General features: G+C 39.4%; 1 long non-coding RNA gene across 1 annotated transcript; it reads left to right on the plus strand.

The window, feature by feature from the left end:
- Positions 1 to 13,837: 13,837 nt before the first annotated feature.
- On the plus strand, positions 13,838 to 48,019 carry LOC106149173. The gene is made up of 2 exons (XR_001235164.1): positions 13,838 to 13,971; positions 47,806 to 48,019. It is a non-coding gene; the product is annotated as an uncharacterized LOC106149173 (long non-coding RNA).
- Positions 48,020 to 58,439: the final 10,420 nt, after the last annotated feature.

A 58,439-nucleotide genomic window follows, 5' to 3' on the forward strand; every position in this document is an offset into this window, starting at 1 on the left:
AAGAAAGAAAGAAAGAAAGAAAGAAAGAAAGAAAGAAAGAAAGAAAGAAAGAAAGAAAGAAAAGGAAAATAAAGCAGAGAAGCTGCTCCACATCCTACTTGTTTTTTTTTTTTTTTTTGGTTTTTTTCCGGTACCGGGAACCAAACTCACGACCTTGCGCTTGCCAGGCAGGCGCTTTTGCCGCTGAGCTAAACCCCCAGCCCCCACATCCTACTTGTGATTTAGGGAAATCACCTCTCAGGGAACCCCTGAACCAAAGTTGAAAAACTGCAACAAAATTGAAAAATAAATATGGTGATATGCCATAGTTAAGCAAAAGAAGATAACTGAGACTAGATCAGTTCCCATAGAGCAGAGCAGGAATCTGAATATTCTCACACGCTCCTAGAGGTAGAAGCAGAGGAATGAGAGATGAGGACTAGAATGCTACCACAGATCACTGTGAGAGGGAAATTTGACCCTGTGCCAGAGGCTTCAGGGTAAACAAAGTAGGACCAGGATAGGGCAGAGGAGGCAGCTGACACCAACAGGATCTGCAACTCAAGAAGCACCAGGGTAAGGGAGCATAACAGAATGAGGGCATCAGCAACTTCTGTCTAGAAGACGCCCAATGGACAGGCAGGCTATCTTCTCAAAGACCAAAAGAAAAAGAAAAAAAAAAAAAAACCCGTACCATTATCAACAAGAACACATCATCCCTTTCTTCACCACACAAAAAGGAAGACAAGCTTTCATCTGTACCCAGGTGCCATCTTGTGGAAGACTCCGTCTTGTACAAAACACCATTATGTGAATAGCCGAGGTGAGAAATATTACCAAGAAAGAAATACTACCAAAATTAAAATTTTGAGGGATTTTTTTTCAAAAGATACTGAACTTTAAAAGAGTCTCTTCCAGCAGAGAATAAAATACCTTCTGTGAACTAATTTAGGGTTTTATTTTTCAGTGGGAGTAGAGTTTTCAGGGTAAGATGACAATAGCTTCTTTCCCACATCTAAATGTGGTATGCAAATATGTGACCTCAACTTAAACAAGGTAATTCTGTTTCATTTGTTTTATATAAATCTAGTTTATTTAAGCTAAAATTTCATCCTCGTAAAAGCAATAGCAGAAAATAAAACTGGAGCAAAGAGCCTAGAAACAGTGTCCTGGTCGTTTCACCTGGTGGTGGAGGAATGAAGTGATGAGTAATGAGGATTACGGATTTTTCAAATTTTCCCTTCATCCATACTGTGAAACTCACTTGTGTCTCTGTTCTTTTGATAAAAATGAATTCAGTCCCTTCTAAGGAGGATACACATAAAGACAGAATGTTAATAATCACAATCTCTACTATGACATTTTACTTCTGCCGGACATTGAATATTTACTTGGACATTTGATGCGCTGATTAGATTTGAAGAAAGATACCATGAAAATTGCACAGTGTATTTGGCTGATTGAACTCAAGTGGGGAAATGAGATCTCCTAGGAATACCAATCGGGCTAGCAAGGGCTGGGAATGGTTGTGATTCATAATAGCCTTTAGTGGATGGGTGGCAGTGGCTGGCTGTCTCCTGTGGTGGATGTACTGGAAATAGAGAATGAGCTCACTTTCGGGGAGACGTTTGCTCTCAGTTCCCGGTGAACTGGAAGACTGCCCACTGTTTGTCCTCTATATTCAACTCCAGAAAGACATTTGAAGAACATCCAGTGCAAAATTCTCATTTTATAGATGAAATCAGTGCCCAGGGTGACAGTATAATTTGCCAAAGGTCATGCAACTTCTACCAGAGACTAGAATTAGTTTCAGGTGTCACCAACCAGTTTTGGGTTTTTTCCCCCTTTACCGCAGACGGTCCTGGATGAAGGGACCAGACTGTACTATCCACGAGAAAAAGAAAAAGATTACTGGCTCAGGGGAAAAAAAATTCTAGAGGAAATTTCAGGTATGGAACAACTCAAACGCTTTATCCGCGTGGGCAGGAAGACATTTTTGCCATCACTAAATTCCAGTGTTTTGCTATTTGGCTGTTATTTGGTTTTTTTTTTTTTTTTTTTTTTTTTGGTTTTTCTCCAGTACCGGGAACCAAACTCACGACCTTGCGCTTGCCAGGCAGGCGCTTTTGCCGCTGAGCTAAATCCCCAGCCCCACTATTTGGCTTTTATATGATGCCGAAGATGGTTACCAGCATCTCCAGGCTTAGGTGCCACAGCTTAGACAATCCAGGGGAAAGAGAGACTCTATCCTGCTATTTCTGGAAAAAATAATGACTCTGCTCTGTTCTCACATTTACACCAAACCTATCTCTGGAGAGTAGGGTCAGTCCCACCCTGACTGAAGTGGGTGAACAGAAGAAAGTACGGTTTCTCCAAAGAAAACCAAGATGATGTTATATCAAGAGGAGAGAAAAGAGACTATTTTTATGACTGTGGCTTTCAGATATTTCCGCTAGACCGCTACACCTGTGTCACCAGGCCCACACCCTGTATCCGTCTCATTTGAAAGAGATGTTGATTTATTTCCTTTTATAACAGGGTAGCAATTGGCCTTCTTTGTAGAGAGAATAGATACTTTCAGCAATGTTCATTGTCTACAGTAACACCAGGAAGGATCCTGGCAGTCAACAGAGGGCTCACTTAAATTCAGACAATTCAAGGAGAGTGATAGATACTTACTAGGGCATGGGCACTGTACAAGGAAGCCATAGGGATGGTGCAGGAACTAGGGATAGTAACAGTTAGGTATCCAGACACCCAAGGCACGAAAGGGGAAAGAGGTAGGAGTGGTTGACAAAGCTGGAGGCACAGAAAGCTGTCTACAGAGGGCTGCTGGGCTGGAGCTCTAATCACAGCTAACCTGAGACCACATATTAAAATGAGAGCTGAAAAAAGAAATACATACCCCAACTTCCCTTATCTCTCTCCTGCTAGTTCTCTGTAGGAATCCCTTACTGGTTGAACCACCAGGAAGCCAGAGGCTAGAAATCATAGGGTCAGCTTTCAAGAGCACAAAGCTTCCCAGCAAAGATCAAGAGTGAGATTGGAGGAACAAAGAAGCATGAAGTTTCTCAGTTGTATATTGTCTATTCATGGGCCCGGGGTGTCTGTGAGCCTCTGAACATATAGTCTCATCTAAATTCTTACACTGTGACATTGACTGCTAAACACTTATACTAAAAATAGCTCAGGTAAACATGACAATACCTGGGATTGGGAACATTCTCAAATATAGCATCAGTGGAGTGATCCTTTGGGCTTCTTAATTTGGAGCCAGGAGACCTCTTCGGGCTGTTGCTATTTTGTTGACAAGCTCTGTGATCTTGAGCAAATAGAATAACTTCTCAGAGACTGTTTCCTCATCTTGAACATCAGGACAATAATATTTCTTCTGTCCATCTAATTGTAATTCAGTGCAAATGAAATGCTGAATATGAAAGTGTTTGAGAGTGATAAACTACTAATTTTCTATTAAACATTTCAACCTTACTGTGTGAGCATAAGAAATATAGTAATATGGTTTTTATGGGTGTGATTTGTTTGCAGTTCTTATGTTAGGAAAAGTCCTAAAAACCACTTAACCCATTCTACGCATGGCAGAATTTTCCACCATATGAAAGCTGATGTGAATTCATGACAAATTAGCCTTCAGCTTATTCCAGGCTAGCATTAAAGATATTATTTACTATGATTCTGCTTATTGCTAAAAAAATTTAATCAAGTTTTTTGCTTGACAAGTGAGTCACTGTGCTCATTATCTGTTTATGTCTAGGCAAAAGCACAAAACATCCTGAGTGTCCCAGTGAGTTATGAAAGTCCTCTAAAAGCAGTGCATTAGCCATGGATCTTCCTGCTATCTCTCTCCTGCAGTTTGCTGAGAATGTTTTTCATAATAGAATGGGCTTATCACAATTTATTTCTGACTTGCTGGCTCCTAGGATGAGTGCCTAGAGTTCTAAATGCCAGATTGGAAGCTATAATTTAATAAGAAGTACACTGGAGAAAATAGCCATACCCACTTCCTCCCCTCCTACTTCCCTCTGGTTCCCTGACCTTCAGCTCTCCCTGAGTATTCTGATTCCTAGGGCGCCTTTAATCAGATCTGTCCCTTCCAGGTTTTTAGAAATTCATCAGTGATACCTGCCATGCCTGTATTGATAGTATCTCAGTTACTTTGCTCGTTGCTAAGACAAAACACCTGGCACCTAAAGTCAAAGGAGGAAAGGTTTATTTAGCTCGTGGTTTGCAGAGGTTTCAGTTTATACTTGGCTGGCTCCAAGGCAGGGTGGCCCCCCCAGAGGGGCATCACAGAAGAGAAACAGTTCATGGCAGGCAATAGGTAGCAAAGTATTAAAGCAGGAAGTAATAGCAGTGGTCCTCTTTCAGTCCCTTATATTCCATCCAGGCTACCCACCCTTAGAGAGGGTAGCTTTCATAGCTAGGGTAGGGCACCCTTAATCCCAGCATCACAAAGCCGAGACCCAGCCACCTCTGGAAAGCCCCACCTATGACTGCATAAGGCTTTGGGGGACATCTAGATACAAGCCATAACAAATAGTTTAGATCAGTTGTGGTGAACCAGTGGCATGCATGCTGCAGTGGGCACACAGAGCCCTCTCTGTTGGCACGCAAGCCAAGTCACCCCAGCCTCATCCCAGCAATTGAGCATTCAGGCTTAATAGTAGTGATGGCACTTTGTGATAAATAAGTGGGGTTTGGGTTGTAGTTTGGGCACTCAGTCTCTAAAAGTTTCACCATCACCGATATAAATTGTGCCAGGAGCAACAAGTCTGATATTTTAGTTAAATTCCCCTACAATTCTAAGAAGCAGATACTTTCTCCACTGTACCTGAAGATAATGTAAGTTAGAGATTAAATGCAGAATAATGATTTGAACCCAAATGTTTGGGTCAAAAGCCTATGGCCTTAAGCACCATGCCATGTTGTTCTATCAGACTGTTCTTTCTTAAAGTGCAGTGTGGCTGATCACAGCTGAAGAATGCATCTTAACTATGTTGCGCTGTAATTTCAGGAGTCTCTAGCATGAGCATGCTACTGCAAATAGATTGCACCTTCCTGGGGGAGGGGATATCAGTATTCTGTGGGGACTCCACTTTTATAGTTCACCAGGACAGCAGCCTTTTTTGTCTGCTGTTCTGTATCAGTCACTAGGAAGCCTAAATTGTAATCTTTATGTGATATCAGATGCAAGACCTTCAGTGAGATGAATGATAAAAAGTAGGCGTGTTCAGCTTTGTGATCCACTATTGTGATACCAAAATAACACAGCATTTTAAAAACACTAAAATGCAGAAGGAGGATAATAAATGGTTATGAGTCTATGTTTAGAATTTAACCTATTTTTTTCTAAACTGCTGGCTGTTATGGTTTGGGAATGAACTGTTCTCCAGGAGACATGTGATTGAGGCTTGGTCCCCAATGAATGGTACCGAGGTCATGGAACTTTTAAGAAGTGGAGCCTCACAGAAGGCAGCTGGGCCATGGTGCTCAACCCTCCACCCTCCTGCTGTGTTGTGGGAGTGGCTCCATCTCACAGGAGTGGATTAGTTCCACTGAAAGTGGGTTGTTGTAAAATTAATGCACCTGGCTTTTCCCTGTTAGTTTGTTTCTTTGCTCACACACATGGTCCTTCTGCACAAGCCTGGCTCCCCTCCGCCTCCTCCCAGCCAAGTTATACCACAGCCAAGGGGCCTTTACCAGAATACTAGCACCAGGCTCTTTGGGCCCTCCAGCCATGAGAATCATGAGGCAAAGAAACGCCTTTTCCTTCAAAGTTTCCCAGACTTCTTTTGTTGCAGTAACATAAAACAGACTAAGACACTGACTGAAAAAGATGAGGCCCAATGGTTTAAATCATCCTAGGTAAAGTCCCTGGTCAACTTCATGTTATTCATATACCATTTCATTTTACTTTAGTACATTGGAGAAATATGGGGGTACATTCATCTCTTAGGATGGCATTATGAAAGATGGTAAGCAATTTAACAAAAAAGAAAAGCATGTAATTCTTTCGTTAACTGTTTTACAAATTTTGGTCAAGTGCTTAATCTTTACTAGATGCTTGAACTACTTGGATGTTGACAGTCTGACAAAGTATCCAAAGTTAAACAATTAAATATAGGGAGTGCTATGGTATTAGTTTAAAACTTTAGATAGGGATGAATGCAAGCTCAAAATCAGAAGACTGAGCAGAATTTTCTGAGACAGCTGAGAGCCAAAGGGCTGAATATGCAGTAATCAAGTGGAGGAGGGTGTTTGAGGTCGAAAGTCAGAATGTACGGTGCTCCATTTTATGGAAATGAAAGTAGTATAATGTTATTGGAGCCGGTTGTGAGGAAGGAAGTAGCAAAAGATAAAGGCTGAAAAAAAAAAAACAGAAGTGAAATTTTAAAGAGTTTTTTTTAGCTAAGACTAATAATTTGAATTTTTCTATTATGGTCAATAAGTAGCCTTGAAAAATCTTTAAGCAATGAATGATATAACCAGACTGTACCTTACAAAGATTGCTCTTGTCTTAGTGTCCAGATGGAGGGAGGCAAGTTTAAAAGCAGAGTTATCTGATGTTGGTAAAGGAAAGGTATGGAAGGGCTGGAGATATAGCTCAGAGGCACAAGCACCTGCCTGGCAAGCACAAGGTCCTGAGTTTGATTCCGGTACCAAAAAAAAAAAGGAAAGGTATGGAAACAACCATACAAGATTTTTGCAGGCCTGGATTATACAGGTGGCATCTGGAAAGGTACAAATGGACTGATGCAAAAAGTATTTGGAAGTACCAGTGGGTAATTCAGCTGGATGGCATACATTTTTGAGACAGCCTCTCACTATGGAGTTGAGGTTGGCCTTGAGCTCAATATGTAGTCCAGGCTGGCCTCAAATCATGATGATCCTCCTGCCTCAGAATCTCAACCACTGGGTTTAGAAGGAATGCACCACCACACCTGGCCATATATTTTAAAGGTGCAGGAAGGAAGAGCGATTATCTAGAAATAGTATCTGGTGAACCATCTGTCTTCATGTGTGCATGCTGCGGGGAAAGTGCTTCCCACAGAAGATGACCAATTTTCACCTAAGATGCAATCAGAGAAAGTGTGTGTCATGACAGTGGATTCACTAAAGGGTACCATAATGCCGGGAGGTAGGCGATTGTCCTAACCTGAATCAGGTCATGCAATCCCAGGAAGGAGAGGGGAATTAGGGAAAGGAAGAAGATGAAGCTGCATTATAGAGCTCACTGTTGCAGAGTGTGGGTGATTGCTCAACCCCATTGACAGTTGGCTATCTTCTAAGACATTGTATAATCTCACCACAGAACAAATAAAAGGAGGAATTTAACCACTGGCTATAATCTCCCATTGGTCAAAGGTTTATCTCACAGGGCATGAACATCCCTGTTCTTCCACAGCGCACATACCAGCTTGCAATAAGGATCTCATAGAGATATCATCAGGGTGGCTCTAGGGCAGGAGAGAAGTTGCAATGCTATCAGGTTGCATCTGCAGGCAAGTGCTCAAAACATATCCCAAGAACAAGTCCTCCCAATAGTAGCTTGCATGAAATAGGTGAGACAAAGAATGTAAAGTATGATATAAAAGATGGCTAATACACTCCATCCCTTTTACAGTTCAACTTCATTTTGCCCTGTCATTATGTCTAGTTCCCCAAGAAGGGAAGAACTAGTCCAGTCTGTCACAAGACTCCCTTCCAGGCAGTGGTCAGCCATCATCTGCACGAGGATGAGTAAAACAAACTTTGATTGATGTGGTTCTACCTGGATCTGAAATCGTAACTAATAATCATTTAACCTCCAAGTGCTTCCAACAGTCTATATTTCCCTCACCACCGATAAGCACACTAGCTATATGGGTTCATGTCCTGATGGGGTGACAAAGATCTTCACTTTAGGGGCCTGGGCCCTTACTTTATTTGCCTTTATTGGGTCAGAGTTATTGCTGTGCAGCGGTACCTCGGTTCATGAATGCTTCTCTTTGCAAACAATTTGGTTCACAAACAGAAGCATTTGGCAAAATTTTGTTTTTGTTTGCAAATTCTGCATCAGGTTATCAATATAACCACAGCCATCTTTCCTGCGTGAACATGAACACGGCCAATTTTTCCAGAATCATGGAAGGAATTAAGCTTATGAACTGAAGTACCACTATATATATATATATATATATATATATATATATATATATAATTACTGGGCAGAGAAAATAAAATATATAACATAAAATATTATAACATATAGAGTATAACATTATGTATTTTGAAACCCTTGGTTTCCACACACTCTTCTTCATCTTCTTCATATCCTTATTAGATACAGCAATCCTATTTGTTCAGTGGATATTACTCTTAAAAATAGAGTATCTTATCTTCCCTTCTACCTATAGTCATAAGCTTTGTGTTCAGTGGATCCCTACATTTCTTCTGATAGAATCATTCTCAATCCACTGTAACTATCAGGACTTCTAATCCTACAGAGGCTAAGATTGCAGAATAGGAAACATAAGTTATGTAAATACTTGGCTCCCGGTCCTGTGTAATTGAGCTACTGGGAATACAGCACCATATATTTTTCATCATCTTAATACACATGTGTGCATGCACAAACACAATACACATATACCCATACCATATCCTAGTATGGATAAGATTGCATTCCATCCTGTTCAGTGTCATCCCTCAGCTAATCTCTTAAATGAAACCTTAACAGGATTTCTCCCACTGCTGCTTCTGAGTGATAGGTGATAGGGTACAAGGAACAATTAGAGGATCCAATGTGCATGCACCCATTACTTTTCGTTACTATAAAATGTATCCCCTAGTGTGATGTATGAGACACCATGTCAACAAGTCAAGCATTCTGTAAGCTTTTGGATGGTAGGCCAGGAGAGGTATTGCAGATAAGGATACAAATACATTTTCAGATTAAGGATCAATTCCTGTAAGGGGAAATTTCTGTACCCCACAATCCCAGGGTAGAAGATGCCCAGTTGTAACCAACCTATCCCAAGAGACTAATCTCTTCTTTGTCTGCTGCTAGTAGGTTAGGCCTTCAGAAGCAGAACTGGAAGGAAGAGGGAGGGAAGGGAAGGAAAGGAGATAAAAACATTAAGACGCATTAAGTACATGTACCAACTCCCCACAAGGAATGTAATCATTATGTAGTTCAAACACATGCAAATAAAAATAAAAACTAAAAAAAAAATGAAACAAAGAAAGAAAGAACAACATTAGCTGATTCAAAGGGAGCCCGTCTAAGCCTCTATCCTTGTCAAATGATTACTTTGTGTTTGGGCTCATTGTCCAGTAGAGAGGCTATGGACGAGAGAGGTTGGCTAACATACATGCACAGACCCTTCAGTAGTGTGTGTCATACCTACATATTTGGCCCAGAATCTGTAGTTTGACTATCCCCGATCTACAAGAGTGCATTCTTCAAATTAGGAGATGCATATAAAGTGCCAGAAATTGTGTTAACCTGTTCCATTAAAGGTACTTCATTTTGCAACAATAATGGGAGTTATAACCCAATTAAATTTATGATAGCACACTACCATTTGCCATGATCTCTCCCTCCCTCTCTCTCTCTCTCTCCCTCCCTCTCTTCCAGGGATGCAGATTGCTCCTCTCTTACTGTACAGATAATAGTATGCATGTAGGACTGTGTGTATGTGTGTGTAACTGCAGAGGTTTCACGTGGTGCTTCCTACCATAATGACCTTTACTTTGGGACACAATGTGAAGGTTCATGCAGATGTTCAAGATAAAGTATACTTGGTGACTAGGGAAATAACCAAGATAAACAGGTCTAAAATTTCATTAATCACCTAGCACACATGCATCACTACTCTAAACTAAATTCTATGATGATGTTTTGAATCTGCTAGTATCAGAAAGATCAGATTCCAGATTTAACAATGCTCAAAACAGTATGTATTTTCTTTCCCTCAGTATACAATGCTTTACCAAATCTCCACAGATCCCTATAAGAAAGGATTGGGTGACTATTGGGTGCATGTCTATGTATTTACACGGGAACTGTTTTCAAGGGAACTCAGCCTCTCTTCAATATATGATTTCTAGGTCTTAACATGAACCCTGAAACTGGAAGAGGAACCACAAATTTCCACTGTGGTAACTGATGTCACACTTCTGCTCAGTGGTTCTTAATATTTAGAAATACAATAAAACAAGTCAGCAATACTACCCAGCAGTCTAGCTGTCTCATGTCTAAGGACACCATGGTCCATTAGCCAAAACCAAAGATCCCTGTTAAGACATTTTGATTGACTATCTGACCTTGTCTCACCATTATTGATGTTATGTCTACTATGTCTGTGATAGTTGGATATTCTGCTCTGCTATTCTGAAATCCTGTCATGCCCAAGGATAATGTAGAGTCAGTTTTATGGCAGTATCTCTAATCATCAGTTCTTTTTTTACAAAGACAATATTCATCAAACTTTTAAATAATTGTCAATACCTTGATTGGGTTTCTTATTGTCTTGTTGAGGGAGTGTCTTCTGCCTCCCCTCAGTGAACATCACCAGGTAATGATAAGTTTTTAGGTCTTACCTTATAAATTAAATCCAACAGCTCCATCTCCAGGAGCCTTCTGATCCTTTTTCAATGCTATATCTGGAACCTTACCACCTCGTTTACTAACAGTCATCTTCCTGTACAAGATTGAAGGACTCATCCCAACAGATTTTCAGGAAAATTTTGAAATGTTTCCCATTGTTGAAACCCATAATTTAGGTGCTTAGTAGTTAAGAATGAATTCCTTCTTATCAATCCATGCTCTCTACCCAGTATTATATCTACCTTCTCCATCCTGGGCCAATACTCTTTAGATCTCTTTCCCCAGGTCGTGCAAATTCTTTGGGGTATAGGCTATTCCTCTTGGAACTTTCAGGAGATTGCTCCAGGACATTGTATTTCCCTGACCAGATTGTGCTGAGACCTAACTCTGAAAAATGAGGAGTGAATCAGCTGTGTCATACAGCAAAGCAGCGACCTTGAGCAATGTCCTTTCATTGTCTCTAGAAAACGAAGGCTGCTTCCCTTTAACACTGGAGGGGTTTGCTTCAGCCATCCTGGAGAGTTCACAAGTGTCAGGATCATCCACCCAAATATCCCTAGCAAAGCCATTCAATCCCACATGTTTTCACATCAGGCCATAGCATGACTGATGAAATCTGCTTAAATTGTGTATTTAAGATCCTGGATCTAATTTCAGTGCAGTCTTGCAAGAACTGAGTCTCCTTCAAAGTTACCATAGAACACTCTGTCTTTTTAAGGGTATTTTTACTTAGCTTTTGGCTGCTATGAGCTTCAGTTTCTTGTGCCAAGTCTTTCAATGCACTTAAGAGAGTTATCCTAGTCAAAATTTCTTATAATTATCATTGGCCTCTTAACACTGAAGAACAACATATTATAGTACTATATCTTCTGCCTGCATCTCACCCAATTAACCTGGGGTTAATGGTTTCATAATTCTATTGTGTGACCATTAATCATGGTATATCACCTTGAAAGGATTAACAAATGCCTAGCAGACCAGTGGCACACAGTTCTGGGTATATCTGTGCACAACTGACTTGTGGGCCAGAAAACTGAGAGAAGATGTTTCCTGGGTGTGAGCCCATTAGGCTACAGGCTTATAGCTTATACCAAATAAAAGGGAAAATAAGAAAGTGTCCTTGTTTTAGAAGAGCTTCAGTCTTCACCATTGCCTTTGCATATTGGTCTCCACTTTCTTAAATTTTCTAGTTCAGACCACACCAATGATTCTACAGGCCTTTGACCTTGGGCTGGTGCTACAAGCATCCCTTGGTCTGTGGCTTCCATCTTCTCAGGCCGAGCAGCTCCTGGATCATCTGACTCTCTAGCACACAGACACTCACTGTGGGTTCTTCCACCTCTGATCCTACAGAGAGCCACTATAGACTCTCCCACCTCTCATCTCATAAACCAAATAAATCCTCTTTATATATATGTTTCTCCTCTAGAGAACCTCAAGTAATACATAGCATTACTGCAGGCCACAGATTATCACTTCACTTAGCATAAGTAATGGAGTATTTCATTATTGGCATTCGATCACTAAGTCATCTAAATTGAAAATCTCATCCAGATAGTTTGATTTATAGGGCCAATGCTGATTCCAATTGTTTTACACTGGGCTTCCTCAAAAAGTATATTTTAGGGCAAGAGACTTGGGTATAATTCCAGAGATCAGGAGTGAAGGACGGAAGAAAGAAGAGACATAAGGAAAGCTAATGAGGATTTGTGAGCAAGCATATTGCCACTAGGGGTGGGGAGATAACTGACAGCTCATTGTCCAAGAAACCGTAAAAAACTACATCTTAGCACTATCTACTGGTAGAGAAAGAGAAAGGGGAATACTTTGCCTGTTATTTAATCTCCCATCTCCCATTGGTCAAAGGTTCACCTTGGGGATGGATGTTTACTCCCTTGTGCCTCCAGGATCTGCCTCCTGTGTGCTTAGCAGAGGTCCTCAGCAGGATCTATAGGGAAGCCCAAGTCAAGAGATGAAAGGCATGTGGCCCAGGTGTGAGATAAAGACTCTTCAAGTTAGGCTGCATGAAATCTATGCAAATTTCATCGCATAGGTATAAAACAAGATAGAGTTAGCAGATCTAAAATTATGTATGACAGCTTCATCAACGGAGGGAAAGCACAGAGAGGTATAGGGTGGGAATGCAGGAGAAGTCGCATGACTGTGTGTCAGTGGAACACTTAGGCCTTCAGAATAAATTGGCCTCTGTGTGTATTTTGTGTGGCAGGCCCAACTGCCTGAAAAATTTTACATTTGGATACCTTTACGCCACTTTTCAGTCTCTATCAATGCCCACCATGCTACACCCTGCATACTCCCTGCACTCTCCTCCCCGCCTGACTTCTAAAGTTATTTGGGTTTAAAACCCCTGAGTACTGAGGTTACATCCTGGTGAGAAGACATGGTGGATTTAGCAGCTGCAAGTTTTCCAGCTGAATTATTCCCAGAAGCCAGTGGATGGGAATGATTCATGTCTCCTGGAAAAAGTAACAAAGGCCGGACCCCTGAGTTCTTATGAGATTCCCAGCACAGGTGAGCCAAAAAGCAATAAGATTAGTTGATTCCCAGAACACTGGGCACATACTGGAAAGAGGAACAGCTACTTTTAAAGAAAATATTTAACAATTTAGGGATTTGGAAAAGGTAGTAGAGTATATTTAAGCAAACTTTCTAGTAAAGAGATTTCTTCCTTGTTCTGATTAAATACAGTAATTCTGTATCTGGCTCTCTTTCCTACCATTTTTCTTGTTCAGTAATGGCCTTCAACTCAGTATCACTTTACCTCTGTTCTAAAAGCAAGATGAGCAGCAGTTGCTGTATCACCAAAGCAGAGCTCGAGGTCTATTGTTTGTGCCTATTGATAATAACTCCATTCTGTTAAGTGAGCTGTCTGGATTTGTAAGGGATATTGGATTTCTTAAGCTCATTCCAAGTTGGATGGTAGATATTACAGACATCAGGAAGTTTATGTGAAGTATCATAAGCATATTTGAGGCTCGCTCTGTAGAGACACTTTATTGAGCTCTGTTGATGCAAAGAAAGTTAAAATACAAGATGCTGCCTTTCAGGACCTGGAAATCTAGAAGGAAAATGTATGATGTCATATGAGGTCAAGACAGAGTGTGGTGTAGGCTCCAAGGAGAGAGAAGGGGCATCTGTTGTGGGTCTTTGAAGGATAACTTACTCGTGAGGCTGAAGTGGAGAGATAGGATAGCAGTTCAGAGCAAAGAGTGAATGACAAGACACGGAACAGCTTGCCCTCTTATCTAACAGGGCTGCCTTGATCCCTGTAGTTCCTGATCACCACCTCCCGTAGGGTGCTCCTGCAGCCACCTTCATCGCTAACCACAGCCAGACTCTGCCTCCTCAAACCTCAGAGACAGGTGAGTTGTAATTGCTGCACATATGGGAGCTGAGTACGCATCCCTGACTGTAAATTTCTCAGTGTGACATCATGCTAATGATGGCATCAAGAAAACACCTAAATGTTCTAGATTTACTTTCCCATCCTCACAAGCCTGGAGTTCTGTGGACAACTATAAGAAGAAATTATTTTCACACTTTTCTGAGCATCTGGAAGGAAAGCTGTATCTGAAGAGCTGTGTATGACCAGATGAATAGCTAAGTAGGCACTGTGGGTGATCAGGCTTATTAATTACTGGTGGAGTATTTAAGTATTTTCTGCTTCTGATGGTTTGTTTATTGTGTTCTAAATAATGACACTATTCTCTGATGTGCACAACTGAATTGCCTGGGTGCTTGGGAAGTGGATGCATGGACTCGGTCATTTGAAGCAGAATCTCTACCTGTAAAGCTCAGACATTGGTATTTGATTGTAATATGATTGTAATATGCAGCCAGGTTTTTTAACTACCAACTTTCTAGACCACCAGAAAAAAAAAAGTGTAGGGGAATCTACATTCAGTGACCATGAACAGCTATTGTCATCTTTCTTAATATAATCTATATATTATAGATTCAACATTATATACACATAAATATATCTTCAAAAACAATATGGGAACATGTAACTGGAATTTTCTTAGAGGAACATTCTGTTAATTTGGTAGAAATACTTGGATAAGCTGCTTGGGGTAAGAGGTGAGTTCTTCTGAGTACACACTCAATAAACAAAGTAGTTCTCCAAGTCACATCTATATGACAAGGAGAGGAGATAGATGGCCTTGGAGTGAGTGGATAAGAAAATGCAAAATGAATAAATAAACAAAAGCATAGAAAAATGAAACAGGAAAAACAACCTGCTGTAGGCCTCAAGATCTCCCAGTGCCTGAACTCCTAGTACTTGCTGCCAGGATTTCTTATTGGTACAGAGTATGAGTAGAAAGTGTCTGTCTGAGTGATCTGGGAAGTTATGGAGGCAGAAGAGGGAAGGTCAGGAATGACTCTGCGGAGGTCTGGGTCTCATCCACACTAGCCACAGCTAGTGTGCACAGACAGTAGGCATTCAAGAACTGGGAAAAGATGAAAGATATTGTTGCCTTGTGATAGAAGAGAATTTCCTGATGTTGAAGAGTCACACTGGGGAGGGGCTTACAAGGGAAACCACACATGTGAGGCTCCAGTTCGGTACAGTCTCCAAAAACACCAGCCCAAGTGTTAAGTCCCTGAAGAGTAATTATAAATGAGAACTCTCAAAGAACATTCTGAGAACCTTGAATTCTAAGGAAGTTAAATGAAATAAATTAAGAAGGGTCTCATGATCGAAAAAATGTGAGAAACAGACTAAATGAAAGGATTCCAAAGCACTTAATATGCTAATGTGCTTCGTAACTCAGGACTTTGCACTTGCCAAGCAGGCCCTTGTGCCACTGAGCTAAATCCCCAGTCCTGTAACATTTCAGAAGATGATATATAGACTTCACCTCCCTCTGCCTGTCCTCATTCAGTTTCTCAAAGAACCTTGAGAGTCACTTTGGGAAAAAATCCTGCAGGTCCATGTGGTAATAATTGTTGATACATAGGATTTTGAAAATAAGAAAGGCCCATCAACTGAGGAATGGATAAAGATGTGGTTTTTTAATACAAGGGAGTACTACTGTGCCATAAAGAAGGATAAACTTGAGACATTTCTAGGTAAATGGATGCAACTTCAGACCATACACTTAGGTGAAATAAATAAGACTCGCATGTGTAGACATCTCATTGTCTCCCTGGTGTGAGAAACTTGAAGAGTAAATAAGGACCAAAATGTACAATAGAGGGGCTGGAGATTTAGCTCAGTGGCACAGCGCCTGCCTGGCAAGCGCAACATCATGAGTTCGATTCCTGGTACAGGAAAAAAAAAAAAATGTACAATAGATACTGTGAAATGGGAAGACGTTGTTCAAAAGGAAAGAGGAGTTAGAGTGGGGGAAAGGGAAAAAGAAGGAAGAAAAAAGGAAAATAAACCAATTAAAATAAAGGATAAAATGGGAACAAAGCTTTGTAAATAGGGAAGAGAAGAAGGGTTGAAAGGAGGAAGGCGATTGGGGAAAAAAGAACCAAAATGTATCATGTACACATGCAAATCCCCTGTGATGAATATGATCATTATGTAGATCTAAAATGTGCCAGTCACTCAATTTTAAAAAAGGAAAGAAATGACCAAGAGACACAAACATGTAAGACATGCTGATAACTTCTAAATTTTCCTATTTCTTAAATAAAAGGCAAAGTGCATTATTTTCCCTCTTAACACTCTGTCATATAAAAACAAGCATTTTTAGTTTCTTTTTTTAAATTAATGTATGTTTGCAATACATAATCATTGCATTCACCTTGGGAAACTGGTACATATGCGTATCATATCTTAAAGCTGTTGCCTGTGCCAGAGGCATTGTGCAGTCTATGGGTGTTTATTCCCAAATCATGTTAACGTGGTGTAATGACACAGCAGGGTTTATTTCACTCCTTGGAACTAGAATTCTCAGTTGAGAGTTGGAATAATCTATGTGAGGATGATAGGAAGCGGAATAGTTCGGGATTCATCCTGCTGAATTTCTCCCATGGTACGTTGATGCGATGACTCTATGAGCTGAATGCAAACTGAGAAACAGCTGGTATCTCACGGTGGGAGATTAGAAACACAGTGTGTGCCACTGGGTCAAGGTGCCTGTTCTTAAATAGAAGTCTGGGTTACAGTTACTTATGAAGAGGAGACAGGAGACCTGATTCTCGTCCCAGAATACTACAATCTTGATATGTGACCTTGGCCACATTCTCAGTTGTCTTGCCTATCAAATGAGGATAAGAAGGTCTTCAAAGTCCCCTCTAGACTGAATGTATGTCTGGATAACAGCACAATCTTAAGCATAGACTATTTCAAATGCAACAGAAAAAAGCTTCGAAAGCACAACATATGCACGTACGGAAACGTCATAGCCAAACTCATTAATCTGTACAATTGTATATACGTACAGTCCGTGGGGGTAAAGGTGGAGGTAGTGCAAGACTTCCTTCAGGAACACTTTGCTGCCCTGTACTTTCTGATGCACCAGTCACTCCTGTGGGACTCCCTTGCTCCACTGGGCCACGCAAAACCCCAGGGTCGCAGTTTGCTGAAAGAAATGGTGAAGCCCTGAGTCTCTGTCTCAGAAACTGCTGAGCTCTAATCCCTGGGTGAATGCCATGATGCCTGTGCATTCAGCCATGGGGCCCAGGCTGTGGTCGTCTGGACCGTCTCAATCCTCCCTAGCATCCCCGTTCCCTGACTTGAACTTTGACCATCTTCTGTCCCTTTGCCCTTTGCTTCTTCCTCTTGTCCCACTAACCATCACACAGGGTAGCAAATGCTTTTGTGGAACTTGTGAAGAAATCTTTACAAATGTAACTTTTCCACAATGCCCTAAAATGGTCAGCGCAATGGTCGGTGTGTCTTTTCTTAGAAACAGCAAGCTAACGCTATGGTTGGATTCTTGGATTCTCATATGCTGTGATATGTTGATTATCAATAATGTGCCCAATTTTGCCTCCCGAATAAAATTTCTGATGTCTGAATTGGATGACTGATACATCCAGAATGTATACAATTTGAACAAAGTTCTCCCATTAATTAGTGTGTGTTGGCTGTTATTTGTTACTTTTGGCCAAGTATTACAAGAAAGAAATGAACTCAGGCAAGGATTGGCTAAATTACTAGCTGAAGTGAAACCACAATAACAAATTTCAGGTCTCTGGGGGTTGGAAAAACTGATGAATTTCTTTTCTTAAAGTTTATTTTAAAAATAAAAGAAGGAGAACATATTAACAAACAGACATCCATTTACAAAATAGCATAAGAACAATGCAAGCAGTACTGAATTACAGACGAAGTGGTAGGAAATTAACAATGGTTGTTGTATTACCTATTGATTTCTATACCTTGAGTCTTAAAAGATTTTTAGGTCAAAAAGGAGATCCAGCCCAGTGACAGAGGTAATAGCAAAGGTGTTACCTTGCAGCCTAAGCTTTTTTTTCAGAATTAATTGAAGATTCTGGGACAGTAAGATACATGAGCTCATGAAAGAAGGCAAACTTACAGCTCAAGTATTAAAAGATGAGATTATAGGTCAACTGAAGATCAGTGGAACAGATTAGAAGATGCAGAAATAACTCCAGACATATTCAGCCACCTTATCTTTGACAAAGGTGCCAAACACATTCACTGGGAAAAAGTTAACCTCTTTAGTAAATGGTGCTGGAAAAACTGGCTCTGCACATGCCAAAGATTAAAATTGGACCCATATCTTTCACCATGCACTGAGCTAAATTAAAAATAGATCAAAGATTTAAATATTAAAACAGAAACATTAAATCTGCTGGATGATGGAATAGTAAAATTCTGGAAGACACTGGAGTCAGCAAAGACTTTATGAATAAAACCCCGATTTCATGGGAACGATCACGAAGAATCAACGACAGAGATCTCATCTTATTAATAAGCTTTTGCACTGCAAGAGAAACCACTGAGTGAAGAGAAAATCCACCATGTGGAAAAAGATGTTTTCCAGCTGTTCCTCAGAGAAAGGATTACTATCCAGAACATATGAAGAACTCCAGAAAGTACAATAGATATTGTAAAATGGGAAGGAACTTCAAAAGTAAAGAGAAACTGGGTAGAAGGAATGGAGAAAAGAAGTAAGGGGAAAGAAGAAAAAAATATATATATATAGTTAAGATAATTGCTCAGGAAAACAAATAGAGACATGCAAGATTGATCAAATAATTAATCATTAACTGTTCCTTTCAATAAAGCGACATGTCAGTAGCACAATTATGTTAGCTATCCTGTATATAGATATATACATAGTTTTCCACTTCTTTCTTTTCTCTTTTCTCTCATCCCAGTTGCTCTTTACTTTTGAGCATTTTCCTTTCATTTCACAATGTCTACCATACCTCTTAATTTTTATTCACTCTTTCAGATTCTTACACTAGTGAGACAATACATTGCTTACACATGTAGGTCTGATTTATTTCACTTATGAGTATGGTCTCTAGTTGTGACCATTTACTTATAAAAGCCTTGGGTTTATCTTTCCTTATAGCTGAATAATATTCCAATATATAATATGTAATACAACAACCATTGTTAATTCCCTGTCACTTTGTCTGTAATTCAGTATTGCTTGTACTGCTCTTGTGCTACTTTGTAAATGGATGTCTGTTAATATGCTTTTGTTCTTTTACTTTTAAAGTTAAAACAGAAAGATACTACTTATTTCTCCTAGTTCATTGAAAAGGAAGGTATGTGCTAACATTGTTTTGAACAATTAAATCTGGATATCTTGTATTCTAAGTAACTAATTTAAAGATAGCAATATGCAATGTATTGACCATTGGTACCCTCCTATTACCTTGTTTTGAAATTTTGGGTGTTTTTTCCTCCTTAAAATAAAAAAAAAAAATTGTAGGTTGAAAAGGAGACCCAGCCAAGAGACCAAGAAAACACTAAGGCCTTGCCAGGCCCCCCTAGACTGTTTTGACTTCAGTGAGGATTCCATGACGATTAGGTAGGTGAGTGATGAAGAAAGACATATCCTACAGAAGGTCTAGAAAACATTTTGGATTTATTTACCAGCACGTAGACCAACTAGAGACAAGTAGGTCAGAAGCCTATTAAATTTTTGAGAAAATTGAAATGCCCAAGAAACTGCAAGCTTGAATCTATAAAATTACCCTTGTGCAATAGCAGACAGTGGGCTTTGAACGGTATCAACTCCTAATAGCATCTCCCGCAATATTCAGTTCATACAGGACCTAGGAGGGGAATAAATAAGGATATTCTCCAGCAGGGCATAGCCGGGGGTCATAGATTAATATAGACAAGAATGTTCTTTGCAGCGGACAGAGCCAGTGTCTATCAAGATTTTTTTCCTAAGGCTTACAGCTCTTTACAATACTCCCCAGGAGGATACCCTCATTGCTGTGAACCAGTCACACAACTAGATTTCTCAGCCTCCCCTACAGGCATGTGGTTAAGCTTCCTTCAGTGGAAGATGATTGTGGTGATGCATGAGTTCTGCACTTGGCCCATGAAGCCTCTTACGCTTGCCTCCATATGTTCTTTCTTCCCTCTGGCTGACTTCAGTGGTAAAGCACTGGATGACCTCCAGACACCACAAGCTGAGGGTGGTGCCAGAACCAACCTCTCCAGGGTCCTTAAATGACTGTGAAGGTGAGCAGAGCTGCCATCAGTCCAAATCCTATTATAATTAACGCTTGATATTTTAACCTACAGAAATTAGGATTTTATTTTCACTGCAGCCTAGCACACTCTAATATACCATGTTAAAAATCAGCCTTTTATATTTTTGCAAAATATATCAACAGTTTCAAGAACGGCTGCAGTTGATATATTAAATTCCAGACCTTTACACTGTCCCTCACTATCGTGTATGTTGTCTATATTAATTACATGGTCCCCTCTTATGACTACCTTGAATAAACGCAATCGTAACATCTTTTTATCTCTTTCTCCTTTTTTCTCTCCTTTCTTCTCTCCTTTGTTCACTCTCCTGACAAAACTCCTGCTCTTGTTGCATCCAACTCTACTTATTCTATACTCACAAGCTTCCAGTGAGAGGTTTCACTTTGAATTCATGACTGTCGTAAAACAGATCCGTACTACTGCCCCAGCAATCTCACTAACGTTTCCACGGTTCACTCATTCATCTAGTCTCTTGCAGAGCTATTTCATCCTTTCTCTTCTCTCCACTAATCTCCAGTTCCTCCACGTCCTCCTCACACTCAGCTGGTGGGTTTGGATTCCACTTCAGTAAGAAAATAGAAACAGTCAGGGATGAATTTCCATTAGCTCCTACCGCCCTCTCTACTCCCTACCTGCATCTGTTCCCATAGAATTTGTTTTCCCTCCTAGTGAATCGTCTGCATTCCCTTCTAAAGCCAAAACCCCCATATGTGCACTGAGCACTATTTCCTCTCATCTATTTCTTCTAGTCTACGGATCTTACGCCAACAAGGCCCTCTCCTCTCTTTCCCGCATTATCAAAATTGCTCTCCACTCTGGATCTTTCCCAGCAGCACCCAGAACATGCTGAAATGGATCCCATCTTTGCAAAAATGAAGCAATGAAAAGCTTGACTCCACATTATCCTTCAACCACCGTCTCCTAACTTTCCTAGCTCTATTCCTGAAAATAACTACTTGGCGTCACTAACTGCCTTTCTCTAATCTCATTCTTCTTTGAGCGCACTCTGGCTTTTGGACTCATCAGTTCACTGAGACAGTCATGTCAGATGATCCAGGATCTTCAAGCTACTAAGTGCAGTGGTCAATTATTAATCTTCATCTGACCCAATCTGTCAGTAGCATTTGCCCTTTTTTTTTTTTTTTTTTTCCTGAGACAGGGTCTTGCTATGCAGTTCAGGCTGGCCTTGAGTTCACTTTGCAGCCCAGGCTGGTCTTGAACTCGCAATGATCCTCCTGCCTCAGCCTCCAGAGTGCTGGGATCACAGGCATGTACCACAACACCCAGCTTGTCAGTAGCACTTGAAACAGTATATCACTCACTTATTACAGAAACACGTTTTCTCTTGGCATCTTTCTTGACTCTTTGCCTTTTTTATTTGTCATTCCTCTTCATCTCTAAAATGCTCTTTAAAATATTAGCGTTAGTCCTTTCTGTTGATTCTTTCCTACCTGGGCTCATTCTCAAAAACATTTTGTCAAATTTCAGAGCTTTAATGCAATATTTATAGAGATGGAATCAAAATTTCTATTTCTAAACAATCCATCTCCGTTTAACTCCAGTCTTGCCTCTAAAAGTGAGTTTTTGACACCTCTACTTAGACGTCTAGTTGTTATTTCAAAATTAGTATGCCTCACAATCAATCTCAGAATTCTCCTTACCCTCAAGCCTGCTCAATAAAAGTGACTCCATTCTTCAGGTCTTGAAACCAAACTCTTCAGCTGTCCATCGTCTTCAACTGTCCTCTAACGCTCCCTTAGCAGTGCATCAGTATTTCCTCTTTGTCTTCACCTCCAAAATCTGACCAGGTCTCACCATCCCCATCCATGACCACCTGCCCTTACCTTGCTTACTGTGGCCGAGGCTGCTCCTTCCCTCCCAACTCCTTATCTTATCCTTTTACAGTAGAACTTTTATCTGGATACCTGGTTCCAGAATGTACACTACACCTCCCAGCACTTTTTGCCGTTTGGAGTAGCCAGTGCTCTGTAAGCAGAAACGTCCAGGAAACTTCTGGAACTCTTCCTTAAAAGATAGCTCTTCTCCTTTTTCCTGCTTTTTGGCACGGAGGTGGCTCCTTAGGCAGCGGGGATGCACCCTCAGGGTAACTCTATGTGCCTGAACCTATGATCCGGGTGAGTCCTGAGAACAGTGAGTTGGGCCAGGCACTGTCTTGCAAGCACATTCCTGCTGCAGGGCTGTGTGCTTGTTGCCCTTTCCTAAAAGTTTCTTGTCTGTGTCATCCTGTGACTCCCTCACTTTCCTCCAGACAGTACCCAAATGTCACCTTACCAAGCAGGCCTTTTCTGACCAATCTACCATTACCATTACTACCAGCACATGTCCTGTAAAAAACGGGGACACTCCATCACTGCACTGATGATACCGGGCCCAGAGCCTCACAAGGCACTGTTAGAACTGAGCCAGCATAAGCACCAAGGTGGGGCTCAGGAGAACTTTAGTTGTTTTTCCCATAAAAGTTCCACCAGATCTCTGTCCCTCTTCCTTGCTGTAGATGATGAATATTGTGTTTGTTTAATGTGAATTGCTATGCAAATTTTGCTTCAAACACCACCACTCCCCATCCTACCCTCCCCAGCACTCTTCTCCGCTGCCAGCTGGATGGTCCTCTTTCTAAACAAAAAGTATAAAGCTGCCACCAGCTGTGAATTGGATGGCATAAGCCACAGTCATCCTCCACCCCAACCCAACTACCTGTTGTCAAATACCCCCTTGCTTTATAAATTCAGATTATTTGGCTCTAGAAGGTATATGACTAGTAAACAATGACAGGGTATCTTAGTCATCCCAAATAGTAAGAGATTCCCAAAGGAATAACTTTTCAGTGCTCTCTCCCAAGCATCAAGAGAGTCCATCCGCATAGTAACTTTCAGTACTTACTGGGTTTTTTAAAAAATTACTGTTTTTTGAGACAGGGTCTCACTATGTAGTGCAGGTTGGTCTTGAACTCACGGAGATCCTCCTGCCTCAGCCTTCTGAGTGCTGGGATTACAGAAATGCACCAACAAACCAGGCTAATACTTACTGTTTTAAGGCTGAACTCCATCCACCAGATTATTTTACAAACCCATATGGCTCATTCCTAGAAAGTGGTTTGATTTGATTTAGAATCCATGTCTGTTTTCTTTTAAAATGTCAACACAGTCCAACAAGCTTTGAAGATACGCCAACATAATCACAAACAGACTAATATCTCCTAGGAAAGGACCAAGGCTTGTGCCAAGAAACTACTATTTTAAATAACTAAAAGATGAATTTCACTATTTATGTAGAAATGATACATTAAGAAGTTACTAAAGACATAAATTTGAACAATTGTCAGTTTATGTAAGCTTCAAATACCTCTAAGTGAATAGCTCACAAGAGGTTTATGCAGAGCTCGGTAATGACATACTACCTATTCATGTCGAGTTTGTATTAAAGAAAAGTGCTGGTGTTTTCCGTTAACCTTACCTAGTCTTTATGAATGCTTTCAAAATCAAAGGCTTGGAGAAAATGGCAAGAAAATCTTCTCTGCCTAGAGCTCACAGACTTTTCAATGTAGCAGTTTGCCCAAGATTAAGAATTACTATGAAGTAATTTGATTCATTAATTTTTTCACTCAGCAAAATCATGCAAAAAACATTTCTTTAACAATGCCAGTCATTTTCTAGACCTTAAATTCACAGCAGTAAGGGGACAGTAAATCAAAAATGTTTAGTAGGTACAGACTGCAAAGAAAAGTGCTAGCAATGTGTGTAGGGGTGGAGTTTTACTCACTAGCATCCAGAGTTGAAGGAGATGAATGGATTGCTGATTTAACATGATAGGCTGCAGGATCTCTGAGCAGGGAAATCATTACTCCATACATAGCTATGAAGTGGAGTGTTGCAGGGAGACGTACATATTTTAGCTCCATGTCCTATGAGCAGTTGCTTTGTGATGTGATGGTTGTAGATCATTTTCAAAAGGAAACTCTGGGAAACTTGTTTTGACCTCAAGGACTACAGATCTCTGTTTTGACTTCTTTATCACACACCAAGACTCTTCTTTACCTCCTCTAAAATACCAGGCTTGAGGAAAAGTGAGAAAGGTCCCCAGTTTGATGGTCTACATTATGTAAAGCAAACTGAACCACTGTGTGAAGCAAAGGCTATTTTGTTATGTGATAAACCTGCATGTGAAAATGTTTTTTATATGCTCTTTGTTTTTCTTGGGTTCCCTTGGAGGGGAAATAAGCATTGTCTAGAATCCCCTTTTATTTTGTCTAGTGAATTTGTCTGTCTAGTCATTTACGGTAGTTTCTAATTGCCTCATAAAACCAAGCTAGCACTTCCTGTTTCCATCACTATGCTGCATGTGCAGAATGTCACTAGGCCTCCTGTCTTGACAGTTCCAGAGAGAAGGTGTGTTACTTGTAGACCTTGTTTACCATGAGCAGAAACAAACATACAGACCTAAGGGCTGAACCTAACCTCTTCATGAAGATGATGAAAAACAACTTCACCTTCAGCTTTGTCAGGAGGCTCTAACAAGATCTTTCCAGACCCCAGCACCCCTCTCCAGTGTCAAAGGGCATGGTTACCAACCCCCAAGTCAACTCAGGCAGTTTCAGAGGCTATGAGAAGAAAGAGGGATGCCCTGGTTCATGCCAAGCCAATCTCACAGGCAAGACTAGATCACAAAATCAGCAAAGTTGCTCAGGGCTGCTGTCATTGTCCTGGGCACTTTTGCCTTTGGGGCCCTCCTCTTTCATAAATGACATTAAATTTTCTTTTATTGCTGTGTTGATCTAAAGACAAAAATAACCTTAACCTCACTTTGTTGTTCTTATTTTAAAAGACACAAAAATTAAAGTCTTTTTGTGGGCCTTAGATACGGCACCTCCTGTGCCTAACAGAGAAGTAGGTCTTAAAGTTGGTGACTTAGCACCCTAGGCCCTCTATGAGACACTGTTCTTAATACAGATGACTCATGAGTCTAATTCCTTCCTGCTCCCATGGCCTGATCTGACTGCTGACCTGGTCAAAACATCCTGGCCAGCAACAGACTTAGGACGGATGTGATAAGCCAATGGACTTTCCATCTCTACTTCCTCATCACCCACTCCAGGCTGGCTCCCGCTGCCACTTCCCCACTAAATCTGCCCCTAAAAGGCCACTGTGGAGGGTCGGTCCATGAGCTGTAGACCTCTCTGTCTCACATGACACCATTCTGCACTGCACGACTGTTTAGGAAGGGCTCACAATGTTTCAGACTGTGTGCCAGGTTTGGGAGGCATAATTATCAAGTAAGCAGACAAGACTCCAATCCTCAGAGCTTTCCATCTAGTAGGGGATGCAGATAAACTGTAGCCAATAAAATACACTTAGGGATACTTTAGGAGCATAAGGGTTCCTTACTTGAACTTGAGAAGTCAAAATGTACTTTTTGAAGTATATACGATCTGAAAGGTGAGTGAAAGTTATCCCAGAACAAGGAGGGAAGATGTTCCAGAAGGAGGTGATCAGGCTGCGACGGCACAGCCTTCATGAATGGGATTCACACAATGGTAATTCCAGCACTCTGGGAGGCTGAGGCAGAAGGATGAGAGTGTGAGAGAGAAAGAGAGCAGAAGCCAGAGAGAACCCCTTCAATCCTTCTGCCATGCAAGGTCTCAGCATCTATGAAATAGAAAGCGAGCCTTCATGAAATCCAAATGTGCTGATGCATTGATCTTGGGCTTCGCTTCCAAAACTGTGAGCAATAAATTTTGGATGTCTATAAATTACCCAGTCTGTGCTATTTTGTTATAGAGGCCCCAACAAACGAAGTAGTGGGCAGAGATTTGAAGCTGGTTTCTGCTGACTCCACAGCCTGGCTCTCTCTGCTCTGTCCTGCTGTTCTTTGAGACTCACCTCTGTCCTGACCTCCCTTGCAAAGGCTTCCCCACTGCCAAATGCAGATTGAGAGAGCCTCTAATGCCCTGGGCAGGTAGCTCTGTGTTAGCCGTTACTACAATTTATTGTCTTTTTCAACTAGGTATGTGTTCGTCCTCCTTGGGCATGACATGTTTGAGCTCTTTATATATCTTTGTATTCCCAAATACATTTTAATGAAGATTAAATAAACATGCAGAGATTCTTTAGTGCAGTATATGCTACATAGAAAGTGTTGTTTTTGGTACTATTTTGGTGCTGAGTATTTGGCCCATAGAAACTACTTAACAAATTTTGGATGGATGGATGGATGGATGGATGGAGGGATGGATGGATGAATGGATGGATGGATGGATGAATGGATGGATGGACGGATGGATGGATGGACACCAAGGAAATAATAAATGATGACAAATAATATTGTTTGCCTCTTCCAACCATGTTGGCCTTTTAAAATGAGAAATCTATCCTTCATTGAAAAAGCTAAAATTACAGTGGCAGATCGTTAGGCTCTTAGGCCAGGCATATATATTTGATGGTCTTCCCTGAATCACGTCAATCACACACCATCATAGCTGCCTAAACCCAAGGCTTCTCTGCTTCCATCCCTACATTAATTTTTGAATTGTGCAGTTCTGAGAGACACCAACTCCCAAGGGTACTTTGAAACACAGCCTGAGATGGTCAGTCACAGAACAACCCACATCCACAGGGTCGTGACTTCACCAGCATTAATTATACCTTCTGCAGCCGACCTCAGCCTCACCCAGAGAGCCTATTCTGCATGCTTTTCCACTTATGATTAAAAGCCTTGCACACATACTAAGAGGAAGAAATAGTGTGACAACCCCCATCCAGAGCACCCACCTTCCACATGATCTGCATTTTGCCATTCTTGATGTCACAACATTCTTTATTCTGCCTTGCTGGACTATTGCTGTCCTGGAATTTGCTCAGTCCCTGTCCTCTATTCTGGGAACTTTGTCTCCTGAGTCAGGAAACCCCACAACTCCATGTCTGCACAACTTGTCCCACCTCGCTCGACTCTCTTCTCAGTACACGAAATGACCCCACGCCAACTGTGGCTCCTTTGCCCAAATCATACTTTCTGGTCTATTCAGTAAAATGGCATATTTGGACCAGATGGTCGGTTTCAGCAACAAAATTTTAGGATGGCTTCTGGGGTTTGCATTTTTTGGCTTTGGGTTCAAGAAGACTGCTAGCTGTAAGAATTATTTCAACGGATTGCTGGGCGTCAGGACTTTTCTTTTACAGTTCATGCTCTTCCTCTGGGCTCCTTATTCTGGGAGCCTCTGCCAACAGCACCAAGCAGCCGGCCTCTTGTGCCTGTCCCTTCTGTACTATTGAGCACCGTCATTTGCATAGTACCTCTTCCCTCCAGAGGAACCTGCCCAATCGCTTGCTAATATTCCCGTGACTGCTTAAGTCTTGTGAAGCCAAATTCTCCGGAGTCTGACAATAAGTAATAAAGGTGGTGTGATTGAGTCTCTAACTTGGATCAAAATGGGATGGGCTTGATTAGCAGAATGTCCTCACATCAGACCAAGGAGCCTACTTTACAGAGAAGGGGGTAAAGCAGCGAGCGCTGGAACTGAACTCCACTGGTCCTATCTACCACAGCACTCAGAGCAATGGGAAAGCTTTCTGAATGCACACTGGAAGCTCCCATTCGGAGGCGACACCCTGAGAGGATGTGTGCTACTCTCTAGGACGCAGGATGTGACCGTTTTATTTCACAGCACTGCATCCCCAGTAGTTAGAATGCACAGATCTGTGCGCTAAAGGAGAGGAGGAGTGACCTTGTTCCCCACAAGCTGATACTGCGACATCTAGTGGCTGATACAGTAGCATCCAAGGACCTCCTGGGAGACTTGTGCTAAGCTTCACTTGCCCAGTCATTGTCTTGTCATTCCTCTCGCTGGAGAGACCTAAACCTAGATGTGGAGGTCATTCCACTAGTCACTTCATGGATTTATTGAAAAATAAATAAATAAATAAGAGAATGTCCCAAGAGCCGTACCTGGCATGTACGGTTTACAGTAAGCATCCAGTGAGTGTCAGTTATTGTCTTCTCTTCCTCCTTCCCTCACCTCTCTTCCCCTTCCTCCCCCTCCTTCTTCCCCTCCTTCTTCTCCTTCCCTTTACTGTCTTATTCTTTCTCTTATCCTTCCCTCCTTCTCTGACACTTCTCCCTCCTCCCTCTTCCCTCCTCCTCCTCCTCCTCCTCCTCCCACTTTCAAGAAGAACTGAGACTGGGGTTGTTCAAAGTCCTAAGAGAGGCGATATTAACATATTGGGCTTATTTCTTCTGCCATTACATTCTAAGAAGTAAATTATTAATGATATTAATATCTTTCATTTACTGTCTACTCTGCAACTGGGTGCTGTGGTAATTGTTTCATATACAGTATTGTAGTGGAATGCTGTCCCAGTGACCTTACCAGTTTTCAATAATTAGAAGCATAATTATAATCCTAATAACAGAAAACATGTATTGAGGTTTTACATTATAAACTGCAGGAGACTTCTTAGGTCTTTGTGTGTGTGTGCAGTAACAAAGTATTTTTCCATTTTTCAGTTAAGGAAATCAGCTCAGAGATGGAGAATAAGTTGCCTTTGGTCACCCATCCTGGAGAAGGGGTCACAACCTCGAGCTGGCTGACTCCAGAGACCTGGTCTTCCCACTAGAGCAGTCAGCCCATCATTACTCGTATTTCTCTAGGTAGGAACGTGTATCTGTGTGATTTAAACTTTTCAGTACAATGAAATATTTTCCTTCACAGGAGCTGAAAAGGAGACTATCACTGAGACCAAAAAAGCAAATTTCACATGAAATCTAATCCTGCAACAGCAATTTTAAGGAACAAGAAGATAGGAGTCATGATCCAAAATACTAAGAATAAAGCATAGGATTCTGTTTATGTCAAAACATTTCCCTGTGATTTAAACAGATGCAGGGATTTAGTTTCAACCACGGTGGTTACAGAAAAGAGACTCTTTGCTATGTGATGGAATGGTTGCAGAAATCTGGTATTCTGTACACATTAGCCAGTTTATGCTTAATTAGTGTCTAAGACACACAAATGAGTGTCTATTTAACACATTTTATTGTATTCTATTCTTTAAAGAGTTCAACTTAATTATTTATGCTCATGCAAGATAATTCTCGGAAATTCGAATTTGACTTTTCAAAACAATCCACCAGAGTGTTCCAAGTTAACATAATACATTATAACAAAATTATCTTAGAGTATATAAAAATAGGAAAATAGAGTCATTTGTCCAGCTGTCCAGGCTGTAGGTAGTTGAATTTGACAGATTCTACCTTCTGTAATATCATTTCCACAATAACTAATATGTTTTAAGAGTCTGTTTGCTAGGAACTAAGCCAAAAGCTTTATACTATTTCATGTAATTCAAGTAACAACCCTCATTTCTGCAGGAGGGGAACTATGGTTGAGAGAGGTTAAAATCTTGCACAATGTCACTGAACTAGTATGAGAAGAATCAACACAAAAAATGCAATCGATTAATGTCATAGCTTCAAAGTCATTGATCATCACTGAGTTCTGAACATCAAGATTAAAGGCTTTTCTGTAAATGACACCTTATTAAACTTCCCTGAGAATCAGCTACCCGAGGGAGTCCACTTTGGGTCACTGTGACTGACCTCTGTGTCAGACTGTTAAAGCCATCACAAGCGTTCCAAAAGCAGGCTCAGGAAGGCATCCTTTCACAGAAAGAGTCAGGACTTACGCTCCCAGGATGAAGTTACAAATGCCCTGCCCCACCCAGGGAGCCTGAGCCAATCTGGTGATCAAAGGTGACTCTAAGTGGGAAGAACTAAGAAATGGTCTCTATTAACTATCCTCACAGGCTTAGTCCATCTGAGACATACAGATACTAATGGCTGTTTCCAGGTCAGTTGATGAACACCTGAAAAGCAGAAGCATAATTATGGAACAGACGAATAATAATTCATAATACAGAAGAATTAATTCATAAAATACCCTCTGCCCACTCAGATCTTAAGACAACTGCATTACATGCTTGTTATTTTCTTTTTTACTTTAAAGAGGAAAAAAAATAGCAAAATGACAACCATGAAGACAAAAAAAATACAAAAACAATAAAAATGATACAGGATTCCAAAGCAAGATGATAGGAATTAACCATGGTTGTTACATTACACATTGTTATCTTCAAGGAAGTTGCTCAGATTACCAGATGTAAGCACGCAAGATTGACCAAACCATTAAAGACAATAACAAGTAATAAAAAAGAGTAGAAATGAAACAGAGCTCCATTAAACAAAATGGTAGGAATGCAGCAATGGTTGTTATATTGCATGTTGTTGTCTTTAAATTAGTTGTTCCAATTACCAGATATAAGCATGCAAAACCAGTCAAGAGAAAAAAAATTTAAGCATGAACTGTTCTTTTCAATAAATCAATAGACATCAGCAATACGCTCATCCCAGCTATGCTTGTTATTTTTCCTTTCCTGGGCCTGTCTCCCATTTATAGTGACCGCAGGAGTAGTTCTGGATCCTTCCACTAGGGGGCGTCTGCTTATGTTTTGGGGGGGTTGAGGGGTTGTTGTTTTGTTGGAGTCGTCAGGCAAATGAATAACTATCTCCCAAAGTGTACCAGCCCCATGGCAGTCACTTACTGCAGAGAGCAAATCCTATTTTAAAAACCCATTAAATGCAGAGGTGGTCATTTACTTGCTAAACAACAACAACAAAAGCTCTCTCAATAGCTGTGTGGCTTTGGGGGAGGTTTATTCTCCACAAGGCAACAGCTTGCCACCCACAGCAAGTGCGAGGTTGGAGCAGTCTGCCCATTTGGAAAGCAAACTTCTCTGCCTCTTAAAATTCTGTTAAACGTGACACACAGTCACTGATGATTCCAAGCCCGACTACTGCCTTGTGGGAACAGACCCATGGCAAAGTTCTCCGTCCCTAATAACCACCAGAATATCCCCAAGGGTTATCAAGCTTGTCTCCCACTCACTAACAAGAGGGACTAACAACTGCTATTAACTATTCAGGTTACTCGTTATAGTTAACCCTACAAAGCAGCAAATGACTCCTAATATCAAATGTCTTCTGCTTCATGCAGGCCAGATCCAGCGCTGACACCCTAAATTATTCATTACTCAAGCACGACAGAGATCCCTTCTTGGTTGCTCTCAGGTAGAGGTGAGATAGCCCCTGTCCTAGGCTCCCTAGTGGTCGAGGGTTTTGCATAAATGGATTTCTGGGTTTTTTTCCTAACAACAACCCAGAACTGAACCACTGCATAGCCATGTGGAAAGCACGATGGTCCTGTAGTCAAACAGATGTGGTTCAGGGGATCATGAGGGCCACTTTCTTTCTCTAAGACCAGTAGGTTTATGTCACACTGTCCTACCACAATCTATATTTATACTCCTCATGTTCAAAAGATTGTTAGGTTCCTAGTGATCTGTCTTTGGCTATTAGGGAATGTTAATAAAGATCTTGCACCATAATTCCAATTGTAGGCATCAAAAGACTTCAGTGAAACCTCTAATACCTAAGAGGATGATTGTGGAAATCCAGGGAGTGGCTGCACCACCATCAACAACTTTTCTTTTTAAAATTTTGACTAATAGCTAGCTCATTCATAGATTTGCCAACTCCCAATAGCAAAAAAAGGGCATAAAATATTTATTCTTACATGTGCGATTTTTAAGAACTATGAGTCGCAAGCTGACAAAATTTAAACTAATAGGTAATCTCGTGAGACAGTATTTGCCAGAAATAGGCCTCGTTGATTGCCTGGCTCCTCTGTGCATTCTATTCCTTGGTTGAGAGCCTCTGCTCACTGCTGTCTTGGTGACGTGCTAAATCATCAGAACAGCGTGCGACATCAGCTTTATTCTGACAGAAATGCCTCCTTCACATTATGATTTAGTGTGAGGTCCTTGGCCATAGGAAAAGTTTTCTGAAACATGTAAAATAAAGTGAAACTATTGTTGACAACATTTTCAATGCCCTTCATTTAAGAATCTATGTTGTAGGTTTCTCTTAGTGTTTAGGGACAAGAAAACATATAACTGGCAAATGAGTTTATAATAAAATCAAGGTTTTTCTTTAGTTTTTAGAAAGATATAAAACACTTGGTGATTCATGCCTATAATCCCAGCACTGGGGAGGCTGAGGCAGGAGGACTGCCATGAGTTCAAGGCCAGCCTGGACTATGTAGCAAGTTCAAGTTCAGCTTAAATTACACAGTGAGACCCTGTCTCAAAACACTGAAAAAAAAAGAAGAGGAAGGAGAAGAAGGAGAAGGTAAAAGAGAAGAAAAGAAAATTTTCTTTTTTAAAAATGAAATCAGCAAGCTTTCTTCTTAAAATAATTATCTTCCCATTCTCCTGAATGAGTTCCAGTGTTCCTTTTATTTTTATTTAACTGCCTTGTGGGTATTTTATACATAAGCTATGTTTCTATAGCATGTACATGTTTGTTACAATCATTTCTAATCCTTCCAGATTCAATCAGTAAATATATATCTAGATAGCATAGGTAGAAGACCCTCACCTCAAACAAACAAACAAATGAACAAACAAGCAAACAAAAATCCTCCAGAGGTGATAGAAGCAAACAAGTCATCCAGGTCTCTTAAGCTAATCAAGTTCCTGAGCTAATATCAGGTAAAGCTGTGAAGGCTGTGAGGCGATTCTGAGCCCTAGTGTCCTCCACGCCCCTCTGATCATCAGTTGCTATGTAACATATCAAACCCAAACAGTGGTTTAAAAGCAATAACCAATCATTTATTTTACTGGTGATTCTGGAGGTTAGCTGGAATCAGCCAGCTAGTAGTTCTCAACTCAGAGTGATCTTTCCTTGGGGGACATTTAGAAACATCCAACAACAGTACTTGGCAGTAGAGAGGTTGTGCTATTAGACAGATTTGAAAAAGATTCATATTATTATACCATTCACAATGTGAGGTTTCAGTTGAAAATTACTTATACCAAGAACTAGGAAAAACTTAAGCTGAATAAGAAAACACTATCAATTGCCAGCACCAAGAGACAAAGATGTTAGAACGAGCTGATACAGATTATATACCAGCCATCACAAAAAGATAATGCTCCACCAAGCAATTATGAAAGCACTTGAGTTAAATAAAAAAAAGTAAGTCTCAACAAAGAAATAGAAAATATAAAGAAGAAAAATGAACATTTTGGAAATAAGCATTCAAAAACTTTATTTTCTTTTTCCATCTTATAAGGACATCTAAAATGTTTACTAATAATGGCAAACAACATTACTTTTATTGTCATTTATTTTATGCTGAATTTCTTTCTGTGCCATAAGTTTTTGTTTCTTCAGTTTCTTCTGGGATATCTTTTTCTTCTGTGCAACTTATTCCTCTGGTTTAGGAAGAATTTGTTCATTTTCAGTAAGGATCATCTCAGCATGGCAGGGGAGCTCATGTATGGGTTAACCCGGCCGTGAGCTCTGTAAGCACGGTGGCGCATCTTGGGTGCTTTGTTCACCTGGATATGTTCAATGACCAGAGAATCTACAACTAAAAACTTTAAATAGTCAATGTATGGGCTCAACAGGAGAACAGAGGGAGCAGAAAGAAGCATCAGTGATTTGAAGATTCCTAGTTTGAACAACAGAAACAAAGTAGATTGAAACAATGAACAAGTTCTAAGAGAAGTGTGAGACTACATTAAGTTTGAAAAAGAAATAGAGGCTGAAAATAAAATATCCAAGGAATAGCAGCTGAAAAAACCTAAATGTTCAATTACATAGATATAGATCTATAGACATAGCACTATAGACTCCAGAAACTATGAACAGCACATACGACAAATTCAAGAGAAATCCTCACTGAGACACATTATAGTCAAACTTCTGGAAGCTAAGGACTAAGAAATAAATCTTGGAGGCCATAATGGAGAAATCAACAAGGGAAGAATAATTGGAGCAACAGTGGATTTCTCTTGAGAAAGCATGCAGGTGCACTTTCAAGTACAAGAAAATAAGAATATAAAATAAGAAAAAAAGAAAGAATGCTACATCTGACAAAAATACCTTCAAGAATAAAGGGGAAATCAAGATATTCTCAGAGGAAGGGAAACTCTAGCAGATCTACCTAAAAAAAATGGCCAAAGAAAGTTATTTAAGCATGAAGCAAATTATTAGAAGAAATTATAAGGACTCATTACTATCAGGAAGAAAGAACAAGGTAAGAGTGGAAATATGGTAAATACAATAGAATTCTTTTGTGTTTTCTCAATTATGTTTGATTTTTAAAGCAAAGGTTTTAATATTATCCAACTTGGTGCTCAGCATAAGTAGAGAACATACTTAAGATAATTTTGATATTCTTAGAAGAGGGTAAAAGAATGTAATAAGAGGTAAAGTTTCCCTATTTCCCTGATAAAATGTCAATACCAATAGACATCAGTACATTCTGTATTAACACCAGAGCAATGACTGAAAATGGAATATGAAGGTATATATTCAAAAGCAAATGCAAATGAAATTCAAATGTTCAATTAACACACTTGAGACAAAAAGAAAACAAACCCTGAATTTATCACCCACTATAATAAGGGAGAGACAAAAGGTGAGAAAAAGTTTGTCTTACTAGAACAGAACACTGATTTTGCACTAGATTCTGGGGCAGCAAGGGTTCAAGCACTAGGGATCTAAGGGGTTGGCATCTCTTGTAGAAACATGGTTGCTCAAGTGAGATTCCTGTTGATTAGTTTGCAGTCCTTGGTATGTTTACTGAAGTGAATCTATCACTGACTGGCTGACTTTTAGATACAAGGAAATGATGTGATTGGTTGACTGGCAAGTATGTTCACTAAAGTAAATTACCTTGTCCTATAGGATAGGTTTAAAACTGGCTCCAGGAGCTACTTGTTATCACAACTAGTGAAAAATCCATTTTTTCTTAAATTTGGAGTAAGTTCTTTATTTTCACTGGCATTGTCTTTTGAATGTGTGTATTTACAGTTTATTTCTAATTTTATAAGTCTTTGTCCCCCAATAAAAGCATATCTGCCGTGATATGGTAGCATGGGAAGTGTTCATGGAAAGAAATTAGCATATCCTTTCTTTTTGTCTATTCATGACCAATTTTCCCACTTCTGATACAATACCTGTCCCTCCTACCTCTTCCCCCACCATAGCTTCAGGATGTTCTTCCTTTTCTACAACCACCATGTGGTCTTGAGGACAGCAGCCAGTCTCTGGCCGCATGAATGGATACATGCCCCAGAAGCAGCCAATCATAATGCCATACTCCCTTCAGTATAGGGTTTGGTCTACAAACGAGTGCATGACTCAGGTTGAGCCAATCCTTGCAATCCTTATCGGAATGTTAAGTAGAGATGATAAGAATATTTCCTTTTCCTCTTAGATCTCTAGGTAGAAATACTGTCAGGCCCAAGCTGTCCATGGTCATAGTTATCTCTGCAGAAGGAAAGCCCATCTGCAGGAGCAGAAAATGAAGCCACCACCCATGAAAAGCAGAGATAAGAAACAACATAGGGGCTGAAAAAGAGAATAACATTGACAGCATTCCATGTGTTGGAGGCTACCTTCACCTCTGCTTTTCTTGACTTCTTGAGCAAATATCAGTGTGCCTTCTTATACAACCAAAATAGCCCAGGGTTTGTAAAAGAAGCTTTGGGTAGCAGTTACGAGACAGCTATGGCTTCAGTAGGAGCTGGCTGGGGGAAGAATGAATTTCTTGACAAAGAATTTAAACCACCAGCTCTCTAGATGATAGGACTGTCTTCACAGTTCTCATGTTCAAGCTTTTCTACTGGTCTGTCTCCACACTCAGCTGTGCCTAAGCAAAGCACGTTCAGGAGCATTATTAGAGATCATGTGATATATGAGTCCTAAGTGGGTAAAAGCATTAATCTGATTGCTCTTCAACTACGTGGAGAGGTTTCCTGAATAAAAAATTGTCCCCTTTTTACTCAGCACGTGTTTGCATCATATCTTCACTGCATGGATGCTGTTTGATGACCATCTTTCTCAATAGATTCTGAGTTTCTTCAGGGCAGCAACCATGTCTGGTCATGGTTGACATGTAGTTTTATAACAATGCAGTTATCTACTAGTGCTCAATAAACGCTTCTTCAATGCATGATGGGTAATGAGTCAATAAATGACTGCATTCTCAACTACTGTTTCTGAAATTAATACCTGGCAGTTGTAGAACAAGCTGGGGCAGGGAGAGATTTAGGAGGGCTCATCACTCAACAGCAAGCATTATGGATACTTTATCCCTTAAAGGATTGGATTCAAGAGTCGCCAGTTTCTAGCTTTGCTCTCTAGAAGGGACCTTCGCTCCTCTGGAGAAGGAAGGAAAGAGGGAAAAACAGCACTTTGCTGGCAGAATCATATAAACTCACATTTGTATAAAATTTTGTAGCTCTCCAAACGCGTTTTCATTCACAATGCCTCACTTAATAGGCTGCGGGATGGAAAGGACACGTTCTAACTTTCCTGGTGGAAAAGCACTAGCAACTTTCCAAGCTTTTGCAACTAGCATGAGGAGATAAAATCTGAAAACTGCTTTCAGATTTTACCTCCCCTGGGGGTGCTCTGTAGCGGACACTGTGCTACACCAGTGTGTTCATTTTCATGTTGCTGCTGTACCGCTTACTATAAATGCAGTGTCTTAAAACAGAACAGATATATTCTCTTATACTTCTGGAGCCCAGAAGGTTAAAATTGCTTTCATCAGGCTGAAGTGAAGTATCAATAAGGTTGCATTCTCTCTAGAGGGTTTGGTGCTGGGAATCTGTTTCCTTACCATTTTCAGTTTCTAATGGTTGCCTTTATTACCCTGCTTATGATCCCTTCCTCCACCTTCAAGGCATGTGACTCCAATCCCTTCATGTCACCTCTTCCCTTGACTCTGACTTCTCTTGTACCCTTTTTATATGGACCCTTGTGAGTGCATTGGATCTAGCTAGATAATCCAAGCTCATCTTTCCATCTCAAGATCCTGGGCTTGTGTGTAATATACCTTTGCTATCTGAGACAGTTGTCTTGGTTACTTTTCTCTCATTGCTGAGACAAAATACCTGACACCCAGAATTAAGGAAGGAAAGGTTTATTTAGCTCACAGTTTGTGGAGGTTTCAGTCCATAATAGCTGGTTCCAAGGCAGAGTGGCAAATGGCAGAGGGCAATAGTTCACGGCAGCAGAAAACAGAAAAAGCAGAAGAGCAAAAAAGGAGGAGCTGTAAACAAGATTCTTTCCCTGCCTTGTACTGTATGCAGGCTGCCTGCCCCAGGGTGAGTGTAGCACTCACACCCGTAGGCCCAGCATTGGACCCCAGATCAATCATAAACTCTAGAAACCCACCCCTTGACTGCATAAGGCTTTGGGGGGACATCTAGACATCAACCATAATAACAACATAATTGGAAGTTCTAAGGATTAAGACACGGACATATTTTAGAGTCATTATTCAGCCTATCACAAGTAATAAACAAATAATATAATTATTATGAGGCCTATATGTGGTCTTTATGAGCCCTGTCCAGTTACCATAGTTTGAAGTCTTTAACAATGGTTTATTTCTTCTTTACATGCCACACACAGGTTTGCCAAAATGAAAAGCAACACTCCTAATTGAAAATTACTTAAACACAAGGAGATGCATCGTTAGGTTGAAATACCAGAGGTCCCAAATGAAGAGACCATTCTAGCAATTGTGACAGAATGTGGGTCTGTCTGCAAAGACTATCAGAGTCCCCCCAGCCCTCCCCAGCACATCCTTTCTGTGAGAGCTGCAGGCCAGTGGAAAGAGGGAAGTGGAGGCTTGTGAGCCCAGGGGATTTCAACCACCTATATTGCCTGAGATAGATCTGCTGCCTCTGCAGACATTAGGGCCACTTCTCAGACTGCCCCATGTTCATATCCATTGGTCATTATGAGTATGGGGTTTGACTGCATCCCTAAGAACTCTCAAGCAAGGAGAAGGTAACCGGATAGACTTCAAGCATCAGTGAAACTCTGGGCCTGATGGTTTCCTATTCCATTCTGGTGTATTCCAGACACACTAAAAGAGAACAGTAGCTGAGATTGGCTGTATCTTTGTAGGTCCTTAGTTCCACTTACAAATGAGCATAGTAGAGTTCCTTTTCTGTAGTCTTTTGTCTCTAACTTCCACACACAGTCCCCACCACCCCTTACACAAATCACACCAACCTCTCTTAAAGGGATGTCAAAGGATTATGGGATGAGTCATGTGAAAACCTCCAGTAATTCAAGGTCTCTTCACTTCAGCAAATATCAACTCCAAGGTCATTGGCTAATAAAAGATACTACTTTAAGATCAAGTAGGCATATGAGTGACTGCCTGACTGACTTCCACAGGAAATATCTCTGCACTCAGAATGTTTCCTTCAGGTCCTTTCTTATGAGCATTTTGTGCTTTTTCTTTCCTGAAAATAACATATAAAATAATGTTGCAGACAGTACAATTATGGAAGATTGTGACAGTGATGATATATTTCCATGACTAGCAATGGAAGATAATGACAGTATTCATGTTTTATGATGTTAGCTGAAGATATAATGAGGAATTAATGATAGACATAAGAATGTATTTGAAAGTCAGCAAAATATGAAATTTACAGATTCTAGCTCTTTTATAGAATTTCTTAGGAAAATATGCTGAATTAAAAGACTTGTTATCTTTACTTTTAAAAATATGTATAAAATGCAGTCCAAATTTTTTGTTTTCATTCTTTAATAATGGACAGTCGTTTGTTGGAAGAAAAGGTGCAATGTCACCAAATTCTAGGGCAAAATAAGGATTCTCAGAACTACCAAAGATACAATGATAGCTCCAGGGGAGAAGTAAAAGAGAGAGAGATACAAAAGAAATGTTTATATCAATAATGACTTAGAAGTTCCCCAAATTAATGTCAGACAGCAAAGCACAAATGTAGGAATGTCAAAGAACACTAACCAAGATAAATGCCAAGACTTCAAAATACTATGCTCAGCCATATGCTATTCAAACTTCAAAAAGTCTTAAAAACAACTTAAAATAATTCACAGGAAAAGTCACCTTACTTATAAAGGAACAAACATAAGAATCATATCCCACTTCTCTTTAAAAATAATGCAAGCCATAAGAGTTGCATGAAATATATAAAATGTTGAGAGGAAAATCCTAGGTTGGTTAAACCACCAATCACACATTCCTGCTAAATTGTTAGTCAAAAGTAAAGGGGAAACAAAGACTTTCTTAAATAAAAATCAAGAGAAGGTGTTCCTAGTAGATCCAGTTGTAAGAAATACTTGAAGCTCTTTGGGAAAAATAATATGAGCTAGAAACTCAGGTCTACATAAAAGAGGAAGAGTATTGAAGAAGAAATAAAAGTAAAACAAAACCTTGTGTCTTATTCTTAATTGGCATACAAGATAAGTTTGTTCAAAATAATAACAATACTATGATTAGATATGCAAGTGTACATGGTTATGCATGAGTGAAATGGATAGCTGCAGTGTTGCAGGGACAGGAGGAAGGAATAATAACATTTATAAATTAATTGCACTGCTGTGAAGTGATACAGTGTGAACTGAAAGGAGACCTGGATCAGTAAATATACACTGTATGCATATTGCAAATTTGTGAGCAAGCATAATTGGTATGCTAGGGAGAAAAATCAAATCATAACATGCTCGGCTAAAAGCATAAAAGGCAGAAAATTTGTAGAAAATGAAAATAATAAAGCACAAGGGCAACACAGAAAACATTAACAAAAATGACAGATATCAATCAAACAACACCAATAATCACTTTTTTTCCAATACTCACTTTTAATGTCTAAATGTACAAATAAAAAGGTAGAGGTTGTCACAGTGCATTAGAAATCAAGACCAAACTATAAGAGGTCTACTGAGAGAAACCCACTTTGAATATAAAGACATGGATCAAAAGTAAGGAGTGAGGCGAGGATGTGGAGAGAAGCGAACACCGGCATACTGTTGATGGGAATGTAAATGGTACAGCTGCTGTGGAAAACAGTGTGGAGATTCCTCAAAAAATTAAAAAGGAAACTATAAAAAGACGATCCTGCATCCCAACAATGAACGATCCTGCAACCCAACAATGGGTAAATACCCAAAAGTTATGAAATCAGTACTTCAAAGAAACAGTCCTGTGTTCTTACACTAACCAAGGAATGGAAATAATTGAAGAGTCATTTCCAACTTAAGTAAATGAATAAATGAATGAATGAAGAAAATGTGGAATATAATCAATGGAATGTAATTTAGCCATAAACAATTAAATCTACCAATTTATCACAGGCGCATGGAATTAGAACTCAATATGTTAAGTGAAATAAACCAGGCCCAGAAAGACAAGCACTGAATTATTTCACCCATTTATAAAATCTAGAAAAGCAGATCTTATAGAAATTGGGAGTGGAGTCATTGTTACCAGTGGCTGGGGAGAGGAGGAGGGAAAGAGGGATACAGAAAAATTGACCGAGGTGTAGGAAGTTGCAGTTAATTAAGAGCAAGTAGTTTCAGTGTGCTATTTCACAAGAGGGTGACTATGGGGAACGAAAATCCACTGTACATTTCAAAAGTTAAAAAGAGTAATTTTGAAAGATTTTACCACAAAGAATTTATAAACATTTGGTGAGGTAGATATTTTTAACCTGATTTAAACATTACACAATGCAAACATGTGTATCAAGACATCACATTACTCTATTAATATGCAAAGTTCTGCTTTTATGTACCAGTTAAAAATAATTTAATTTGGAAAACTGAGGCAGAGAGACAGACACAGACAGAGTGCTATAACACTGATGAGTGTTAGTGATGCTAACACTCATCAAAATAAAGAGTTACAAATTAAATTCAGATACAGCAGATTTCAGAAGAAGGAAAGTTATCAAGGCAAAGACACAAAGAGGGGAGTTACATTACAATAAAGTGCTCAATACTCCAAGAAAACATAACACTCCTTAATATGCCTGCACTCAAGAACTAAGTATAAAAATATGTCAGGGAAAGTCTGATAGAACTGCAAGCAGAAATAGAAGAGCCCATTATTACAGCACTAGACAGATCCAGAGATAGATCCAACAAGAAAAGAATCAGTGAGAGCATCATTGAACTCAATAACACCATCAACCATGAACATAATTCACATCTATAAACTATTCCATTCAACAGCAGTATCGTACACATTCTTCTCAAGCTTGTACAGAACACTAGCTAACATAGACCATATGTGGGGCCATAAAACACACCTTCACCAATCTAAAGAAATGAAAATCACAAAATATCTTTACCCAGATCACAATAGAACTAAAATAGAAATTAGTAACATGAAGATAGTTGGAAAATTCCTAAAGACTTGGAGATCAAATAACATGCTTCTACTTAACTGATTTATCAAAGAATAGATCTCAAAATAAATTTAAAATTTTTTGAACTAAATGAAAATAAAACAAGATATATGCCATGCAACAAAAGCAATCCCTAGACAGAAATTTGTATCATTGAATTAATATTGTTAGAAAATAAGAAAGATCTGAAATTAGTAATTTAATCCCCTACCTTAAAGAAACTATATAAAAACAAGAACACATTTAATTCAAAGTAGAAAGAAATAATGAAAAATAGAGCAGAAATAAATGCAGAAATTCAAGGAAATAAAACTGCTTCTTTGAAAAGATAAATAAAATTGAGAAACTTCTACCCAGGCATTAAGAATAAAAGAGAGAAGATATAATGGTATTAGAAATTAAAGATAGTATATTACTGCAGAATTCAATGGTATTAAAAAGATAATAAAGTAATATTATGAATATCATGCCTGCTGGTTTGATACCTAGATGAAATGGACCAATAACATGAAAGACATAATCGGTCAAAACACACAGAGAAAAGAATATACACTTTGAATAGGCCTGTATCTACTAAAGAATTGAGTGAATATTTAATAAACTTCCCAATCAAGAAATCTCCAGAGCCAAGGGCTTCATTGGTGATATATGTCAAATATTTAAAAGAGAGATTATACCACTACTCTACAATCTCTTCCAGAGGAGAGAAACAGAAGAACACATTCTATGAAGCCAACATTACCTTAATACCCAAACCAGGCAAAGACATTGTAAAAATATTATTGAACCTTGTCTCTCATGAACATGAGCTAATGCAATCAATCACATCAGCAGATTAAAGGAGAAAAATCAATGCTCATATCAGCAGATGCAGAAAAAGCAGCAGACAGGATCCAATGTCCATTCATAAAACTCTCTACAAGCTTGGATTATAGAGGAAGAACCTCAAAATGATAAAATATACCACAAAATAATTCTACTGCTAACATTGCACTTAATGTTGAGAAACTAAAACCTTTTCTGATAAAATTATAAGCAAAGCAAAGATGTTTCCTTCCATTATTGGTTTTCAAAAACTCTGCTAGAAGTCCTAGTGAATGCAAGAGAACAAGAGAAAGACAGGGTTAAATAGATTAGAAAGGAAGAAATGAAACTGCCTGTAGTGCTGGGAACATAGCTCAGCAGCACAAGCAGCTGTCTGGCAAACTCAAGGTCCTGAGTTCAATTCCCAGTACCAGAAAAAAAAAAAAAAAAACTGCCTTTATTCACAGATAACAATCATCTAGGTAGAAAATCTGAAAGAATTGACAAAAAACATCCTCTCAATACTAGTAACAATGACAGTAAGCTTTCAAAATAGTAAGGTACTATACCCAAGCCAATCATGTTCACTTATGCCAGCAATTAATGAGAAAAATTTTTAAACTAAAATACATTACCATTTATATTGGCTTCTAAAAATCGAAATATATAAGCATAAATCTAACAGAATATATATAAGATCTATATGAGGAAAATTATGAAATTCTTATAAAATATATCAAAGCAGAACTAAATAAATGGAAATACATTTTATGCTCATGAGTAGGATGATTTAATATTGCCACAGTGCTAATTTTCCAACTTTGTAAATTTCAAGTGATTATAATTAAAATCTCAGCAAATTAATCTGTGGATACAAACAAGGTGATCCATAATAATAGGCAAGGCAAAAGAATAGCTGACCCAATATTAAAGAAAAACAAAGTCAGAAGACTGATACTACCCAAACTTACAGACTTACTATAAATTAGGACTATGTGGTATTAGATGAAAACTAGATGAAAAGAACAACTGCCTTTTGCTATGTGATATCCTACCCTGCCTTGGGATTCTGCCAGTAAAAAAGACATCATCAGATGTAGCCTCTTGACCTTGGCCCAGAAACTTGAGCCAAAATACACATTATTTTCTTTATATCCTACCTAGTCCATAGTATTTTGTTATTAGCGACAAAAATGGATAAAGATACACTTACACCCTTCTCAAAATTAACTCAAAAGTTATAAAAGATCTAAATATAAAATGAAAAAATATAAATCTCCCAGAAGATAACAAAAAAATCCAGATGACCTTAGGTATGGCAGTGACTTTTTAGATACAATACTGAAGATATGATTCATGAAAAAAATAGTTGATAATCGTTTATTAAAAATAAAAATTTGCTCTGTGAAAGACAGTGTCAGATAAACAAGAAGATGAACCACACAGTGGGAGAAGTTATTCACAAAAGCTATACCTAAAAAACCACTACTATCCAAAATATACACAGAACTCTTAAAACTCAGCAATATGCAACAAGAACTTAATTTAAAAAGTACAAATACCTTAACGGCCACCTCTCAGAAGAAGATATACAAGCAGCAAGTAAATGAAGAGATGTTCAAGATCATATGTCATTAGAGAACTACAAAGTAAACAAATAAAATCCCACCACACACATATTGGGATGGCCAAAATCTAAAACACTGACCTCTAATATTAGAATTTCTGTGGAGCCACAGAAATTCCCATTCATTGCTTGTACGAAGGCAAAATGGAACTTTCAAAGATAGACTGGCAGTTTCTTAAGAACTAAACAAACTTTTACATGACTCAGTTATTGTGCTTATTTATCAAAGTGAGTTGAGAACATACCCACACCAAAACCTGCACATGGATGTTGATAGCACTATATTCACAATTGCCAAGGCTTAGGAGCAGCCTGAACCAAGTGAATAGCTAAATACACTAAATATATCTGAATAATGATCTGGGGATTTTTTTTATTTCACATCAGTTACTGTGTGAGTAGATTCAAAAAAGGGGGCAGATGGACAGAAAGAGTCCAAACTAAAGTAGCAGCAATAGTGCTAGAGAAAAGAGAATTGAGGGAAAATATATTTTTGGAGATGTAATCAACAGGACCGCTGCGGGATGAAATGCCTTCACAGTTTGCACACTTGAGCAGACTCCTGGAACAGACACTGTCAAAAGGCCATCATGATTTTAAAATATTAAATGCTCTCACTCAGCTTCTCTCACGCTCTCAACATGAAGGGGTCTTTCCAAAGGATGCTTTGAACCACATTCGATTGTATTCTTTCCGGTTGTGATTTCCACACAAAGCCCATCCTTGCCATTTTCGTCTGTTGGTATTACTTTTTACTTTTCTTTTCCAAATGCACTCACCTACTGAAAGCAAATGAGAACTAAACCTCATTTGTAAAACCATCTAAATAATATGTCAGACCTCAGCAATTTTCAATTAGGTGGACAAGATCCCTACATAGAAAATTCACCTAGTGTTTGTAAAGAGGCTATAAAAAGCATATAGCAAATGTCACTGTGAGCTTTTCATGGCTAACACCAAGACACCCCATTGAATTTTTTCAGTGAGAATTCAGGATTGCCTTAAGAAATTGTCATTGGTTTCTTTCCTGAGCACAATTCCTGCTTTTTTTTTAACCTACATGAAAGCATACTCTTTCAGATGGATCTCAACTGATAAACCCACCAACAGAGCTTATTCTTGGAGAAAAGAAGTCTGCGGAAAGTGTGCCTGAATTATCTGTGGCCTTGTTATGCACATTGACCTCGGTATCACGCCTTTCACATGGGTGTCACTAATGTGCCTTCTGAGGACAGAAATGTCCGTTTGTGTCCAGAGAAGAGAGAAGGAGCCCGTGGGGGAAAGTAAGACCACCAGCACCATAGACATGGGGAGATTCAGACAGGAAATACACCTTAATGAGGATGCAGGGGCCAATGGGCTGTGTGGTATAAGTCCTCAGACTCTTCCAACCAGGAGTTCTTTAGTGATATCTACACTGCACTGGAAGCAGCTTAATAAATAGCTGGAATTTAGTGAGGATTCACATACGAATCATCTTATCTTTCTCCTTCCTCTCTATCCAGATTGTTCTAGAGGACCTTGTTTCACAGCTTTTGATGGTGTCTCAGGCAGCTTCACTACCTTCTAATACCTTTCTTTTCCATGAGCAATCTTTTTAGTTTATAAAATTTATTTTGAAATATATTGATGTCCTGTCTAATCTACAACAAAATTTAACTTTCATTTTTAATTCGATGCTCCTTTTTTCTTTCTCTCCATTTCCTGACTCTCCCTCTCCCAGTTTAGCCTGACTCTGGCTCAAGGACTTGCAGTGAAGGTTGATCGTGATCTATTTATTTCTCCATCTTCTTCCCTCTCTTCTAGTGCTTTCAGGGTCATGATCTAGTGTTATGGCTCAGATCTAAAATATCCTCCAAAAGTCTCTTGCTTAGAGGTGGAGCTTGTTTAAAGTAATTGGATTATGCATGCGCTATACTCATATGTGGATTAAGTGGACAGTCCTCAGATGAGATCAGAGCTGACTGTGCCGTTCGGAGGTAGGGTCTGGTTGGAGGGGCAGGTCATTGGTGGCTTGACATGGGAGGGTGTGTTCTTGTCTCCATTTCCTCCCCTTTCTCTGTTTCCTGGCTGCTAGGATGTGAGTAGCTTTTTTCCACCATGCCTTTTCGCCAGGCTATTTCTGCCTTGCAGCCAGCCAATCATAGACTGAACCCACTGACACTGCAAACCAAAATAAATCCTTCCTCTTTTCAATTGGGGGTGCCAGGTATTTTGTTTCATTGACAGGAAAGTGACTAATACACCTAGATAAGAAAGACTGGAGGAAGGAGAAAATGTTTGGGTTTTTTTCCCTTAGGCGGTCACTGAAATATTTCTCCCTTGACTAGCGCTACATCATTGCTTCTGTGTGACCCTCACTCAAATTTTGCCTTCCTGTGAGACACATGTGTGAGTCCTTCCGAGATACAGTGGGAACAACTACACCATTCAGAGTAATGTGCTGGAATGGAATAATGTGCTTCACAGTTGCTCTTTTTGGACTACTTTTAGCTCCTGCTCCCATGGTACATCCCAAGGTTGATCCCCTTCACCCTGTGTGTTGACCTTGATGGAAGATTCCATTTAGATGGCTTAAAACTGACTGCCTTCTGTGGTGGGAAATTCAGACCAAATGCTGCTCTTCTCCTCCTTTTTCTCCTTCATCATTACGAACTGTACCATCCATCTCATGCCCTCAGAATTCTTCAGGCTTAAAGTAAGCCCCATTCTTTATATTCAGGGAATCACCCACACACACACCCCAACTATAGCATCAGGGAGTCAAGCCCTCCACTCTGCTCCCTGGTGGTGCAGCTGAAATGGTTGTCGTGTTTCTGGGTCCTACCAATATCCATGTCCAAAGTAAAACACCAGCCTGCCATTCTTGAAGCATCAACTTCTAAACTCCATGTGTTTTCTTAGAACCTGGTTGACTAGTTGGCTCTGAAGGTCAGACTGCCACAGCTCTCCCCAGTAAACATGAATTCCCACATCAGTGTTGGATAAGATTCCTTCAAAACATCATGTCTTCACTTTATATAGGATGGTTAGGTTGTGTGGGGGGGGGGATGATGGTCATCAGACCAATAGATTATCCCAGAAAGCTGTAAAAGGCACAATTGTCATGTCCTTGGCACTCTCTTAAGAATGGAAGGAGTAGCTTTTCTGCTCTCCTCTGCTATGGGGATTTGAAGAAAACTCTAAGAAAACAGATAAAGTCTAACAGTGTATAAGTAGGTTGTGCACAGTATTGCATTGATATGAGTCATTCATTGTAAATATACAAAGATGTAGACACTGTGAGTGAAGACTGATACTAATTGAGAACTATAGAGGGCAAGCATAATGGCTATTCATATAAAGATAACTTTACAACCAGTCTCTGAGCATCCCTGTCCCAGGTGGGGAAAAGCACAACAGAGACTGCACAAGGAGGGCATTTTCAATCATTTAAAAATGTTTGCAAAAATATCAATGTGGCAGACAGGGGAGCAGGTGCTGGAGATGAAGAGTACAACCCAAAGGGCTGAGGGCTTCATGTGCAAAACACTATTCAGGCATCTAAAGGTTAAGTGAAAGAAAACAAAATCCCCAATCATACTCTTCCCTAAATGGATTTGTAATTGTGTTCCTTGGGAGCAGACTGCAATATCAATAACTACAGTATAATGAACTGATGCTCTATTCAATTTTCATGGGGAACTTTGAAGTTTTTTCAATAAACTATGAATCATGTTTACTTGAAGACCAATTTCACCCCACTCTATATCCACAGGAAGAAGTGCACTCATCGGAGAGGATCAATTACTCCCTCCCGAGCACCAGTCTGGAGAAAGCTCTGAGCAACATTCATCACTGGCTCTGAACTGTGCCTAATATTTCAGACTGTTTAGGAGCTCATGCAAATGGTTATCTTTAAAGATGTATCAAATTAGAGGAAAAACGGATAATACCCTGGAATTAAAATTCATTTACCCTCAGTAAAATTCCATCAGTTCAATCAGTGAGTATTTCCTTTTGCTAATTAACTCTTCAGTTATGTAGCTCATGCTATCCAGTTCCCACACAGAATAACTACAATCCTAGATTCCACTGCTTGCACAAGAAAAAACGCGAGATATTTTTTCTGGGTATGGAACATCTTAAAAGGCACTGGGAATGCTACATGACACATGCCTGTAATCTCAGCACTCAGTAGGCTGACACAGGAGGACTGCCATGAGTTCAAGGCTAGCCTGAGCTCCATAGTGAGTTTAACTACACTCTGAACTGCATAGCAATATCCCATCTCAAAAAAAAAAAACCAAAAACAATACAAAACAAACAAAAATAAACCTAAAAGGTTCTGGGAACATTGGGAACATTGTACAGATTATTTGTTATAGACACCATAGAAAATACATAGCAGTATCACCATCTTACAAAGGAGTAAATGAAACTCAGAAAGTAACTTGTCTATATTCATGTGTTTAGTAAGTGTTGGCAGAGAAATCAAGGTAGGTGTCTCTAACCCAGAGCTTAGACTCTTTATTTACCTTTTCTCTACAGAAGATCAAAGAAAAATGTTCTGAGAAGCATTGCTGCTATATAAGAAAATAAACCATGTACAGTTCAACAGCAGAAAACTCCCACTTTGGACATGCTGTTTGACAGATGCTCTAGAGTTCTTTGCCTAAAAGCCCCAAGAATTTTCTCTATTTCAGTGATGTTACACCAAAATGAGAATATCTTACTACTGTCACATTTATGAGTTCCCAAAATCAATGAGTCTCTGAGTGAGGTCATGTGTACCCGCAATCCCTTCCCAGACATTCCGCATCTCTCCGACAGGTCCTCCGGCCCCTTCTCCAACACAGGTGAGGAAGGGGCTCAGTGACTCCTCCCCTGTCCCCCCTTTTTTTGTCTTTTTGAGGTAGGGTCTTGCTATGCGGTTCCGCTGGCCCTGAGCTCACTTTGTAGCCCAGGCTGGACTCAAACTCACAACAATCCACCTGCCTCAGCCTCCGGAGTGCTGGAGGCTAAGGTGTGCACCACCACACTCAGCTCAAGGGTATTCATACCAGGATTCGAACTCAGGACCTTGAGCTTGCCAGGCAGACACTGTGAGGCTGAGCTATCTCCCCAACCCTCCTGCCCTTTTATCTTTGCACAAAATGCTTCCTTATCTGAGCACAGAGATGAGGTTCTGTGGTTTCCATTCTGCCTTTTGGGACTTGGAATAACTTCAATCCACCTTTTACAAGACAGCTCATCATAGATTTGAAGATATCTCTCATCTTCCCAAATGAAACACTAAAGCATCCCTTAGATTTCACAAAATATGAATATAACATGATTTTAAATTCTTTCATTATTGTAATGACTTACCACTGGCCTTGGCTGTGTCTCTAGGTCCTAGCCTACCTAATAGCAGTAGTTAATTTGACTGGTTTTCTTGATTCATTCACAAACTATAGCCTAAATTCTGCCCAGCACCTACAATATTTCTTTTAAGTATAAATATAATTGTGTCTCTCTTGCACTCAAAGACTTCCAGTAACTTTACATTTAGAAAAAAATTTCTGGGGCTGGGGATTTAGCTCAGTGGCAAAAGCGCCTGCCTGGCAAGCGCAAGGTCGTGAGTTCGGTTCCTGGTACCAGAGAAAAACTAAAAAAAAAAAAAAGAGAAAGAAAAAAATTTCTAATCGTTGCCTTACTGCATTAAGAGCTCATTGTTTGATTCTGAAGAGTGTGATAAAAAATCAACTTTAAACAATAAAACGGTGTACTTCTTGAAAAATTTTGCAAACTGTGTTCACAATTTCACAAATACTTGTGTGAAATATGCTCAGAGTAGAATCAAGGGAAAATTTGGACTGTATGCTATGAAATGCAAGCACATCCACATGTAAATTACTTTAACATCTGACACTAGAAATGTTTTATGAACCTTTCAACCCCTTGTAGGTTTTAGCTCCTCTGATGTGAACTTTAACTTTTCCATTATTATACAGGATATAAAATGTAAAAGGATTTTAAAATTTTCTCAACAAAGACATTCCTATTCACCCTAAATAAAACAAAGAAAATATATCCACAAACATGAGTGCAGCATGTTTTATGCTGCAACTACAAGTTATTACTCCAGAATCCATGGGCCCCTGGAATTAAGTGTGAAATTTGGGCTGGTACATGTCATAATACACCCATGACAGTCAGCATTACCCATTCTAGCACTTTTCACATGGAGTTTTACTGGTATGGTTACTCATCTACTTTCCCAGATAGACTGAGGACTCTGTGAAGGCTGAGTTCATTTCTTCCTTCATGTCTTCAGTTCTACCCCTCTGGGTTAACATGGTGTCCAGCCCTTGATACTCAGTAAATATTGATTTTAAAACATAGTACATTCATGAAAGGGGGACTGTGACTCTCTTTCATGGAAATGTCTATGTGCAGTACAAAAGCCAATTAGGAGGATGCAATATGTTCGTGTTAGTTATTCACTCATTCATTCATTCACTCATTCCCTACTACTATTTCCCAAGCTCTTACTGAGAGCCAGATGCACAGTATCACAGGGAATCAATGGGAAATGTGCAAACAGGAGTATCTGCCCTTGTGGAGTTCAGTCCAGGGCTGAAGATATACATTAAACCAATAACCATCAAAGTACACAATGACAAACTGTGATGAATGCTATAGAGGATAAATGCAGAAGACTCTAATTTAGTGGAAAAGACTCTAATTGAGTGGTAGGAGCTTAAAAAGGTGCCCTGGAGAAAGTGATATTTCAGCTAAGAGCTAAAGGGTGAACAGGAATTTCTGCTAGGCCAACACCAATATCTCTGTGCTTCTCATACAGCAGGTTTTCTGGGAGACTTCCTGGGGGTTGAGCACCTGTATAGTAGCTTGCCTCCAAAGATAATGTCCATCAATTCCTTTCCCACTCTGTACCCACATGCCACTGCATTCTCTGGGTGAATTTGAGTTGGTCTTCGACTTCTTTAAACAAGACAATAGGACAGAATTGTGCTGTGCCCCATGCGCTATGTGGAGGAGTCCTGAGGGACCAGCCCATGAGTGAGGAGGCCACTGGATGTCTCATCTACTTGAACCTTTTGATGACTCCAGTCCCTGAAGCTGTCTAACAGCAATACATGAGATTTCCATCAATGACTGTCTAACAGCAATACATGAGATTGTAATTGCAATACTTGAGATTTCCATCAATGACAACACATGAGATTTCCATCAATAATAATAAATTGTTGACTTAAAAACCAACAAATTTTGAGGTATTTTGCATATGGTAATAGGTAACCAGAATACCTGCCAATGGTCATGTTAAGACACTCTGGGAGACTTATCCTAATGGGTGAGGTTTATACCAGTTGGCAAATTCTCCTGAAAGCAGCATTTACTCTTGAGTTCTTAGTGTGCTGACATAAAAGAAGAGCTTGTTTTTCCCAAAGGATCCAACTCTTACCTGTTCATACATTGTCATAATTACTTTTCTCACTGCTGAGACAAAATACTCAACACCTAAAGTTAATGGAGGCAAGGTTTATTTTGGCTCACAGTTTGTAGAGGTTTTAGCCCATAGTAGGTTGGCTCCAAGGCAGGGTGGCATGGCAGAAGTGCATCACAGAGGAGAAACAGTCCATGGCAAAGCAGGGCAGGCAGAAGGCAGACAGAAGTGAAGTAGCAAGCAGCGGGTGATGGCAGTACCTCTTTCTGTCCTTTATATTCTATCCAGGATACATGCCCTTAAAATGCGTAGAACTCACACCCAGGGTGGGGTATCATTAATCCCAGCATCAGACACCTTAGATCCAGGCACCTCTGAAAAGCCCCACCTATGACTGCATGAGGCTTTGGCAGACATCTAGATAGATACAAGCATAACATATGTCAAACTTCCTTTGTTCTTGGCTAGACAGGAGTGAGTGAGACTGTCTCCAACAAGGCATTCACTTGACCTTAGACTTGATTCTGTGTCAGGGATTCTACCAGTTTATGCACTGCTCTATGTTTTCCAAAATCTTTAGCAAAATCAAGCTCCTCAGCAGAAAAAGATGGTATTTCTCTTTCTCATGATGGGTAATGTTATTGCCAGGTCTTTCCTTGCTTTTCAGGATTTACTGTCTTATTAAGGAAGCTCAACTTTGGCTGCTGTTGTGTCTCTCACATGAGTACAGTGGGAAGGAAGGCAGTGGAAAGAGGAAAGGAAAAAGCATGTCTTGACACTGACATGACTGTTTTCATCCTGCATGATTAATATGCATGTGTAGCATAATTAACTTCCTTCCCAAGCTTACACACAACCTGCAGTGTTTATGCCTCTAGGTGATAGCTACACCATCAGCAAAGCAGTCCAGTTCCCTGAAGGCTAGATGCAGGTAGATCTGAATACTGAGGGATGAATGCCAGTTGCTCAGAAAAGCAGAACACATAAGCTTTAAGGGTTGCTAAAAATATATTTGCTAGAAGATCCATACACCTTCATCTGTCTAGGGAGGATAAAAGCATCCACTGACACAACAATCTTAGGAAACGGTGGACAAATGGAAACAAATGAACTTTATTAATGGGAAAAGATAGGGAATACAGAAAAATATTACTTCCTTTCTAAAATAATAGACAGCCCACTTTACCGGGACAATGACTGTTGACTCAAAATGTGATTTCAGCCTTCACAAAGCAGTGCAATTTCAGTTCCTTCCTGCATTGTTGTCATGCTTCACAGGCAGCCTGGAGTAAGTAATTCAGCACCCTTTATAGAATCACTAACTATTAAAGCTGGAAGGGGGCTTAGAGGCAGAATCATGTACTATGCAATATATTACTACACATTATTTGTATTATACATGTATATTTCAGTTGCCTGAGTTAATATTTTTCCACCAGTGGCTAATTCACTAGTTAGAAAGAATTATTCATGAAAAAAATCAATTTTGATTTGTGAGAAGTGAGTCAATATTTAAAGAATGCACACCTGTGAGAGTATGTGAAAGCGATTCACCCTAATTTGATTAGTAGAATATTTCCCTAGCATCCAGTAAGACCTGTGGAAATTCTGGGTAAGTAACACTCTCAGCAAATACTAATACAGTGCTTATTATGTGCTGCTGGACACTGTTCTCAGTGTTATCTATATACTAAATCATTTAATCTTTTAAAAATCCCTTTGGAGTAGAAACTGTTACTATTCCCATTTGACAGATAAGAAAAGTGAAGCATGGCATTTCAATAAATTACCTAAAATCATGCTGTTAGTAACTGCTGGCCAAGTTTCAGGCACCAGCAATATGATGCAAACATCTGTGTGTTTCACCAACTGAATAGTTCTGCCTCTCAATTCAAAATGTAATGTTTCTATATTTATCAACTCCAAGTCTTATTTTGCCTTAAAATAAGTTAGTATTTCCTTTTTAGTGTACCCTCACATGTATGTTTTGATCTTTACATTTTACATCAGCTTTGAGAAGCACATATGGCAGGAATTATTATTCCAATTTACAAATGAAGCAATTTAACAATCATCTTTCCTGACATCTTCATATTTTTCACATGAAAAGTAAAGGTGTCTATTTATAGAATGCCTACAAATAAATACCAAAATGACACAAACAATTCAATAAAGAATAGGCAAAGCCTTGGAAAGATACTTCACAGAAGGCAAAAAAGCATATGGCTAACAAACATATGAAGAGAGCTTTATAACATTATCAGTGGTCAAGGAAATGCAGATTAAGACCAGAATAGGATACCAATTTTATTCATTTTACAGGCAAAAATTAAAAATATTATAAAGTGTTTAAAATAAAATAAAGCTGTAGAATCTATATGCTCCTGAGGAAAGTGTGATGTTGGAAAAGTTTGGCATTATCTACTGAAGTTAAAATTCATGTATTCTGTGACCTAGAAATTTCATTCCTACATAAATTCTTAAAATATATTCATATACATCAACAGAAGACATATATAAAAATGTTCATATCAGCATATTTTATAGTAGCAAAAAATCTAAAAACAACACAAATGTCCACCAATGTGAGAGTGGTGAATATATTATGTAAAAATTCATCTAATAGAATATTAAATAGTTGTTTAAATGGATGGATTCTAAAGACACACATGAATATATTTTGAATCTTAATATTATAATACTAAGATGCAGAGAAACAAATCTCAAGTTAAATAAGCCTACAACAAAAGGAAAAGCAGTAAATGACAAGTAAGAGATTAGGGACAGAGAGAGACAGATGCACAGGATAATGGAAGGATTCTATACAGGTAGTGTGGTAGGCAGAATTCTAAAATGACCCTGCAATAATCCACACTTTGTACAATCCTCTCCCTTTAATGGTGAGGTAGGATCTGTGACTTGCTTCTAATGCAACATGGCAAAGTTGATAGACTGTTATTACCATATTTACATTATATGGTAAAGGTAGAAAAGCAAAATTGAATATCTCATGTGTGTCTTTAGCTATTATGGTAACAATTCAGACTCCTAGAATATACCAGGACCAGCATGCCCCAAATCCCTCTTGAGCATAACCCTGCCAAAAGAAACCATGTGAGAAAGTACAGTATATGGCAGAATCCCTGGAGGGTGGGGCACGATCTGTGGTACTACTGGTGACCTTGAGAGATCATTCAAAAATCAGTAACTGGTACAGAGCTTCACCTAACTGCTCATTTAGTACTGGAAATAACTGGCTCACCCTATCAATTCTCTGTTTAGAGAAGACAGTACTGTCCATAGATGAGAAGGTAGATAGAAATGTGTGTGTGTAGGGAAGGCAAAAAGAGAAAGCCATGGGTAGTAGAGGGCATGTATAAGAAGATCTCATATGTCAGAAACAAACAGTCAGTAGTTGTCACCATAATGGTGGCATCAGAGTAGTGGTGGACACATGCTGCTGTGGGAATGAACACAAAGATAGTCGCTATTTTTGTGACTTTCCCATTAAATGAGGCCTCACTTACTCAAGGTGATAGGAGAGCATCTCTGTCCCTGTCCCTCAAGAGACACAGCTCTGTGCAGTGATGAAGATCACAAGCTCTGGAGTGAGGCTGGACTCACTGCCTGAACTTTCACCCAAGCTGCTTTACTGTAAGGCCTTGTGACCTGGAGCAAGTTACCTACCTGTGTCTGCTTCCTCATCTGTGAAATGTGGACATCATTAGTGCCTGGCTTGTAAGGTTATTATGAGAATTAATAGGGTGGTATTTGGCATGCAGTAAATGGAGTATACTTAATTATTGAATGAACATGTCAGAATGGGAACTCTCCCAACTCTAACATTCCTTTCTGTGTAAAGATATATCATTGTAACATTCCTGTCTTCTCTCACCCCTTAGTCCCTCCGTCCCTCATACAGTCCATGGGTTTATGGAGTGAGTAATTTATCTTATTAGAGAATAGATCAGTTAGATCTCTCAGCCTTAAGAGACAAGACACTCTAAATAATACTGGTTTAAACAAGGTAAAGGCTGTCTCTATTCCATAAATAAAAATCCAAAGTAAGGAATCCAGGATTAGTGTAGTATCTCCAGGGCCCCTGGATTGTTTGAGTTTGTTTGCAACCGTCAAAATTCGATTTCTACCCACACCATCACAGGAGTGATGCTGAGCCCCAGGGAAACTTGAGATCTTTGGTGACCTGCCCAGGAGGGGAGAGACTATGCACCCTGCCCCCCACCACCACCATCACAGGAGCAATGATGAGCCCCAGGGAACCTCAGGATCTTTGAAAATGACAAAAGGAAGGAGCAAAATGCAACCTCAGAACACCACCCCTCCAAGAACAAGTCCAGGAGACATGAACATAGAAGACCTTGGAAGTCACATGCCTGAAATTTCTTAAATGATAGCAACTGAAGCAAAGAAACAACTCCATTAAGATGTAGAAGACATCAGATCAGAAGTACTATCTCAGATAAAAAAAAGAAATGAAAATAATAATGAAAGAATTGCTCAGCATACCTAAAGAAGAATTATGGAAACCTTGAATGAACAATATAGGAAAGAATCAGAATGCATGAAACAGATTCAAAGAGTCCAGGAAATTAAAAATTCCATCAAAAGCTGGCAAACTGACTTGAAGGAAGATGAAAATAGACTTCCTGACCTTGAAGACAGCATTGCAGCTAATGATTCTGAAAGGAAAGATCTCTTAAAAATACCAAAGAACCAGGAAATAACAATTGAACAGCTGCACGATGATGCAAATGAAAACAATGTACCACTAATAGGTGTCAACAGAACAGCAGAAATCAATACAAATGACATAAAAAGACTACTTGCAAAAGTAATACCAAAAAATTTCCTAAGCATGGAAAAGAATATGACATACAGGTAAGTGAGGCATATAGAACTCCAGTTAGCCATAATTAAAATAAATCTACACCCCAACATATAATAATCAAGATCCCAGAAATTCAACAAAAGAACAAAATATTAAAAGCTGTTAGAGAAAAGAAACAGATCAACTATAAAAGAAAGCCCATCAGAACAATGGCAGACTTCTCAACACAATACATCAAGTCAAAAAGAGCTTGGAGTGAATTATTTCAGGTCCTGAAAGAAAACAACTTCCAATTCAGATTGATGTACCCTACAAAACTATCCTTTCAAAGTAATGGAGAAATAAAATACTCCCATGACAAAGAACAACTGAAGAAATTCATGACTACCAAACCAACCCTACAAAGAGTACTAAAAGTTATTCTAGAAAGTGATAAAAATGACCACAATTTCAAGAACATCAATAGGAAGAGACCTCCAAGCAGAGCAAGCAATTAAACAGAGGGAAAATGTAGGGAACCAACAGCAGAAAAATAAAATGACAAAGATAAGCCAATACATACCAGTGATATCCATTAATGTAAATGGCCTCAATTCACCAATCAAAGGAAGTGCTGGCAGAGTGTATCAAGAAACAAAATCCAACAATATGCTGTATACAAGAAGCACATTAACTCAAAAGGAAATTCATAGACTGAAAGTCAAAGGATGAAAAACAATACTCCACATGATAGGAACCAAGAAAAAAGCAGGGGTAGTTATTCTGATTGCAGACAATGTCAACTTCAAACCAAGAATGATCAAAAGAGATAAAGAAGGTCACTGCATACTTGTTAGGGGAAAACTGCAAGAGGAAGAGATAACAATCATAAATACCTATGCACCAAATATAGGAGCACACAACTATATAAGACAAATTTTAACAGACAAGTAAAATCAAATAAGCAGTAACACAAGCATAACAGGGGACTTTAACATTCCATTGTCACAAAGAGGTAGATCAACTAGACAAAAAAATCAGCAGAGAAATAATAGAACTAAACCAAACTTGTGAACAAATGGACTTAGTAGACACTTAACAGACTATTCACCCAGCAACATCAGAATACACATTCTTCTCAGCTACACATGGGACATTCTCTCAAATAGACCACATACTAGCCCATAGAACATGCTTAAGTAAGTGCAAAGGGATTGAAATTATCCCATGCATACAATCAGACCATACGGCAATGAAATTGAAATTACTGACAAAAGAAATAGCAAAAATTCCAATAACACCTGGAAATTGAATGACACCCTCCTGAACAACCAAATGAATCACAGATGAAATTAAAGAAGAAATTAAACAATATCTACAATCAGACAAAAATGCAGATAAAATTTACCAGAACATGTGGAACTCAGTGAAAGCAGTCCTCAGAGGGAAATTTACAGAAGTCAGTTCCCACATCAGAAAAACAGAATGAGCACAAACAAACAATCAGATGCTGTACCTCAAGCTCCTAGAAAAAGAAGAGCAACTCAAGCCCAAAGCCCAAAGAAGGGAGGACATTATAAAAATAGAGCAGAAATTAACACAATGGAGACTAAGAAAACAATACAAAGAATCAATGAATCAAAGACTTGTATCTTTGAATGAATAAATAAAATTGATAAACCACTAGCCAACCTTATTAAAAAGGAAAGAAAAACTCAAATTCATGCAATAAGGAGAGAAAAGGGTGAAATCATTACAGATCCTGTAGAAATTCAGAAGATCATCAGTACCTACTTCCAAAATCTTTATTTGCATAGGATGGAAAACACAGAGGAAATGGACAGATTCCTAGGCACATATGAATTACTAAAAGCTGAATCAAGAAGATGGAAAAATCCTGAATAACTCAATATCAGCCAATGAAATTGAAAATGTAGTAAAAAACTTACCAACAAAGAAAAGCCCAGGTCTTGATGGAGTCACAGCTGAATTCTACAAGAAATTGAGAGAATATTTAATGCCAATTCTTCTCAAACTCTTCAATGAAATTGAAAGGGAAGGAATTCTCCCTAACTCATTCCTGGAGGCAAGTATTACCCTGATAGCAAAACCAAAGGAAGACCCAATCAAA

The sequence above is a fragment of the Chinchilla lanigera genome, unplaced genomic scaffold (assembly GCF_000276665.1).
Source record: "Chinchilla lanigera isolate Chin_1 unplaced genomic scaffold, ChiLan1.0 scaffold00037, whole genome shotgun sequence".
NCBI lineage: Eukaryota > Metazoa > Chordata > Mammalia > Rodentia > Chinchillidae > Chinchilla > Chinchilla lanigera.